At 39.2% G+C, this 62,339-nt stretch overlaps 2 protein-coding genes across 2 annotated transcripts; both read left to right on the top strand.

Annotated features, from left to right (window-relative positions):
• Window positions 1–2,698: 2,698 nt before the first annotated feature.
• mxra8a (matrix-remodelling associated 8a) lies at window positions 2,699–17,435 on the top strand. Its single transcript, XM_083534233.1, has 10 exons — window positions 2,699–2,858; window positions 7,531–7,557; window positions 8,714–9,016; window positions 9,115–9,216; window positions 10,044–10,499; window positions 15,605–15,766; window positions 15,855–15,912; window positions 16,029–16,090; window positions 16,171–16,245; window positions 16,377–17,435. Exons 1-10 carry the CDS (start codon window positions 2,798–2,800, stop codon window positions 16,397–16,399), a joined length of 1,329 nt encoding a protein of 442 aa, XP_083390359.1. The 5' UTR covers window positions 2,699–2,797; the 3' UTR covers window positions 16,400–17,435.
• Window positions 17,436–50,491: 33,056 nt separating this feature from the next.
• dvl1b (dishevelled segment polarity protein 1b) lies at window positions 50,492–52,608 on the top strand. The gene is made up of 5 exons (XM_083534685.1): window positions 50,492–50,616; window positions 51,552–51,628; window positions 51,728–51,798; window positions 52,159–52,293; window positions 52,394–52,608. Exons 1-5 carry the CDS (start codon window positions 50,506–50,508, stop codon window positions 52,594–52,596), a joined length of 597 nt encoding a protein of 198 aa, XP_083390811.1. The 5' UTR covers window positions 50,492–50,505; the 3' UTR covers window positions 52,597–52,608.
• Window positions 52,609–62,339: the final 9,731 nt, after the last annotated feature.

The raw sequence follows: 62,339 nt of genomic DNA, 5'->3' as shown, positions 1-62,339 counted from the left end.
TGCAGCCCCAGACCATGATGCTACCACCACCATGATTGACTTTAGGCAAGACAATTTTCTTGGTACTCCTGACAAGGGTATTGCCACACATGCTGGACACCATGTGAGCCAAACAAGTTTATCTCATCAGATCACAGGACTGGTTCCAGTAATTTATGCTCTTGGACATGTTGTCTTCAGCGAACTGTTTGCAGGTTTCTTCTGAGCCAGCTTCAGAAGAGGCTTCCTTCTGGGATGACGGCCATGCAAACTGCTTCTGCACCTGACGCACAGCACGAGGACTCCATTTTTTCGAGTGGAACATCTTGGTCATCTTGGAAAACATTGTATGACTGTGGCCACTGTACTGTAACTCACTTTCATTGTTTTACCGATCTTCTTACAGTCTAGGCCATCAATGTGGAGAGCAACAATTCTAATTCTCAAATACTTAGTGTCCTTTTTCATGAGGTGCCATGTTGAATATTCAGTGGTCAGTATAAGGGAAATTCTACTCAAAGCACCAAATTTTAACTACTCTAACACAAGATAAATGTTGTATGGTTCTGACAAGCAGGCAAAAGCATGAACATGATGAATAGGATGTGTCTTTGCAATGTACAACTGTTATCAGTGTACTCACTTTTGTTGCCAGCTATTTTGACAATAATAGCTGTATGTTGAGTTATTTTCAGATTACAGTAAATCTGTACTGCTGTACAAGCTGCAAATTATCTATTCAAAAATATATAAAAGTTTCATTTAATTGTATTACTTAATCACCAATCAAGGAGGGACAGGATAATAGGATTACTAATCTCTGATGTGGTGCACAGAATTTTGGACTCCAAATTGAACTCCTTAAACACTGTTAACTTGTCATGCTCCTCAAACCATTTCTGACCATATTTTGCAGTGTGTGACAGGGTGCTGTACCTTGCTGCAAGTTGTGCAACAATGTTGAGGTAGGTGATATGTGTGAGTAAATCCACATAAATGCTATAACCCAAAGTTTCCCAGAAGAGCATTGCTTGCTCTTCAAGTGTATCCTGGTGCCATTTCATGCTGTAAAATAATGAATGACTGTGCATGCACCACAGCCATTGTTATGCTGTAAAAGAAAACCTGATTCATTAGATCAGATCACTGTCATCCATTGCTCCGTGGTCCATTTCTGGTGCTCACATGTTAATTGTTGGTGCATTTGGTGCTTTACAGGAGTAATTATGGGCACTCTGAGCAGTCTGCAGCTGTGTATTTTTTTATTCTATCATAGCTAGCATGAATTCTTTCATAAATTTCTGCTATAGTAGGTTTTTTGTAAGCTCGGATCAAATAGGCTAGACATGCTTTATATGCGCATCAATGAGCTGTGCCGAATCTGCTGAATATGTATACAACATACTGGTACCTGGATTGCAAACACATGGCCAATGTGGTGTGAAATGTCTAGGCTACAAAGAGCTACATGAAGCAGAAAGTCCTTGTAATTTACACCAGTGAAAGATTTATTTGCCTTTTTTTTTGGACAAATTTTAGACATTTTAATTTTGTTACATTTTGATGCACAACTTTTGTTTCAATAAATGCTGTACACAAGAGTCAACTTTCAGATATTGTACTTTTGTTAAATTTCTTTTACTAAACTAAAAATTATAAAAAAAATTATTGAAGTATAATCTGAATTTTGTGTATTCTTTACCCCTTAAGAATGGGGTCTTAATCATATCATTTTATTTGATTTAATTTAACAACTCATATTGCATTTAAACCTACTAAAAATATCTGTGTTGTCTACCAGCCTTCAGGATTATAGATTAGTAAACACTTTTGAATGTAAGGAAATGGTTTTCTACTGTAAATGAAAGTTATGACAACATTCATAATAGAAAGTTTTAAGAGAGACAGAACAGTGTGTTTAACATGCTTTGCATGAAATTACTAAAGATTTTCAAGTGGGATATATGAGTATGCAAGCCATTATGAACCAGGCATCTTTGCTTCGTGCATATCATGCACGATATCAAACCACATGTTTCTAGGGTAATACTGCATATAAAAGATCCATTCCACCAAATGGTTGCCATTTATTATATGGATGAAAATTAACTGTAAAATAATAATTAGATTTTGTTGGAAGCACCCAAGTTTCAGTGATGTGTGTGTTGAGTGAAGGATAGCCAAACTGGTCTGTTCCCCAAATAATTGCTTTAGGCTGAGAATGCTCATTCTGACCCCTTCCCATTGCTGATCAATATCTTATCAGCAATATGCACATGAGGATGAAAGCAAAATAATGGAGCAATAAAAAGTGGCCTGGTCTGATGATTCAAGTTTTCTTTTACACCATGTGCAAAAGTTACCTGGGGAAGGACTGGCACGAAAATGCACAACGAGATGAAGTCAAGCCTCAGAAATCATAAGAAAATATATTATATTCCATCTGTAATGTGTTATTGAAGAAAGAGAACTAGGAGAGGCAGAGGAGCCAAAATAGAGCCGTTGTAAAGGCAAAGAGGAACAACCAGCTGATTTTGAAAGACTGCTATTTTTAAGAGACGCTGGAGGTAGTTTTGCATTATTCTCCTCAAAGTATATTTTTGACCCAGCAGTTTCAATCAGGTAGCTTTTCCTACGTTTGCTTCCTCACTGTAGTAGAAGAACGACTCTGTCGCTGCAGCTGGAGTGAGCATGCGCTTTGCCCTGCCGAGTGTGCGCGAGTTGGGCCGGTCCACGTAGGTGGAGTCTGGGCGCGCGCTCGAGTACCATGCACTCGTATGTCGAAAGTTGACAAACATCAAGTTGCAAAGCAAAGGAAATGGGAACAATGAAGAACGCAGGTGTGAGTCTTGGTGTGCAGGATTTGCTGTTGCTTCTAAGTGAGTGTCTGCCTTATTTGGATAATAAATCAACAATATTTATTATGTGAATGTAGGTATATAAATCTTTAGAACATTTAAAACAAAATCAGAGCAACCAGTGCATGTTGAGTTAATTTTCTCTCTCTCTCTCTCTCTCTCTCTCTCTCTCTCTCTCTCTCTCTCTCTCTCTCTCTCTCTCTCTCTTTCTTTCTTTCTTTCTTTCTTTCTAGTATAGAGGCTTTCTTTAAATGCTGTAATTTTAAACAAATATTGGCCCCAACAAGGATAATGATAATGACACATGATGATGATGATGATGATGGTGTGTGAGTCACAAGTTGACACAAAATATAGTAGCTATCGGTTGAATCCCCAGTGGACTTCATGCCTATAAGTGAGCTGTCCTTTAAAACTTGCCATTTTTTCCCCAAAGTTTTTTTTTTTTTTTTTTTTTTTTTTTTAGTATGACTTATTTTTAAACCTATTATCTCTGATCCTAACCAGCTGGTGTTAAAGGGATCTCCGACCATTTTATTTTTTTTATAAGTAAAGAAAATGTTTAATTCTCCTGTTTGACCAGGGCTTAATCTACTTAGTGTATAAGCTATTACATTACAAATTGGTGGAGAAAGTGAGATGAACAGCAGCGATATTATTTTTTTTTATGTTTTCTTACTGTACTACAATGGAAATGTGGCAAAAAAAAAAACGTAATCAGCATTTTGCTGATTACTCATTTTGCAAAATGAAAAACAGCAGTGGCTAAATCATCACCTGAGTCAGAATAGAGATTAGTTTGGAGAATGAATGGTCTTTGGCTACAATAACCAGTTATTGAAGTCCATTTTTCAAGTGACAGAGTTCATGCTAGACAGTGACTGTATAAAGTTAATCAATTGTTATTTGTGTTATTAAACAGCATTTATGTTTCTGGAGTTTGACTATGGATGAATATGTTTGATCCAACTTCACACCAATTCTAGAAATTCTGTCAGTTTTCTGTAGGTAATACAATGTTTATCTGGCTATTTTGAGTAATAAAGTCTATATTCTGTAAAACTAAGGAAATGCTGATATATATATATATATATATATATATATATAGATAGATAGATAGATAGATAGATAGATAGATAGATAGATAGATATAGCATAAAAGCGTGTATGTGTGTGTGTGTGTGTATATATATATATATATATATATATATATATATATATATATATATATATATATATATATATATAGCAAGAAGTGCTCACTAATTTCATGAAGGGAATACAGTATTTTGTAAGTGTGACAGAAAAAGTCTTCTAAAGACCAGGAATTAATTAAATTCATAGCCAACTTTCATACCAAACTTATGCATTCACAAAATCCCCTTCCTTTTTACTTAGCACAAAAACTGCAGCCCTTTTAAATTATGACTGCTTTCATCCCTCCCAATTTTGGCTACATGATACAGTCAGGTCTGAGCTAATGTTACAGATATTCCACAAGTTGCTGAATTGGCATTTTCTCATTCTGCTGAACTCTGGCTCATTTTGTCACCTACATTCTGAGTATAATATGGAGACGATAGTGTGAACTTAACACCCATGTGTGCAGAAGTTGTGAATTGGTTTAAGATGTGTGTGTGTGTGTGTGAGAACATGTGCGAGTCTCAGCAGATTCCTGTCTGGTCTCTCTCTCTCTCTCTCTCTCTCTCTCTCTCTCTCTCTCTCTGTCTCTCTCTCTCTCTCTCTCTCTCTATATATATATATATATATATATATATATATATATATATATATATATATATATATATATATATATATATATATATATATATATATATATATATATATATATATATCCCACTTTGTCTCTCTTTGGTCTCATTCTTTTTCTAGTGCTCATGTCCCTTTAGTTTCTAAGATATGCTTTTAATTATAATGAGAAAAAGCTGTGTCGTTTATATACTAACCGGAGTTGCTGAGTCAGCTGTCTAGGGTGCTTGTTAAAGTCAACAATTACTGTGCAGAGCTTTAAGATGGTTATTTGTTTACTTAGAAATACAATATTTTGTTCATCTTAGAGTTTGTTTAATGAAAATAGTATTTTGTGTTGTATGTTTCTGTATAGCGTATTTCTGTGCCACTATAGTTTGTCATTTTTTTTTCTTCATGTTTGTGTTTACATTAGTTATAGTGTATTGTCCTAAAGAGACTGTGTATTTGTGGGTTGTGTGGGTGGGAGCCATTATTTAAATTGTCTTTTTTCCAACCCATTAAATCACCTCTTAATTTCTTTTGCTTCGACCATATAACCATTCCCAGACAAAAACAATAAGGACAGTCAAGTTAAATCTCTTAGGATATTTTTCAGCACAGATTGTGGAAGACAATCATATAATCAAAGTAACCACAATACATTTAGAAGGATTGTACTCCATTTAATGACACAGAATTGTGAAGTGTATTGTAATTTATAGATTGCAATTAATCAAAAATGATAAGCTGTAATTGGTTTGTGAATATAATATTAAATACAGTACAATACAGTACAGATTTGTTAGACTTGGTCATAAGACACTCATTCATCTTAAGTAAGAGCTTTGTCCCAGTTAAAGTAACATACACATATCCTACACTGTGCACTCTGGATAGGACAATTTAGATGAACAAATTCAATCTACCTACTAGCATGTTTTGTGAGGTGGGAGGCAACCAGAGAGCTAGAAACAAACCGATGTGAACAAAAGGATAACTAGGGCGCAGCTATTGGGCAGTGGTCCAGTGGTTAAGGCTCTGGGTTACTGATCATAAGGTCAGGGGTTCAAGCCCCAGCACTGCCAAGCTGCCACTGTTGAGCCCTTGAGCAAGGCACTTAGCCCTATTAGCTCCAGGGGCACTGTACCATGGCTGACCCTGCGCTCTGACCCCAGCTTCCAGAAAAGCATTTCACTGCATGGTGTACTCTGTGTGTATTTGACAAATAAAATGTGATTATTTTAATAATAAGTATTCTACAGATTAGTCAATTGATTAATCAAGTAATCAGAGAAGTACTTTTTCTTTATTAAAGAGCAATACTAAATATACATAGGAAAATAAGACAGGTCACCTAAAATGAACAAGTAATTTGTTTCCTTTTTAGAAAGATTAACATTTTTATGGCTGAAATTACGATCTTTGAAAACAATTGCCATATTACATCAAAATGCAAATACAAATATATAAATAAAATATCCTAAATAAAAATATAAATCAATTTCAAATAACTTAAAAAAAAAAAAAAAAAAAAAAAAAGGTAAACGCACTTTACAGTGTTTTCTTTATGTTTTAGTTTTAAATGATTACAAACTTTGGAAACTTTCTGTTGTATTCTTTGGCCTGAATTTTCTCCTCACCCCTCACTGTTTCTTCTCCGTTCCTAAATTTTTCACTCGGTGGTGTCTTCTGTGTTTACCTGTCCAGGGGTCTCGTTTATAAACGGTGCTGAAAACGTGCGTATGCCACTTTCCACGCAAAGTTTGTGATTTATAAAAAAAAAAAAAAAAAAAAAAAAAAAAAAAACTTGATTGGAGAAAGTGTGCTCCTGTAAGAAAACTCTGAGCCCGGTGTACACACAATATGGAAACACAGAAGGAAAGAAGGGGAATTGGCAACACAGATAGCGTGCACAACCTAAGCGTGGAAAGTGCTGTACGCTCGTTCCAGCTCTGCTTTTATACATTTATAAATGTGACCCCAGAACAGTCAACAGTGGTGCGTCAGTAATAATGGTCCGTGGGAAAACACAGTGCTCCGTGTCTAGTCTGGACTACATGAAGCATCGGGGAAAATAATTTGCCTCAATGCTTTTTTGTATTCGAATTACTCAAGTTACTCGAGGAATCATTTCAGCCCTAAGACAAACACATAGAACTTTGCACAAACAGTAACCTGGTCTCAACATAAGAAACTATTAGGCAGATACATACCTGTAGGGTACTTGTTGTGCCTTCAATTTTCTAGACGTAAGATATTGGTTTGAAGGATAAATGAGATTGAAAAACATAAATCAGCTTTATTTATGATTTATTTTAAAATATGTATTGTAATATAAGTTGTGTAAAGTTTTCTGGAGATCAAACTAAGTGGGGATGTGTAACATAAACTAAAACTGCTGATTTAATTGACATTTTATTCATTTATATTGAATGTGGTACTTTATCTTGTGTATTCATTAAGCAGAAGCATTGTTACTGTTTTATAAAATGCATACAGTAATATTCACTTTACACAAAAGATACCTGCAGAGCAGATGATGGTTATTTACTGACTTGCCTCAAATGTACTAATTAACTGTATCTATAGAAACCCAGTGTCAGTTTTACTTTAGTATACTATTTGAAATATCTCATATTTTTGTACATTTCCTGGGAAAAGTTTATGTAGCCTAATCGGAAATTCAAATGATTGACTGCTACATCTGTTTGTCAGCTTGACAAATTACTTTAAGCCTTCTAAATATTTTACAAGTAACTGGTTAAGCAGCAGCTAGCATAAAAAACAAGAGATGTATGGGAACATAGAGGCCCCCAAGGGAGACACTCAGCCTCAGAAGAGCCATATGAGGGGGCCCAGTTTAATGCATGTGGCATAACTCATGTTATGGGTTGTGCATTTGTGTGATGTAAGCAATTTTATGTGTTTACCTTTGTTACAGTTGCTGTCTTGTCTCTCTTCACCACTGGTGAGTTCTCTAGTCACACTGACACTATATTGCTTGTTTCTCTTTGCCTGTTAATACACAGTTTTCATGGTGTTGCTGCTATGAGACTGTTTAGATATAGAAACATGAATTAAAATATTTATTATTTTATGTATGCAATAATTTTTTTTAGGTTTAGCCTGTAACACATTTTAAGAATTTTACTCTACCAGATCATGTTTGTTTGTCTACCTTTATTTTCTGGCAACAATATCTTATATAACACAATAGCTTGTGTTGTTGCAGTAATAGAAAAATATTTTAATGTTTTAAGACTAGTATAGAAAAATGTGAAAAATTAAAACAAGACACATTATGTCGGATCTTTTTCCACTTTTGATGTGATGTAGCAACCAACAAAAGTGAAAAAGAGAAAAGTAAAATAAGCTGGTTGCTTACCTTTTAAATAATGCTTTGTTAAAACAGCTTTCAGTCTTTTTTTTTCCTAAACAATACTTGAGATTCCATGATGCTCTGTAAGCCCTTTGTGAGCTCTGTGGCCCATGGCTTTAGCAGTCAGATTTCAAACCAAATCCTACAGAAACAACAGAGGTAGTAGAAGAAGGCACTCACCTTAAATTCTTAGTGGTCAAATTAGATTCAAGTCAGGGGTGCTCTGAAGCTTAGTAATGCCCCGTTAACTGTAGAGCTGTCTTTCACATAGCCAAACAAACAAGAGTTGAGTGCTTAGCAGCAGGGAAATGTTGTTTTCAAGTATCTGTATAACATCCAGTAAATAGCAGATTAAACAGCTAACATTTGCTGATTGATAATAAGTTGGCTTTGTATTTACAATCCACTGAAAAGTCTTATGATGAAGAATATTTTTATTCCCCAAAACATATATATTTATTTTTTACTTACATTTTGTTGGTTGGTCACAATAAAAAAAATAATAATTATAGTCAATTGTTTACATCATGAAAACCTGTAGGAGTGAGATATCATTTGTATCAATTCAATTCAATTCAATTCAATTCAGTTAAGTTTCATTGGTACAGTGCTGTTAACAATATACATTGTTCCAAAGCAGCTCTACAGAAGTAAATAGATTATTAATGTTAAATTTAGTGTTCAATCTATATAGCTTACAATCCATATTGTATGCACTGTTTAAGTTTTAATGATTTTCCCTCAGTACTAGGACAGAGTGATGGTGGTAGTGTAGTCATGGGCATGTACAACATCAGCGCCTCCGAGGGGTCTAAAGCAGTGCTGCAATGCTATAGCCAGCGCATGGTATGGACCCAGGACAGACTGAGGGACCGTCAGCGCGTGGTGCATTGGGATTTGCGCCGGAGTACCCCAGTCTATTCAATGGAGCGTGTCCTGGACATGTTCTCAGCTGGGGAACAGCGTATTTATAATGCCTATAACAAGGGGAGAATCAGCATGCCCAAGACTGCTTTTAAAGATGGAAACTTTTCCCTCATTATAAAAAGTAAGCATTGTTTTGTGCTGGAACAAAAAATAAAATAAAATAAAATATTTTCCTTTCGTGCTGGTGACTGAGAGGGTACATTGTGATCTTTATTACAGATGTGGCAGCAAGTGACAGAGGCATCTACTCCTGCAACCTCCACCATCATTACTGCCATCTCTTTGAGTCTATCAGTGTGCAGCTCAATACCACAAAATCAGGTTGCTTTCCTAAGATGTGCACTTAAATGCCATAAAAAAATATTTTTTCATAGAGTCATAGAGCCCTTCCAAAAGAATTGGAACAGCAGTACTAATTATTTTGTGTTTGCCATTCACATTATACCAAATGGCAAATGTTTCAGAAATTGTCAATCACCCAGTTGAACATGCATTTCACCTTCAGAAGAGGACACTGAAATAAATATTAACTTAACAAATGTTAATAAGTAAAGTAATCTATGGTACAAGGCCTGTAAAAGAATCACAAAAAAGAATGCAACATTTTGGTGATGTTAGTGGGTTGCAGTGATTGCAATAACTGCAGTGATGCAGTTATTGAAGGTAAGGTATACTGTATGCAACCAAAATGTAAGTGTTATGTACTTAATTACTATATGCTTCAATTATTTTTCTCTCCAATAATAAATAGGTTGTCTGCCACAAATTTGAGTTAACACACCTAGATTTTTTTATAAGAAAATAAAAGCTGATATTCTTATTCATCTTCTGATTCAAAATAATTTTCCTTGCAAATCCTATACTTTCAGAGGGGAGGGTACATCATGTACATGAATAATACTGACATAGTTGTTTATGTATTGTCTGAAGAAGTGTATGTGAGTAAATAAATACAATAAAGATATTAAGTTTTAAGACATGTACATCTAGTTATTTCTCTATAGAGTTTTCTCAAAACAATATTAGTTGCATAAAAGATTTTACCCATCCTATATTCAATTGGTCTGGCATTACTTTTGAATATTATTTTTATTTAGAATTTTTTTTAATTTTTAGCCTGAGTAACTGTTGCAAATCTTTTCGTACAGCTCACAAAGAGCGGCGTTTTTGGGATGGCCAGAAAGCCGTGTATGTGGTGTTAGTGGGAAGCACAGTTGTGCTACCTTGTGTGAACCGTCGGTCAATCTGGTTGGAAGGGAACAGCGAGGAGGAGCAGCAGGTAGTTCACTGGGACCGCCAAGCACCAGGAGTTCAACATGACCAAGCAGATCGCCTCATTGATTTATATGCTTCAGGAGAACGGCGCCACTATGGGCCGCTCTTCATCCAGCAAAAGATGAACATCTCAGCCTCTGCATTTTCCTATGGAAACTTCTCACTTATCATCTCAGACCTACAGCCTACAGATCAGGGCCTGTACTCATGCCATCTGCATCACCACTACTGTGGCTTGCATGAAAGACGCATCTTCCAGCTTACTGTTGGCCCACGTGTCTTGCAGGAGCCCACCGATCCCCCTCATGCACTGCCCAATGAAAACCCTGGTAAGAATATTTAAAAGAAAAATTATGCTTGTTTTCTATGTGTATGAAAGTGTGTGTTTGTGCTTCTATTCTATTAAAAACTGGCAGTATCGGTAAGTTCTTGATTTAGTTTTTGTATTGGCTTTTATCGGGTGAAAAACAAAAGAACAGAAAATATTTTGTAGATCATACGTGTATCTAGCCGCTCATTAAACATGTCAGCTTTGACTAGTAACACTCCCTAACATAAAGCGTACCTTATTTTAGGTGTGCATACGTATCTTTAACTTTCATACTTATGAACAGCAGTGTTTGAGGTTGCATGTAATGCCAAAATATCATTTAGAACATTAGAAACATTCAACAAAAAAACTCACATATGTATGAGATTTGTGCTGCATCAGAAACTCTTACATTTTGCATCTTATGTGAATTGTCTAATCTGTATTTTCAAATTTACCTGTTGGGGCTCTCTTTTGTGTACATAGGGCATGGACAAATATAAGGCACAAGATTTATGCGTTGTGTCATTTATAATCATAATATCTGCCTGACCAGGGGGTTGGGTCTATTTGAATATTATACCAAGAGTTAAGTGTAATTCTGTAATATCTAATTTAATATTTAGTCAATCCCTTTGCATTGCATCACTATGACATTTTACTAACCAGTCCCCTCCGAATGTTTTGGAAAGGCCCATTCTTTATTTTTGCTTTCCTTTATTCAAAGGAAATTCATGATGAGGAGAAGAAAATTGGATCTACTGTGATCCAAAACATACAAGAGTATATGCACATCAGCACAAGTTTCTCCTCCAGTGCATATTTTGCCCATATAAGCACTTAAAACAAGATTCAGGCTGTATCATAATTTAAACAACAAGAATACATGCCAAATTCTCATGCTTTAATCACTGATTGCTAATGCTGAATGCTCAGATCTCTACATATCTCCTAATTATGTGTCATTGTCTTATAAATTAATTTTTAATTGTTTAAGATTTGATTTTTTTTTTGTGCAAAATATGATAAGTAAATATATTGTGAAATGTAAATGTACATTGTATTTCGGACAGACCAAAGGTGGATGTGTGTAATGAGAAGATATTGTTAGAACCGTTCAGAGTGTTTACTGGGGAATTATATGTCTGCCTTGCTCATGATTTACAGTTAACATTGCTTAGAAGAGTGTATTTAGGTAATGGAAAGCCCATGTGTTTGGAAGGATGTGGAGTTTTTGCCTGTGATCCCAGTAGTTGCTCTCAAAATTTAATGTGTCTTATGGGACAGGCTCAGTACAAGTGTGTGTATTTCATCATGTTTTACCATATTGTTCTGCTAAACATGCTCAGTAAATATAGAGCTGATCTCAGTCTACTTACCTAGCAGCTGTTGCTATTTCTCTTTCCTCAATTCTTTCTGTATGACTCTATGTTGGCCTCCTCTTTATAGTTTGTGAGATATGCTATCAGTCACTCTTGCATTTAAATAAAGGATAGTTTAGCATATTGAGCCTTGTTTTTCCTGCTTTTTTGTTCCACTAACATTTCTATGTTCCTTCTTTCTGCCCCAGTTCCCTCAGTTCACCCCACACCCTTCTCCATGTGTGTATGCTTGTTTCTGGAGTCCTGCCAGACAGGAAAAGTGGGATGGAGAATTCTTTCACTGTGGTTTAAAGTAAAAGAAATGAAACTAAGAAAAAGGGAAGGATGGAAATATACATAAGCAATAGATATATGATGTAAGTTTAAATAAATTACTAATTGGAAAATATGGGAAAGTCATTTTCTGTCATTGAGGTATGCATTACACTTTGTGCTGTTACCACATTAATGGCTTAGTTAATAAGTGCATGAATGATGATCTCATTATTGGCTGCTCCCATCAGGGGCTGCCACAGCAGATCATCATGATTCGTGTATTTGAGTTGGCACAGGTTTTTATGCCAGATGCCCATCCAGATGCAACCCCCATTTTATTCAGGCTTGGCATTGTATCTGGGAGTGCATTTGGAAATTCAAATGTTTTTTTGTTTTTTTTCCATCTAACAGGCAAAGATATGTCTACTATACAAATGCATGATAACTACATGAATAAGCAGGTGTATAGATTTTCCTAATAAAAAGAATGGTGAAAATTCACAACCCACATATTGCGGCCATATGCAAAGAGCCCATTTTTCTCTTACTCTAGATGGTTTTCCCCTATAAACACTGTAAACTGTGAGATTCCAGTGATGCCCTACTTTTAAAAAAAAAAGACACAAAACATCTCTTAATATGCGGATAGTAAGAGCACAACTGCAACATGTTAATCAGAAGTGCAGTGTTTTTCTATTAACTTTATTCAAACTATGACACATTTCTGTAATATAATGTAATTTGAATACATTGAGTACTTTTTATTTCTCCTGGATATTCAAGTCAATTTGAGGATATCTTTTTTCCTGGAATAATTTTCCAGTTGACATGTCTAAGCTGATATGTTGATGCAAACAAATGTCTTTATTGATTACATTTAGTTTTTATCTGTTCTTCTTAGTTTGCATGAATTTGTCTGTTGTTTCTCTCTTCGTTAAATGTTTTCTTTATTTCGTGACTGTTGTCATTATTTAAACATCTCTTATTTTTTCTTATTTTATCTCCTTATCTTCCCCCTTCTGTGTTATAGTTTGCTTGGGCTGCTTGTTATTTACTGTATTAGCAGGAAAGTGGTTGTTTGCCTTATTGTCTCAGATTTAGGTCAGCTCCTAAGAGGAAGGAAGCTGTCTGGATCTCAGACATATCTTAATTATTACATGGAAAGGTTTCTATTTACTCCATATTTCACTTTTGCTGCCATGTAGAGTATATTGCTCTTGTCTTTCTTGTCATTTGAATATAATTGCCACACACTGCTCCTTGACCACTTGGCCATTAAATTGTCTTAACAGGAGTCAAATAAAAAGCTGAAAATGTTTTGCTTAGTGAGCTTCTCTCTACTTTGTGTATGTAAATAAAATACACATATACACAGTATGATTTATTTAAAAACATTGAAATCTGCTGAAAGAGCAGGATAATCCATAGCACCACATACCTTCATCTGGCCATTAGGGATGATGTCAATGCTTTGTTGGAACCACCACAGCAGGCTATTGTTCTGTGGTTAGGCTAAAGTGGAGGGTACAGCTGAATAATGACAGAGGTGAAATGGCAGCCAGTCTTACAGTGTGTTGTAAATTATAGTTTACCAACAATCATCCCCTACCATTTAGTTGAGGGGCAAATTAGGCACAGTTAAAAAACAAATAGTCATCCTAAATAATAGAGAGTGATAAAATTGCCATAGGCGTGGATTGTGCTATTGCTAGAGATGGATGGGGATTAAGAAAATTCTAAAATAACTCTATGAAATGAAAAAAAAAAAAGAAATGTTTGCATTATTGTTTTGGCTCATATTTCATCATTATTAAGAGCACTAGACAAAATAAAAGGCCCTGAATACAGGTTGTCATGTGTGTTGTAAATAAGCCGCTATTGCATTTGAACAAGAATATAAAAAATGTTCAAGCCATCAAAATTTTCCTCGTATAACTTTTTCTGAAAAGGAAACCTTTCTCTGGTTTATGGTTGTATTTAGAACTTTTAGTTATTCTGTCAGAGTGAAAGTCAAAGAGCACTCTAGAGTGGTAGAGGTACCTTTTTTTTTATATAAAACTATAACATTAAAAGAATTAAAATTGTAATTACTGTCAAAAACTAGGTTGTTAAAGAAAAATATGCACTATTTGGCAAAAAGCATTTTTTAACCACCCATATAATCATTTGCTTACTGTGTGGGATTTTTACTTTTTACTCTTTTGTGTGGTGTACCAACGACTCCTTAATCATTTACTCCTTCAGTTATTATTATTATTATAACCACAGTATTTAATTTCTTTATAAACTGTCCCCCTACTCAGCTCTCCAATCATAATAGTAGGTTCCAGACCGTCTTTCCATCTCCTACGCCTTTTTCCTTTTCTTTTTTTTCCCTTTTTTTTCTTTTTATTTTGTTTGTCTTAAATCTAGCTCATATTTTTTTTGCAAGTTATCTGTATATGTCTGGTTTCTTATTAAGTTCTGGTCACTTTATGTGTTTAGTGGTAATATAACTATTCAACTCTCAGGCAAGTGTGATGTAGTTTTAAAATTTGTCCTTTATTTTTGGTATGTCACATTAGGATATTTAATCTCTGTCTTCCTGTTTAAATTTTTCTGTAACATTAAAGTCACACCATAGCTGATAGTCTCATTTTGATTATAGCCACTACTTCATAGATCAAAGTAAATGAGCACAGAAAATAAAGTGCACACTAACACACTATTTGAACTCAAACTGTTTGCACCTTATTTTAACAACTTACAATTTTCTTTGTTCTTAAACTGCTACAAATATGCCCAAAAGCTTCCCATGCAAAAACTAAGGAAAACTGAAATCCTGCCTGGGACATAGCCCAGAATGATTCAGTGAATCATTTCTTCCAGGCCTGTAGATTCCCCCTATTGTTTATTCTTTTTGTAATTGGATTAAATGAATCTAGACTAAACACGGGCAGACTAATAATGGGACGAGTGTCATTCTTTGAATTGCTTAGTTGTAAATTTACATTCGTTTGTTTTAAATATTTTAGTGTTTAGTTATCTGCAAAACTGGTATTTCTTTACTTAGTTATAGCCTAAAATTGTTTTTCCAGGCTGTATTGGCATGAATGCCACTTCGAAAAAGGAGGCTTCAAAAGGACACAGTGCCCTCTTGAGGTTAATAATAATGATAATAAGATATAGCTCACCCTAATACTACAGTAATTTGCAGTTACTAATTAAAGTAACATGCTTTTAGTCAATTATAGTTATATGTAATGTTATATAATGTCCAAATATTAGACAAATTATTTCTTGGTATAGCATTTATATATTAAATACTATAGCATTTATATACTAAAAGATGAGCTCTTAGTAAAGAAAATGTTTTCATTAGAAAAACCACAGCTAGAACTACCTTTCGTGCCATGCTAATATAGAAAATTTATAGCTATGAGCATAATAAATTATTAGCCAACAGAATACAGTAAGAGATATTTAACAGGTGATTCTTTCTTTACAGTAACAAAGGTAGTGGACACACAGCCTCATGTCATCAATTTCATTTTGCCGGAGCACCAGGGTCACTTTCTGCAGGAGTTGGGTTATATCCTGGCCACACTTCTCCTGCTGGCCCTCATTATCCTTGCCATTGTCCTTCTTATCCACCGATGGAAGGCACAAGGTTAGCAGCATCGTTTGGCATGTCTATTTTTTAGATTCTTATTTGTATTAATTATTGAGTTTATATTTTATTCTTTATCTGGCATCAGGTATGGAATATAATCCAGGTGCAGCAAAAAAAGTACAGCAACCTTTTGTGACATACACGTGAGTATCAGAAGTATTTAGCAGTCCACCCAAAGAATCAATAACAACATACATACATACTTGTGTATATAAAAAATATTAAATCAGTTACATAATAAATTGTTTTGGTCATGAAGGGGCTGTGTAGCTCAGCAAGACCCTGAAGTGAAGACATGCAATCGGGAGGAGACAAAAGTTGGTGAGTTCACCTAATACTCCCTTCCTGTTACTAAAACTATTTGTAAACTGACCTGAGCCAACATTCTTTTATGTGTTTAGAGTTTAAAAACAACCTTCTCAAAGAGGTGGAAATGTCCAAGCTTTGTGTTCCCAAGGTTATTGACTTAGACAGAGGTAATAATTTATTTTGCCAAAGCCTATTGTATAAACATTTTGGTGATCAAGTTAAATACTGTTATGTCCAAATTCTTTTCATTTACAATCTTTTTTTTTTCTTCATTCACTTTCTACCACGCCATGGGCAGAGATGGAAAAATCCTGGAAATGAGGAAGAAAGTTAACTACTGGCTGGACTAGTGGTGAATACAATCAGATAAGACGATCAAAGAGGAAATATGGATGTGTTTGTGTATATGAGTGTGTATATGCGATCTTAGCTATTTCATTTTCAATCAAGGTAGTTTGCCACTACTCTCGATCATTGACTATTTTATACAAGAATATGTACCTATGATGATGCACAGCAAAGCACTAAAAGTTTATTGATAGATTTATAGCACGGCCGCTTCCTGCATCCTAGATATATATAGGTTCGAACAAAAGCAATGCTATGTTTTTGCCATATTAAGCTCTTTAGTAGCTGGATTCTAATCCATCTGTTGTTTACTATCTTTTTTATATTCAACATGTTTTCTGTAGTTTTTTTAAGCTGTTTGTTTAAAGGCATATTATGCTTATAAAAAATACAATGAGAGAATCAAGCTAAAATTTTGCAGAAGTATCATGTGACTTGATTTCTGACACTACATGTTACACATTAAGCTGTATGTGCTTTTATGAAATTAAATGGCCTTATATAACAAACCATACATAAATGCTGGTTCTTTCATATAATTAAAATACCTTTAACATGGCAAAATCTGCAAAACATGCCTTGTGAGTATAATAATGGTACTTTTACTATTCAATGCTTATCTTAGCACTACTTGTGTCTCTGGCTTATCTATATAATATTTATCATGGTACCATTCTTGCAGTAGCCCTCCAAAAATCCAACACTGGAGTTGATCAACTTATGTTTTTATTGTTATGTATCATGTACGTCCAAGCTTATTTCCTCCTCAACACTCACAATAATGGCCGTCGTTGTTAATGGCTTTGTTTAAATATTGTTTTGACAGACAATGCATTTCTTGCAGCCATCTCATCAAATAAGATGTTTTAATGTCAACACAGCATTTTTAATGTAATACTAATAGCCTTTATGAATTCTTATTTCATCAGAGTTTCTTTTTCTTTTGTATGCATTATGTAATGCTTGTGCTTTTATGAACAATATAATAAAAGCTATGTTGATTAATCTATAATAATTTTGGTTACTTGTGTTGGTCAGTATTTAAAAAAAAATATATATATTGATTATCTGTATTCTCAAGGTCATTTTACAGGTAAAAGGTCTGACCTTTTTTATTTTATGAGTGTGCGCTGTTTGTGTGTGTATATTAGACAAGTTTTATCAGTAGTATTAGTATTTAGCTTGAAATTTCACTTACTTAAATTTGTGCAACTGCGTTTTGGATAATTTGCAGTGGACGAATAGCGTTCAGGGGAAGACCTGCCAGCAGAGAATTGCAGTAGTCCAGTCTTGAAATGACAAGAGACTGAACAAGCACCTGGGCAGCCTGTGTGGACAGAAATGGTCGAATCCTTTGGATGTTGTAGAAAAGAAATCAACAGGAACAAGCCACATTAGTGACATGTGAGAAGAAGGACAGTTTATTGTCCATAGTTACCAAAAGGTTACGAGCAGTGGCTGAAGGGGAGAGCAGAGAGTCATGAAGAGTTACTGGGAGATCTTGACCTGGAGATGAATCACCTGGCATGACCAGCAGTACTGTTTTGCTGGGGTTGAGTTTTAGTTGATGAGCACTCATCCATGAAGATATGTCTGTCAAGCATGCCGAGATCCGAGCGGTAGCTGTGGTATCTGATGAAGGGAAAGAAAAGATTAGTTGAGTGTCATCTGCATAACAGTGGTAAGAAAACCAATGTAAGGATATGACTTCACCAATGGAGTGGGTATAGAGAAAAGGAGGAGAACCAAGTACTGAGCCTTGTGGGACACCAGTGGTGAGTCTGCACTTGGCAGATGTGGATCCACTCCATGTTACCTGGTATGAGCGACCTTCCAGGTAGGAAGCAAACCATTCCCATGCTGTTCCGCTGATACCAAGGCTCCTGAGGGTAGACAAGAGAGTCTTGTGGTTGACTGTGACAAATGCGGCTGAAAGGTCCAGGTAGATAAGTAAAGATTACAGCCTGGCTGATCGAGCAGCATGCAGTTTCTCAGCCAAAAGGGCCGTCTCTGTGGAATGTGCTGCTTTGAGCCCAGACTGGTTCGGATCATGGAGGTTGTTTTGTGAGAGATAGACAGACAGTTGGTTAAAAACAGTGCGTTCCAGAGATAGAAAGAATAAAGTGATACCGGTCTGTAGTTGTTGATGTCTGATGGGTTCAGAGCAGGTTTCTTCAAGAGGGGAATGACCCTTGCTTGCTTGAAGGTAGTTGGCACATAGCCATATGTTAAGGACCCATTGATAATTGTGGAGATGATGGGCAGGAGATCTTGTGTGATAGTCTGAAGCATAGTTGAAGGGATTGGATTCAGGGAACAGGTGGTGGGATTGCAAGATTGGATGACTTGCAGTATCTCATCTTCTGTTAAGAAGTTTGAAAACAGATAAGTAGTGGATTCCTGGCTGTGTTGTGTAGTCATTGTTGGAGAGAAAGTGAAGGTACTTTTACTAGGCATACTTTTTTTAGACATACTTTTACTAGGACCACATGACGCTAGAAGTGAAAGGAAAGGTTTTTCCTTTGAAGCTCATCTGAATAACATTAACAGGCTACCCTTTTTTTTTACCTTAGATATATTGCTGGAATATTTATATGCTGTTGTTTCCCCCGCTCTTACATGTTTACTCAGGTTTGTTGAATGTGGCATGAATGGTTCATCTTGGTTCATCAGGTTCATCTTCCAACAGGACAACGACCCTAAGCACACAGCCAAAATAACAAAGGAGTGACTAAGGGACAACTCTGTGAATGTCTGATTTAACATCTCTGGAGAGATCTGAAAATGGCTGCACACTGATGCTCCCCATCCAACCCGATGGAGCTTAAGAGGTTCTGCAATAAAGAATGGGAGAAACTGCCCCAAAATAGGTGTGTAGCATCATATGTCAAAAGACTTGGGGCTGTAACTGGTGCCAAAGGTGCTTCAACAAAGTACTGAGCAAAATCTGTGAATACCTATGTACATGTGAATTCTTTGTTTTTTTATTTTAAATACATTTTAAAAGATTTCAAACACACTTATTTCATGTTGTCTTAATGGGGTATTGTTTGTAGAATTTTGAGGAAAATCTTCTTCTTCTTCTTCTTCTTCTTTCGGCTGCTCCCATTAGGGGTCGCCACAGCGGATCATCCGTCTCCATACCACCCTGTCCTCTATATCTGCCTCTTTTACACCAACTACCTGCATGTCTTCCCTCACCACATCCATGAACCTCCTCCTTGGCCTTCCTCTTTTCCTCCTACCTGGTGGCTCCATCTTCAGCATTTTTCTACCAATATAATTCATGTCCCTTAACCCAGCCATTAGGGGGCACAAGCCAGTGTACTCTTAGTGCCGGTCCCAAGCCCGGGTAAATGGGGAGGGTTGCGTTAGGAAGGTCATCCAGCGTAAAACATGTGCCAAATCAAATATGCGGATCACAAATGAGAATTTCATACCGGATCGGTCGAGGCCCGGGTTAACAACGACCGCCACAGGTATCGTTAGCCGACAGGGTACCGGTGGAAATTGGGCTACTGTTGGCCGAAGGAGGAGAAGGAGAGGAGGAAGGCGTCTACAGAGACGGCAGAAAAAGGAGCAGTGTAGGAGAGTAGAGGTTCGGGTTGGTACTTTAAATGTTGGTACTATGACGGGTAAAGGGAGAGAGATAGGTGATATGATGGAGAGGAGAAAGGTAGATGTGTTGTGTGTTCAGGAGACCAAGTGGAAAGGGAGTAAGGCCAGGAACATTGGAGGTGGGTTTAAACTGTTTTATCATGGTGTGGATGGGAAGAGAAATGGTGTAGGGGTGATTCTGAAGGAAGCGTACAGTAAGAGTGTAGTGGAGGTGAAGAGAGTTTCTGATAGGGTGATGATCGTGAAGGTGGAAGTTGAAGGGATGATGATAAATGTCATCAGTGCCTATGCTCCACAAGTTGGCTGTGAGATGGAGGAGAAAGAAAGATTCTGGAGTGAATTAGATGAAGTGGTAGATGGTGTACCTAGGAAAGAACGATTGGTGATTGGGGCAGACTTTAATGGGCATGTAGGTGAAGGGAACAGAGGTGATGAGGAGGTGATGGGTAGGTATGGTTTTAAGGAGAGGAATGTGGAAGGGCAGATGGTGGTAGATTTTGCTAAAAGGATGGAAATGGCAGTGGTGAACACGTATTTTAAGAAGAAGGAGGATCATAGGGTGACGTATAAGAGTGGAGGAAGGTGCACACAGGTGGATTATCTTCTGTGTAGGAGATGCAACCTGAAGGAGATTGGAGACTGTAAGGTGTTGGCGCGGGACAGTGTAGCTAGACAGCATCGGATGGTGGTCTGTAGGATGGTTTTGGAGGCGAAGAAGAAGAGGAGGAAAGTAAGGTTTGAAAGAACAATAAGATGGTGGAAACTGAAGGAGGAAGAGTGTAGTGTGAGGTTCAGGGAAGAGGTCAGACAGAGGCTTGGTGGTGGTGAAGAGGTGCCGGATGATTGGGCAACTACTGCAGGAGTGATGAGGGAGGCAGCTAGAAAAGTACTTGGTGTGACATCTGGAAATAGAAAGCAAGACAAGAAGACGTGGTGGTGGAATGAGGAAGTGCAGGAGAGCATTAGGGGAAAGAGGTTGGCAAAACAGAAGTGGGATCGACAGAGTGATGAGAAAAGTAGGCAGGAGTATAAGGAGATGCGGCAGCAGGTTAAAAGGGATGTGGCGAAAGCCAAGGAAAAGGCATATGAGGAACTGTATAAGAGGTTGGACACTAAGGAAGGAGAAAAGGATTTATACCGATTGGCCAAGCAGAGGGACCGAGCTGGGAAGGATGTACTGCAAGTTAGAGCAATAAAGGATGGAGAGGGAAATGTGTTGACTAGTGAGGAGAGTGTGTTGAGAAGATGGAGGGAGTATTTTGAGCAGCTGATGAATGAGGAAAATCAAAGAGAGAGAAGGTTGGAGGATGTGGAGTTGGTAAAGCAGGATGTAGATATGATTAGTAAGGAGGAAGTGAGAGCAGCGATTAAGAGGATGAAGAATGGAAAGTCGGTTGGACCAGATGACATACCGGTAGAAGTGTGGAGATGTTTAGGAGAGATGGCAGTGGAGTTTTTAACCAGATTGTTTAACAGGATTCTGGAAGGGGAGAGGATGCCTGAGGAATGGAGAAGGAGTGTGCTGGTACCGATCTTTAAACATAAGGGAGATGTGCAGACCTGCAGTAACTACAGGGGAATTAAGTTGATCAGTCACACCATGAAGTTATGGGAAAGAGTAGTGAAAGCCAGGCTGAGAGAAGAGGTGACCATCTGTGAGCAACAGTATGGTTTCATGCCGAGGAAGAGCACCACAGATGCCTTATTTGCTTTGAGGATGTTGATGGAGAAGTATAGAGAAGGACAGAAGGAGCTGCATTGTGTATTTGTGGATTTAGAGAAAGCGTACGACAGGGTGCCGAGAGAGGAGTTGTGGTATTGTATGATGAAGTCAGGTGTGTCAGAGAAGTATGTGAGGGTGGTGCAGGACATGTGTGAGGACAGTGTGACGGCAGTAAAGTGTGCAGTAGGTACGACAGACTGGTTCAGGGTGAAGGTTGGACTGCATCAAGGATCGGCCCTGAGCCCTTTCCTGTTTGCAGTGGTGATGGACAGGTTGACGGACGAGGTCAGACAGGAGTCTCCCTGGACTATGATGTTTGCAGATGATATTGTGATTTGTGGTGAGAGTAGAGAGCAGGTTGAGAAGAGCCTGGAGAGGTGGAGATATGCGCTGGAGAGAAGGGGAATGAAAGTCAGTAGGAGTAAGACAGAGTACATGTGTGTGAATGAGAGGGAGGGCAGTGGAGTGATGCGGTTGCAGGGAGAAGAGGTGAAGAAGGTGGAGGAGTTCAGGTACCTGGGGTCAACAGTGCAAAGTAATGGAGAGTGTGTTAGGGAAGTAAAGAAAAGAGTGCAGGCAGGGTGGGGTGGGTGGAGAAGAGTGACAGGAGTGATTTGTGATAGAAGAGAATCTGCAAGAATGAAAGGGAAAGTTTATAGGACTGTGGTGAGACCTGCGATGTTGTATGGATTAGAGACAGTGGCATTGAGTAAAAGACAGGAGGTGGAGCTGGAGGAAGCAGAGCTGAAGATGTTGAGGTTTTCGTTGGGAGTGACGAGGATGGAGAAGATTAGAAATGAGTTTATTAGAGGGACAGCACATGATGGATGTTTTGGTGACAAGGTGAGGGAGGCGAGATTGAGATGGTTTGGACATGTGCAGAGAAGGGACATGAATTATATTGGTAGAAAAATGCTGAAGATGGAGCCACCAGGTAGGAGAAAAAGAGGAAGGCCAAGGAGGAGGTTCATGGATGTGGTGAGGGAAGACATGCAGGTAGTTGGTGTAAAAGAGGCAGATATAGAGGACAGGGTGGTATGGAGACGGATGATCCGCTGTGGCGACCCCTAATGGGAGCAGCCGAAAGAAGAAGAAGAAGAAGATAACTCATGTCCCTTCTCTGCACATGTCCAAACCATCTCAATCTCGCCTCCCTCACCTTGTCACCAAAACATCCTACATGTGCTGTCCCTCTAATAAACTAATTTATAATCTTGTCCATCCTCGTCACTCCCAACAAAAACCTTAACATCTTCAGCTCTGCTACCTCCAGCTCCACCTCCTGTCTTTTACTCAATGCCACTGTCTCTAATCCATACAACATCGCAGGTCTCACCACAGTCCTATAAACTTTCCCTTTCATTCTTGCAGATACCCTACTATCACAAATCACTCCTGTCACTCTTCTCCACCCACTCCATCCTGCCTGCACTCTTTTCTTTACTTCTCTAACACACTCTCCATTACTTTGCACTGTTGACCCCAGGTACCTGAACTCCTTCACCTTCTCCACCTCTTCTCCCTGCAACCGCATCACTCCACTGCCCTCCCTCTCATTCACACACATCTACTCTGTCTTACTCCTACTGACTTTCATTCCCCTTCTCTCCAGCGCATATCTCCACCTCTCCAGGCTCTTCTCAACCTGCTCTCTACTCTCACCACAAATCAAAATATCATTTGCAAACATTATAGTTCAGGGAGACTCCTGTCTGACCTCGTCCGTCAACCTGTCCATCACCACTGCAAACAGGAAAGGGCTCAGGGCCGATCCTTGATGCAGTCCAACCTTCACCCTGAACCAGTCTGTCGTACCTACTGCACTTTTCACTGCCGTAACACTGTCCTCATACATGTCCTGCACCACCCTCACATACTTCTCTGACACACCTGACTTCCTCATACAATACCACAACTCCTCTCTCGGCACCCTGTCGTACGCTTTCTCTAAATCCACAAATACACAATGCAATTCCTTCTGTCCTTCTCTATACTTCTCCATCAACATCCTCAAAGCAAATAAGGCATCTGTGGTGCTCTTCCTCGGCATGAAACCATACTGTTGCTCACAGATGGTCACCTCTTCTCTCAGCCTGGCTTCCACTACTCTTTCCCATAACTTCATGGTGTGACTGATCAACTTAATTCCCCTGTAGTTACTGCAGGTCTGCACATCTCCCTTATTTTTAAAAACCGGTACCAGCACACTCCTTCTCCATTCCTCAGGCATCCTCTCCCCTTCCAGAATCCTGTTAAACAATCTGGTTAAAAACTCCACTGACATCTCTCCTAAACATCTCCACGCTTCTACCGGTATGTCATCTGGTCCAACCGACTTTCCATTCTTCATCCTCTTAATCGATGCTCTCACTTCCTCCTTACTAATCCTATCTACATCCTGCTTCACCAACTCCACATCCTCCAACCTTCTCTCTCTCTGATTTTCCTCATTTATCAGCTGCTCAAAATACTCCCTCCATCTTCTCAACACACTCTCCTCACTAGTCAACACATTTCCCTCTCCATCCTTTATTGCTCTAACTTGCAGTACATCCTTCCCAGCTCGGTCCCTCTGCCTGGGCAATTGGTATAAATCCTTTTCTCCTTCCTTAGTGTCCAACCTCTTATACAGCTCCTCATATGCCTTTTCCTTGGCTTTCGCCACATCCCTTTTTACCTGCTTCCGCATCTCCTTGTACTCCTGCCTACTTTTCTCATCACTCTGTCGATCCCACTTCAGTTTTGCCAACCTCTTTCCCCTAATGCTCTCCTGTACTTCCTCATTCCAACACCACGTCTCCTTGTCTTGCTTTCTATTTCCAGATGTCACACCAAGTACTTTTCTAGCTGCCTCCCTCATCACTCCTGCAGTAGTTGCCCAATCATCCGGCACCTCTTCACCACCACCAAGCCCCTGTCTGACCTCTTCCCTGAACCTCACACTACACTCTTCCTCCTTCAGTTTCCACCATCTTATTCTTCTTTCAATCCTTACTTTCCTCCTCTTCTTCTTCGCCATCCTACAGACCACCATCCAATGCTGTCTAGCTACACTGTCCCCCGCCAACACCTTACAGTCTCCAATCGCCTTCAGGTTGCAGCTCCTACACAGAACATAATCCACCTGTGTGCACCTTCCTCCACTCTTATACGTCACCCTATGATCCTCCTTCTTCTTAAAATACATGTTCACCACTGCCATTTCCATCCTTCTAGCAAACTCTACCACCATCTGCCCTTCCACATTCCTCTCCTTAAAACCATACCTACCCATCACCTCCTCATCACCTCTGTTCCCTTCACCTACATGCCCATTAAAGTCTGCCCCAATCACCAATCGTTCTTTCCTAGGTACACCATCTACCACTTCATCTAATTCACTCCAGAATCTTTCCTTCTCCTCCATCTCACAGCCAACTTGTGGAGCATAGGCACTGATGACATTTATCATCATCCCTTCAACTTCCACCTTCACGATCATCACCCTATCAAAAACTCTCTTCACCTCCACTACACTCTTACTGTACTCTTCCTTCAGAATCACCCCTACACCAATTCTCTTCCCATCCACACCATGATAAAACAGTTTAAACCCACCTCCAATGTTCCTGGCCTTACTCCCTTTCCACTTGGTCTCCTGAACACACAGCATATCTACCTTTCTCCTCTCCATCACATCAGCTACCTCTCTCCCTTTAGCCGTCAAAGTATCAACATTTAAAGTACCAACCCGAACCTCCACTCTCCTACACTGCTCCTTTTCCTGCCGTCTCTGTAGACGTCTTCCTCCTTCGGCCACCAGTAGCCCAATTTCCACCGGTACCCTGTCAGCTAACGATACCTGTGGCGGTCGTTGTTAACCCGGGCCTCAACCGATCCGGTATGAAATTCTCATTTGTGATCCGCATATTTGATTTGGCACATGTTTTACACTGGATGCCCTTCCTAACGCAACCCTCCCCATTTACCCGGGCTTGGGACCGGCACTAAGAGTGCACTGGCTTGTGCCCCCCTAATGGCTGGGTTCAAATTTTGAGGAAAATAATGAATTTAATCCATTTTGTAATAAGGCTGTAACATAAAAAGTGAAGCCAAATGCAAACTGTCCTGAGTCAGAGTAGGAGACTGTTGACATTAGGTACAGTCCAAATCCATCCTCAAAGCTCCTAAAATACCCCCTAATTTAATAGATCCCCAGGCCAATGATGTGAAACATCCCCAACTGCAGAGTGCCCTCCAATCGAGGAAAACACCATCCAGAGGCAGGCTGGGATGAAGTGGGCAGATACGAGGAGAGGAACAGGAACAGTGGTCACTGAAGCCTCAAAAGCATGTTTAACTTAAGAGAGAGAGAAGCTGGGGTTGCTGGCATTGGCCACTTTAACCAGCACTGTCTCTCTCATATGATGAGGCTTAAACCCTGGCTGATACATTTAAAAATGTGTATTCCTTATTCCTAATTAGATGTGAGCATGAGTGCTACAACCTTCTCTAGAATCTTCAAGATAAATGGGAGGTTTGATATTGGCCTATAGTTGGACAGCTAACAAGGGCCAAGGTCAGGTTTCTTAGTTAGTTAGGGGGGTGATAACTGGCAGTTTTAATGATTTAGGTACATATTACACAGTCAAATGGGTTAGCTGAAAAGGCAGTGCAAATTGTGAAAGAACAGAGCAGAACTGGGAGAAGATCCTCACCTTGCAATCTGGAACTACAGGTCAACACCTGTAGAGGTCTCCAGCAGAAATACTGATGGGTAGGAAGCTTAGAACAAAACTACCCTCAACTGAACATTTGCTACCAACATTTGCTACCATACAAAGACCAGTTTACACCTAGGAAATGCAGGGACATATCACATACAACATAAATGCAAAACCCGCTGAAATGTAACGATCTGGTGAAAGTAAGATGTGATGGAAAATAGGGAACCAAAGTCAACATTTTTAAAGGCAATCATGCATAGATGCTACGAAGTACCCACTAAGTATGGGAACTCAGGTGTTAGACACACTTTAGTTAAACTGCAGTTTTGGGACTCGGGTTTTAGACACACTTGGATCCTGTTAATTCAGAAATCTGTATCAAGGTTTAGTTTGTACCATGAAGGTTAAAAACTCACAAAAAGGTAATTAAATGTTACATCTTACATTTCTGCTTTAAACTATCCACAATCTTCCCAGTCCCCAAAAAACCCTTCATAACAATACTGAATGACTACAGGCCTGTCGCTCTGACATCTGTTGTCATAAAGACCTTTGAAAAGACCTTGAAAAGCCAAATAACCATTCATAACAATACTGAATGACTACAGGCCTGTCGCTCTGACATCTGTTGTCATTAAGACCTTTGAAAAGCTGGTATTGGCCCACCTAAAGAAGGTGACAGAACAGCTGCTGGATCAAACTGATCGGTGGATGATGCAGTCAACATGGGGCTGCACTACATTCTGCAACACCTTGACTGCCCAGGAACATATACAATACAGGAATACAATAATTCCAGGAACTCTCCACTCCAAACTCCTAAACCTCACTATACCCCCTGCCATCTGTCAGTGGATCACCAGCTTTCTGACAGGCAGGAAACAACAGGTGAGACTAGGAGTTATCACCTCCATTATTCGGAGAGTCAGCACTGGTTCTCCTCAGGGATGTGTCCTCTCCCCACTACTATTCTTGTTCTATACAAACGACTGCACATCAAGTGACCCAACTGTTAAACTCCTAAAATTTGCAGATGACACCACACTCATCGGAATCATCCAAGATGGCTATGAGTCTGCATATGAGCAGGAGGTGAAGCAGCTGGTGCTATGGTGCAGTCAGAACAACCTAGAGCTAAACACACTCAAAACTCTGTAGATGATAGTGGACTTTAGGAAACACCCTTCAACACTACTCCCCCTCACAATATCCAACAGCCCTGTGTCATCTGTGGAGAACTTCAAGTTTCTGGGCACTACCATTTCCCAAGACTTAAAATGGGAGTCCAACATAAACTCCATTCTAAAAAAGGACCAGCAGAGGATGTACTGTCTATGCCAATTAAGAAAAGTACGGTCTGCCACAGGAGCTGTTGATGCAGTTCTACACTGCAGTCATTGAATCTGTCCTGTGCTCATCAATCACCATCTGTTTTGGAGCAGCAACAAAACAGGATAGGAACAGACTACAAAAAACAGCAAAAACAATCATTGGTGCTCCCCTGTCCACTCTCCAGGACCTGTACCATACAAGAACCAGAAACGAAAATCACTACTGACCCTTCGCACCCTGGACACAACATCTTTCAGCTCCTCCCTTCTGGCAGGTGCTACAGAACTTTGTTCACCAAAATTGGCAGACACAGGAACAGTTTCTTTTCCCAGGTAATCACCCTCATTAACAACTCACTATAAATATATTCTCTGCTTCATATCATATCTATAAGTACTGCACTATCAGAACTGTCAGTCATTACATTATCTGTATATGTTACACACACTATGACTGCTGTATATTGAACAAAGTTATAAACTAACTCTTTATCGTACCTGACGCACAATACTGTATTTTGCACTACCATGCACTCACATCACTGATATGTCATATACTCTGTATCCTTATCTAATACTAAATACTAAATAGTGTCTGTATTGTCTCATATTGTCTGTATTGTCTTGTATCGTCTGTTTTTGTCTGTTTTGTCTTATCCAAGCTGAATGTACAGTTTTATTTATGTCTGTACTTGAGAGTGACTAACAACTGGAACTAAATTCCTTGTGTGTCAACACACTTGGCCAAAAAACCTGATTCTGATTAACTTCAGATATGAAAACTTTTGAAATTTCAAGTTTTAAATGAACACTAAACAAAGAACAATCTCAAGGTTCTCAAATATCTTGCTTCTAGACACCATTAACATTTACTCCTACACTTGAGCACCACTTAAAGCCAACCTGGTTTTCAGTCAGAGAAGTGGGGTGTTCAGACTTGTTCAGTGTTGTTTTTTTTTTTTTTGTTGTTGTTGTTGTTTTTAATGTTTTTTAAATATTGTATGTTCCCAATTAAGGGGGAGTGGTGACTCCAGCGGTTAAGGCGCTGGGTTGCCTATCGGAAGGTCTGGGGTTCAAGCCCCGGTATCGCCAAGCTGCCACTCTTGGGCCCTTGAGCAAGGCCCTTAATCCTCTATGCTCCAGGGGACCCTTACGAGAGAAATATCAAGGTCCGTGACGTCGGAGTGACATAGAGCCGCCTTCCTGTGGGCTCACCACCTGCAGGAGGGACCGTAAGGGACGGTGCTGTGAGGATTGGGCAGCATTGTAAAGCTGCTTTGAGACAATGTTCATTGTTAAAAGCTCTATACAAATAAAAATGAATTGAATTGAATTGAACTAATCCTGTCCATCCTCGTCACTCCCAAAGAAAACCTTAACATCTTCAACTCTGCTACCTCCAACTCCACCTCCTGTCTTTTACTCAATGCCACTGTCTCTAAGCCATACAACATCGCAGGTCTCACTACAGTCCTATAAACTTTCCCTTTCACTCTTGCACTCCTGCCACTCTTCTCCACCCACTCCACCCTGCCTGCACTCTTTTCTTCACTTCTCTAACACACTCTTAATTACTCTGCACTGTTGACCCCATGTGCCTCATACAGTACCACAACTCCTCTCTTGTCACCCTGTCGTACACCTTCTCTAAATCCACAAACACACAATGCAACTCCTTCTGCCTTTCTCTATACTTCTCCATCAACATTCCCAAAGCAAATAAGGCGTCTGTGGTGCTCCTTTCTCAAAATACTCCCTCGATCTTCTTAACATATTTTCATCTCCATGCTTTATTGCTCTAACTTGCAGAATATCCTTCCCAGCTCGGTCCCTCTGCCTGGCCAATCGGTATAAATCCTTTTCTCCTTCCTTAGTGTCCAACTTCTTATACAGCTCCTCATATGCCTTCTCCTTGGCTTTCACCACATCCCTCTTTACCTGCTGCCACATCTCCTTGTACTCTTGCCTACTTTTCTCATCTCTTTGTCGATCCCAATTCTGTTTTGACAACCTCTTTCTCCTTATGCTGTCCTGCACTTCCTTATTGCACCATTATGTCACTTTATCCTCATTTCTATTTCCAGATGTCACACCAAGTACCTTTATAGCTGTCTCCTTTAACATTTCTGCAGTAGTTCTCCAATCATCCAGCACCTCTTCACCACCACCGAGCCCCTGTCTGACCTCTTCCCTAAACCTCACACTACAGTCTTCATCCTTCAGTTTCCACCATTTAATTCTTCTTTCAGTCCTCACTCTCCTCCTCTTCTTCTTCACCTCCAAAACCATCCTACAGACCACCATCCCATGCTGTCTAGCTACAATGTCCCCTGCCAACACCTTACAGTCTCCAATCTCCTTTAGGTTGCATCTCCTGCATAGAACATAGCCCACCTGTGTGCACCTTCCTCCACTCTTATACGTCACCCTATGCTTCTCCTTCTTCTTAAAATAAGTGTTCACCATTGTAATTTCCATCCTTTTAGCAAAATCTACCACTATCTGCCCTTCCACATTCCTCTCCTTAAAGCCATGTTCCCTTCACCTACATGCCCATTAAAGTCTGCCCAAATCACCGATCGTTCATTACTTGGTACACCATCTACTACTTCATCCAGAATTTTTCCTGCTCCTCCATCTCACAGCCGACTTGTGGAGCATAAGCACTGATGACATTTTTGATAATAAATAACCCTTTAACTTCCAGCTTCTCGTTCATCACCCTATCAGAAACTCTCTTCACCTCCACTACACTCCACCATATCAGCTACCTCTCTCCCTTTACCAGTCATAGTACTAACATTTAAAGTACCAAACCTAACCTCTACTCTCCTACACTTCTTCTTTCCCTGCCATCTCTGTTGACGTCTTCCTCCTCTCCTTCTCCTCCTTTGGCCAACAGTAGCCCAATTTCCACCGGTACCCTGTAGGCTAACGATACCTGTGCCAGGCATTGGTAACCCGGGCCTTGACCGATCTGGTGTAAAATTCTTATTCGTGATCTGCATATTCGATTTGGCAGGTTTTATGCTGGATGCCCTTCCTAACGCAACCCTGCCTATTTATCCGGGCTTGGGACCGGCACTAAGAGTGCACTAGCTTGTGCAACCATAATGGATGGGATACAAATGATGATAAAATAAACTGCATTAATAAAAAAAATGACAAGCAATTTTATGTTTAGCATTTCTTCCCCCCTAATCATGTCTCTGTCAGGCCGGATGAACAGAGCCGGAGACCGAAGTGACGATGAAACACAAATCCGACACAGAAGCCACAATAGAGCCCACAAAGTCCATAGATTCTGTATAGTCCTAGAAAAAGGCAAAGTCCATAGAATCCGAGTAAACCTTGAGAAAGGCAAAGTCTGCAGAATCCAAGTATCCCTTGAGAAAGGCAAAATCCGTGGAAGAGTTCATCCACAGCGAGTTAGTCCCAGCATTAACTGTAGAACGGACAAGGACACTGGGGCAGAGCTGGTCTTAAGTAGGATTGCACGGTGTTAAGCGCCAGGTGCAGGTATTTAGTATGATGGGGAGTTACAACGAGCGTGCGGTGCGCTGAGGGAAGCCCTGGATAACGGTTCCCTGACACTCTCTCACTCTCTTTATATATATTGCATTCACATTTAATTTTTCTTAGCTATATGGGATTAGTAGGACCCCATAAGTATAAAATGCAAGAATTGTCTTTGAACAGGAAATATATACACTGCTCAAAAAAATAAAGGGAACACTTAAACAACACAATGTAAATCCAAGTCAATCACACTTCTGTGAAATCAAACTGCCCACTTAGGAAGCAACACTGATTGACAATCAATTTCACATGCGGTTGTGCAAATGGAATAGACAACAAGTGGAAATTATAGGCAATTAGCAAGACACCCCCAATAAAGGAGTGGGTCTGCAGGTGGTGACCACAGACCACTTCTCAGTTCCTATGCTTTCTGGCTGATGTTTTGGTCATTTTTAAATGCTGGTTGTGCTTTTACTCTAGTGGTAACATGAGACTGAGTCTACAACACACACAAGTGGCTCAGGTAGTGCAGCTCATCCAGGATGGCACATCAATGCGAGCTGTGGCAAGAAGGTTTGCTGTGTCTGTCAGCGTAGTGTCCAGAGCATAGAGGCGCTACCAGAAGACTGGCCAGTACATCATTAGACATGGAGGAGGCCGTAGGAGGGCAACAACCCAGCAGCAGGACCACTACCTCTGCCTATTTGCAAGGGGGAACAGGAGGAGCACTGCCAGAGCCCTGCAAAATGACCTCCAGCAGGTCACAAATGTGCATGTGTCTGCTCAAACGGTCAAAAAAAGACTCCATGAGGGTGGTATGAGGGCCCAACGTCCTCAGGTGGGGGTTGTGCTTACAGCCCAACACCATACAGGATGTTTGCCAGAGAACACCAAGATTGGCAAATTCGCCACTGGCACCCTGTGCTCTTCACAGATAAAAGCAGGTTCACACTAAGCCATGACAGACGTGACAGAGTCTGAAGACGCCATGGAGAACGATTTGTTGCCTGCAACATCCTCCAACATGACCAGTTTGGCAGTGGGTCCAATTGTGTGGGGTGGCATTTCTTTGGAGGGCTGCACAGCCCTCCATGTGCTCGCCAGAGGTAGCCGGACTGCCATTAGGTACCGAGATGAGATCTTCAGACCCCTTCTGAGACCATATGCCGGTGCGGTTGGCCCTGGGTTCCTCCTAATGCAAGACAGTGCTAGACCTCATGTGGCTGGAGTGTGTCAGCAGTTCCTGCAAGATGAAGGAATTGATGCTATGGACTGGTCCGCCTGTTCCCCAGACCTGAATCCAATTGAGAACATCTGGGACATCATGTCTCGCTCCATCCACCAACGCCACGTTGCACCACAGACTGTCCAGGAGTTGGTGGATGCTTCAGTCTAGGTCTGGGAGGAGATCCCTAAGGAGACCATCCCCCACCTCATCCGGAGCATACCCAGGCGTTGTAGGGAGGTCATACAGGCACGTGGAGTCCACACACACTACTGAGCCTCATTTTGACTTGTTTTAAGGACCTTGCATCAAAGTTGGATCAGCCTTTATTGTGTTTTTCCACTTAAATTTTGTGTGTGACTCCAAATCCAGACCTCCACAGGTTGATACATTTGATTTTCATTGATAATTTTTGTGGGATTGTGTTGTCAGCACATTCAACTATGTTATGAAAAAGTATTTAATAAGAATATTTAATTCATTCAGATATAGGATGTGTTGTTTAAGTGTTCCCTTAATTTTTTTGAGCAGTATATATATATATATATATATATATATATATATATATATATATATATATATATATATATATATATACAGTGGGTACGGAAAGTATTCAGACCCCCTTCAATTTTTCACTTTTTGTTATATTGCAGCCATTTGCTAAAATCATTTAAGTTCATTTCTTTTCCTCATGAATGTACACACAGCACCCCATACTGACAGAAAAACACAGAATTGTTGACCTTTTTGCAGATTTATTAAAAAAGAAAAACTGAAATATCACATGGTCCTAAGTATTCAGACCCTTTGCTGTGACACTCATATATTTAACTCAGGTGCTCTCCATTTCTTCTGATCATCCTTGAGATGGTTCTACACCTTCATTTGAGTCCAGAAATTTTTGATTATACTGATTGGACTTGATTAGGAAAGCCACACACCTGTTTATATAAGACCTTCCAGATCACAATGCATGTCACTGCAAATGAGAATCATTCAGGTCAAAGGAACTGCCTGAAGAGCTCAGAGACAGAATTGTGGCAAGGCACAGATCTGGCCAAGGTTACAAAAAAATTTCTGCTGCACTTAAGGTTCCTAAGAGCACAGTGGCCTCCATAATCCTCAAATGGAAGACGTTTGGGACGACCAGAACCATTCCTAGAGCTGGCCGACCGGCCAAACTGAGCTATCGGGTGAGAAGAGCCTTGGTGAGAGAGGTAAAGAAGAACCCAAAGATCACTGTGGCTGAGCTCCAGAGATGCAGTCAGGAGATAGGAGAAAGTTGTAGAAAGTCAACCATCACTGCAGCCCTTCACCAGTGGGGCTTTATAGCAGAGTGGCCCGACGGAAGCCTCTCCTCAGTGCAGGACACATGAAAACCCGCATGGAGTTCTCCAAGATGGTGAGAAATAAGATTCTCTGGTCTGATGAGACCAAGATATAACTTTTTGGCCTTAATTCTAAGCGGTATGTGTGGAGAAAACCAGGCACTTCTCATCACCTGTCCAGTACAGTCTCAACAATGAAGCATGGTGGTGGCAGCATCATGCTGTGGGGGTGTTTTTCAGCTGCAGGGACAGGACGACTGGTTGCAATCAAGGGAAAGATGAATGCGGCCAAGCACAGGGATATCCTGGACGAAAACCTTCTCCAGAGTGCTTTGGACCTCAGACTGGGCTGAAGGTTTACCTTCCAACAAGACAATGACCCTAAGCACACAGCTAAAATAACGATGGAGTGGCTTCACAACAACTCTGTGACTGTTCTTGAATGGCCCAGCCAGAGCAATGACTTAAACCCAATTGAGCATCTCTGGAGAGACCTAAAAATAGCTGTCCACCAACGTTTACTGTCCAACCTGACAGAACTGGAGAGGATCTGCAAGGAGGAATGGCAGAGGATCCCTGAATCCAGGTGTGAAAAACTTGTTGCATCCTTCCCAAAAAGACTCATGGCTGTATTAGATCAAAAGGGGGCTTCTACTAAATACTGAGCAAAGGGTCTGAATACTTAGGACCATGTGATATTTTAGTTTTTCTTTTTTAATAAATCTGCAACAGTGTCAACAATTCTGTGTTTTTCTGTCAGTATGGGGTGCTATGTGTACATAAATGAGGAAAAGAAATGAACCTAAATGATTTTAGCAAATGGCTGCAAAATAAAAAAGAGTGAAAAATTTAAGGGGGTCTGAATACTTTCCGTACCCACTGTATATATATATATACACAGTACAGACCAAAAGTTTGGACACACCTTCTCATTTAAAGAGTTTTCTTTATTTTCATGACTATGAAAATTGTAGATTCACACTGAAGGCATCAAAACTATAAATTAACACATGTGGAATTATATATGGAATTATATACATAACAAAAAAGTGTGAAACAACTGAAAAATGTCATATTCTAGGTTCTTTAAAGTAGCCACCTTTTGCTTTGATTACTGCTTTGCACACTCTTGGCATTCTCTTGATGAGCTTCAAGAGGTAGTCACCTGAAATTGTCTTCCAACAGTCTTGAAGGAGTTCCCCAAGAGATGCTTGGCACTTGTTGGCCCTTTTGCCTTCACTCTGCGGTCCAGCTCACCCCTAAACCATCTCGATTGGGTTCAGGTGTGTCCAAACTTTTGGTCTGTACCGTATATATATATATAATATATATATATATATATATATATATATATATATATATATATATATATATATATATATATATATATATATTTGTAAATGATGTCCTCATGAGACACTGGATTTATATTACAAAATTATTATATTTGTTATTATATGACAAAACAAAGTTTCTAATGTATTATAAAGTAAGAATCTGTTTATTTTGAAGCCTGAACATGGGTGTGCAAAAACTCTACAAACAATGCAATATAATTAAAAAATGTTAGAGTCTAGAGTTCACACCAGGATCAGCAGCATCACAATCAGACAAATCCTCAACATCAGAGTTCTTTCCTATTATTTCAATAATATTTCTGCAGCTGACAATGAATTGTGCCATAGAAATGCAGCACAGAAAAAAAACAACTATTTAGACTAATGTGCACACCATGCAAGAACTCCTAGTCTTGATGTAAACTGTTGGTTTCTTCTCTAATCTTTCCAAGTTAGGTGCCCTTACTTTTACCTTGTGATCTTACCATCATAAGTCCCAGTGTCCTCAAACGAGTACTTCCTAATCAACATCCAATTTTGTTACTATTGATAAAACCTGTCAAATGTGTGTCATATTAAACTATAAATGTTATTATTAGGGATGCACCGAAATGAAAATTCTTGGCCGAAACCAAAAACCGAAAAAGAGGAAAGCAAGGCCGAAAACCGAAACACCGAAAGAAATTATGCCAATTATTACCACCATTGCATTTATGGCTATGACTGTGTACTAACCTTACTAAAATCAAGGCATTTCAACTGCATAAATTAATATTAAAGTTTCAAAGAATAAATCAATTACAAATTATGAAAGTATTTATTTATAGCACATTGCAACAATGCACAGGATAAAATTAATTAAAATTCAAACTTAAATGTTTAACTTAAATGCACTCGTGTACATTAAATAATAATGCACAGGCCCTCTGGCCTGCTGAAAGGTTGTAAAATTAAATATGTTCTTTCGTAAAAACAAAGTGCATTTAGAACAAGTGCAACTGCTTAAAGATACAAAAATACAACAATATCACTGGGAAACTTCCTGCCTTTTCAAAAACGTCCGCCACAGACGGAGTGCGCGTGCTCGGAGGGGTTTTGCTTTTCTGTGCCGCGTTCCTCTCATATTCAGCATAGCCATCGGGATGTTTGGATTTCAGGTGATAAATTAAACACGACGTGGAGAAAGTCTTTGCAGACGAAATTTCGGCATTACATGTTTTGCAAATCGCTATCCGTGGGTCTTTCTCAGATATACTGAAATACGTCCACACCGCAGACATGTTGTTTTAGACATGCACGTGCAGGCAGCGGTTTCTGTTTGCGTCATCACAACAAACTGTTTCGGCCGTGTTTTTTCGGTGATCAAAGTCTTTCGGCCGAAAATGCACTTTTAGGCCATTTTCCGCCGAAAATTTTCGGTGGCCGAATATTCGGTGCATCCTTAGTTATTATTAAGCATAAATAAGCAAGTTTTGAACATAAGTCAAATTAAGTCAAGTCAAGTTTATTTGTATAGCGCTTTTCACAACAGACATTGTCTCAAAGCAGCTTTACAGAAATCAACAGTCAAGGTGAATGGTGTGCATTTATCCCTGATGAGCAAGCCATGGCGACTGTGGCAAGGAAAAACTCCCTTAGATGTAATGAGGAAGAAACCTTGAGAGGAACCAGACTCAAAAGGGGAACCCATCCTCATTTTGGTGACATCAAGAGTTTGATCATAAATCTTTCAACAATACAGAACACTGGAGAGTGAGAACTAACATGAGCACTGGAGAATAAGATTATAAGTAAATGTTCTTTCATCAGTCTTTGGTATAAAAGTAGGAGCTACTGAGCTCAACATTTGTGATCATCACAGATCCAGCATCAGCTTCTCCATGCCAGAGCCTTTAAACACTTCAGGAAGTCCAATGTCAAACTTCACACATGCAGTGGGATCCAATTGGCACTGGTACGTCTCTAGATGGTTCAGGATGTTTGTGAGTTTGGCATCTACTTTTTTAAAGTCCATAATCTTCATGAGGAGGGACGTGACTGGAGCTGGCCAAACCTCAGGAAGCCTCGGGATGGGGAGAGAAAGAGAAGCAGTGGAGAGGAATTAGCGTAGCTGCTGTTCATGATATTAACAGCACAAGTTGATAATGTGCATGTGATCAGATGTTCTGGAGCATATATATAAACATAAATTTGATGAGGTTTTGTGCCTGTTCTACTTTTATGTCTGACTCCACTGTAGAATGTGTTGACTGAGTATGACACCATCTTGTGTTTCTACTAATCAGTGTATTGCACTTATGCGGAATGAAGTATTATATGTAGAATGAAGTATTATGTGCAGGGACCCCAAAATGTAATGTCTCCATTTGAGGAAGCAGGGATGCTTTAGAGATTAACCTTGGATATATTTTACTCAATGTGCAGCTTGTATAGCAGGATAGATTTACTGTCGTCTGAAAATAACTCAACATACAGCCATTATTGTCAAAATAGCTGGCAAAAAAAGTTAATGAGTTCTGCTGGTATTGAGGAGCTGCAGTTCATTGAGGGATACATTAATTCCAACATGTACTGTGACATTCTGAATTGGGATGAACAGCAGTTTTCAAACTGAACGATTTCAAACACACCTCCAAGATGACAACTGCCTTGCTAAGGAAGCTGAAGGAGTGGCCAAGTATATCTCTAGACCTGAACCCTATTGAGCATCCTCAAGTAGAAGGTGATGAAGCATGTGCCTGACATTCAGAAGCTCTCTAATATCATTATGGAGGAGTAAAAGAGGATCCCAGCAACAACATGTTCAGCTCTGGTGAATTCCAAACCCAGCAGTGTTAGATAACAATGATGCTTACAAAATAGACAGTTTTAACATGTTTACTGGACATGTTTACTTGGGCTGTATGTCAAAAATAACTTGACATACAGCCATTGTTGTCTAAAGTTATTTTTAGAGGACAGAAAATCTATACTGCTGTACAAATTGCACAGAGATGCATAGTCAAAATTTGCATCGCTCCTCAAATGCTGTAAGCCATTGGTACCGCTAGTAGGCACTGGTCTTGAAGTGCTAGCTAGCTTCATGGGTTAGCTGACCTCTCCTCACGATGTCTAGCTTTTCTTGAAATTTTATTTTTAAGTATGTCTGAGACCAATTAAATTTGACTTATAAAAAAGTAATAACTCTGATGTATTGATGTGTGCCGATCGCTACAGACGTGTTTTGCCAGTCGAATTTGGCTGTAACAGTTTCCCTCTGACCAACCAATCAGAGGATGGAAAAATGCTGCTGCTATTCGGGGCCAGCTAGCTTTTTGAAATCTGATTGGTTAAAGAAACAGACTCATTGCTAATAGAGACTAGGGTAAAAAAAAAGCCAGCAGTACTTACTTACAGGACCTGGGCAGATTAGATTGACATGGCAGCACATAGAGGCTGAAATCTGATTAAACAAAAAATTTAACATTTAACATCCACATGCATGTACTGGAAGCAGTGCAGCCAAGAGAAATGCTAAAAAATGAAGAGAATAAACTGTTGTTAATATATTAATACAATTACATGGAACAAATACTAGAATTTAGGTTGTAAATGTAGGTCAGTGCTTCTGATAGTGTTTAGGCCAGCAGAGAAAGCTTTGCTGGCCCTGACCGCCCACCACTGGTATATACACACACACATTAGATTAGATTAAACTTTGTCACTGTGCAAGGTACACGTACAGAGCCAGTAAAATGCAGTTAGCATCTAACTAGAAGTGCCTAAGTTGCCGATTTACAATAAAGAGCAATAAGATAAATATGGTATGAGGTACATATATACAGGGATGAGGTTGAATAATGAACAGAAGGTGCAGTAGGTAATAACATATGGTATATATATATATATATAGTAATTTACAATATACTGTGCAAAGATTATGCATCAATAGACATGTCAGAAAATTATATACTTAAATGACATGATATAGTTATGAAGAAGTATGAATGTATGTATGATACAGTATATACAGTATAAATATGGGTGGAACGTAAAGTAGTGCAAATGTGAGTTTTGCCTTAACTTATAAACTATAGCCTTAACTTATAAAGAATAATGACATCCTTCTACTATTACATACTATATATATTATATACTATACTATTATATATTTGGTTATAAGGATTCACTTTATTAAAGTTAAGGATTAACCTCTCTTTTACATTTCCACATTTATTTACCTGGAAATTTAATGACATAGTACATCACATTTCTTATGAAGCATGGCAGATTTGGCCTTCTACTAGCTGTACAGGTGGAGTCCGTTATACAGTAAAATGGGGCCTGAATTTTTGTGGTTTACTAGAACCCATTAGAAATTACAGTGACCTTAAACATTTATCACATGGTATGACCCATTTTCTGCAGTGCAACCTGGGTAATGAGAGATGGAGGTTTTCTAAAGGTCATAGTAGTATGCGCTTAGCATGTCTGTGTGACTGTTCTGTAAGATTGAAGGTGCATTAAAGCTTTTGCTGCTGCTCATGACATGTAGAATTCTCACCTTGTTTACGTTTCCACAAAAGCATGATACACACACACACACACACACACACACACACACACACACACACACACGCACACACACACGCGCACACAAACTAATGGCGCAAAGGATTTATTTCTGGAGCAGCATCATAATTCTATCCAACAACCATATATTTTGTTTTTTTTTTATAGAAACTCTAATAATGCAAATATTTTTATCTGATGAGGGATGAATAGACATGGATCATTTAATTGCAAGTCTCATGCTAGAAATCAACACAGTGTAAAATCGATGTCAGCTTGTGTACAATAAACGTTATGCTACAAGGTATATTCCTTTAATAATAAATGAGACATGTACGACTGACACACACAAAGATTTTTTTGTAAGATTTCAATGGATGGGAGCAAAATTTTATTGTCCAGTGGTCTAAATACTTTTGCAAGGCCCTTTATAACATTTTTTTACGAAAGGCAAAACATTCTTCATATTTGAATACTTATGCATAACAAAAGCTTTTTATACAAGAGAAATGAGTTGGGCATAGTAGAATTTAACAATTTGTTCAAACAAATTACAGGACATTATGCAAATTTCAAGTAGGATATGGTTTGTAATCAGTATTTTATGTTATGGTTTCCACTATGTACTAAAAACATTATTTTTATATTTTCTGATCCATGTTGACATTTTTACACCTGTACAAGTCTCTAATTTGACCACATTTCAAAAGGTTCTCTTCTCAAGTCAGATATGGTGAATCTGTTATGGTATACTCATTATGCTCATGCTACCATTTTGCGATGATGTAGGTATTGAGAAGACCACACCATTACCCCACCACCAGCCTGAACTGTTCATTTTTAATCTGGCCTCAGTAGCAAGTCATCAATATTAAGTCATAATTTTTCTTATTCTGATAACTAATGTGAATATTATGGGTTTGTAAACCCATTCTTCCCTTATTTTATGACTTACATTAGGGGTTGGTAATTTAATGTACTAGTTCACTAGAAATTATTACCAACTACGCCAGAATGTAGCATAACGTAGGGGGTGTTAATATACTTGCAAGTTAGATGTGATGTACTACAACACCACCCTGATATTAGGGCCCATGTAACCACTTAAAGTGAGGACACAAGTTTGTTGTCACAATGACAAAGCCAGAGATGTTCAAATGACCAAAGATTTGCAACATAAACAAAACCAATACAGACATGTCACCATTGACACAGAAATACTAAGACTCAACAATAAAATGCTTTAATTGTCCAGACAAGTTGTCCCTAGCAAATACACACCTTAGTCATGACTTGATATACAAGAAAATACATGTTTATAAAAATATCAGAGAACGGGTCTATAATGACCAAACGCAAAGGCGAGACTCATCTTTGGGGTGGCACACTACCCAAACGAAAGTTGTGCTCCCATGTGTGCACAGCAAACATAGGAAGAAGTGCCCACACAAGTGTTACCACTCATACAAAGTTCTCTATACTGTATTCTGCTCCTTCGGCTTGTGTGAAGACTAACTCTGAAATATCCCCTTATTTCTCGCTTTCTCGTGGCACCCGTCTAGGGTGTCCGATCTCACCTCTACTTTTTGCTTTGGCTATTGAGCCTATATATAGGCTAAAAAATCTATCTATAGCCTTAAAATCGTCTTCGGATTTACAGGTATTCGTAGAGGAGGAAGGGAACACCACGTCTCACTATATGCAGACGATCTATTGCTTTATGCTTCAGATCCTCTTAAGTGTGTGGACAGTATAAAAGTGAGTGTTTCCCAATAAATGGATTGGCAAAACAAATTCCCCCGGTTATGCTCCCCTTTCTTATGTCTTTTGCCAGTTTTCGGTGTTTGGGGGTTCATATATCAGATTCATTCAAATCATTGCATACAGAAAATTTGACAAAATTAGTGGATCGTATTAAAGTAGATCTTCAACATTGGAATAATCTTCCTTTATCATTAATAGGCAGGATTGAATCAATTATAATGAATATCCTACTACGTATGCTTTTTCTGTTTCGGACTGTTACTATTTTTCTCCCCAAATCTTTTTTTTAAGAAATTTGATACCATTATATCCTCATTTGTCTGGGCTGGGAAACCCCCACAAATTACGAGGTCAATTCTTCAAATAACTAAGCGGCATTGGGGTCTTGCCCTTCCAAATTTTCTTTTCTATTACTGGGTAGCTAATATCCAGAAAATATATTTATGGTGTAATTCATCAGATATTAATTGGTGTATGATCAAAGCTAACTCCTGCACATCGTCTTCTCTTTCTGGATTAGTTTTTAACCCTAATTTGCGATGCCCCTCTAAGTACACCACTAATCCAATTGTACTTTCCTCACTTGAGATCTGGAAACAGTTCTGGCATCACTTTAGTTTAAAAACACTGTCTACTTACGTGCCTATTTGTGGCAATCATCTTTTCATGCCTTCTACTCTGGATTCAACTTTTGCTCAGCTCAGGGGGAAGGGCATAGTTCTGTTTCATGATTTGTTTCTAGATCACACATTTGTGTCATTCAATCTAATTTATTTGGTTACATTCAACTACACAATTTTGCTAAAGCATGTTTTGCTACATTCCCCCAGCAGCCAAGGAACACTTTAAATAAAGTTTTATTTTTTATTTCAAAGTCTTATAACCGTATTGCCTCTATCTATGATCTGCTTCGATCTTCACAGTCCTCTTCTCTTTTTGCACTTAAAGGAGTCTGGAAATGGGAGTTAGGGATGGAACTTGATGGGGAGCTGTGGAATAATGTTTTAGCTAAAATTAACTCTATCTGTATTTGTGCTCGTTTGAGTCTTATACAGTTTAAAGTAGTTCATAGAATTCATTTTACCAAAGCAAAATTAAAAAATACTTTCTTTAATAGATGTTCGTTGTCCCCAGCAGATCATACTCATACATTTTACACCTGTCCTAAACTGAACTCTTTCTGGTCTTCTTTCTTTGACACATTGTCAAAAGCTCTTAATGTCTCTGTGAAGTCATGCCCAATAATTGCAATTTTTGAAGTATCTCCCATTGATGGTTTATATAATAAGCGGCATGCCGATATTATTGCTTTTTCCTCACTGATGGCCAGAAGATGAATACTGCTTCATTGGAAATCCCCATGCTCTTCTGCTAATTTCTCTTGGTTAAAGGACCTAATGTCTTTTCTACATTTGGAAAAAATTAAACACTCCACTAAAGGCTCTTATTTTACTTATTTTACAAAATCTGGAATCAGATGATTTCCTTTGTTGAGACTATTCCTTCATTGTAGGACCACAGGAGTTCCTTTCTTTATTAATTTTAGTTTTTGTTTTTGTGGGATACTTTGGGTTGGGTGGGGATAAGAAGGATGTTCTGGTTATTTACATATCTTTATTCATTTTAATGGATGTTTAACAAAAGATAAAACAAAAAACAGGTTGTGTTATGTTTCATATAAACCATGTATATTTTGTATTTTTTTTTCAAGAACCTGCTTAATAAAGAGGAAAATGAAAAAAAAAAGTTCTCTATCCTCCTAGGTGCCTCGCCGCACCTCGGAACGCGAAGCCTGGGGAGACAAAGAGTGTAGTCCTGTAATAAAAATTAAGGAGTGAAAACAAGACAGTTAAACCAAAACAAAATGTTCAGTATCTGTGCAGTGTGATTTAAATGCAAAAATGGCACAGAATGTTAAATTTTTCCGAAGATGCAAGATAAAATGAAGCCAAAATTTACAGAGGAAAAATAAAGACAAAGAAACCTCCGTGTTTAAGCGAAACCGAATAGACAGAAACTGTTCAATAATCAAAGCCATGACATCCACAGATGGCACTATTGACTATCTTGTACGAGGAACAGCCGCATTGACCAAAACCAATAGCGTGAAAAAGAAAAAAAAAAAAGACAAAAACAAGATAAAAATAAAGCAAAAACAGCAGCTTGCCCCAAAGTTGACTGTCCAGATCAGGACAACAATTCTGAAACAAAAAAAATGCTATTACCACTGGCAATCAGCTGATTAAGAATAAAGAGAAACACCTGACCTACACACAGAAAACATGAAAAAGGGAGATGTCTGGAAGTAGGGCTACTCCATTCATTAAAATAAGCTCAAAGTACACTATGGTAAGGCTTCAAAGACACGGATATAAAAATTCAGCTTCCTGCCTGAGAACCCTTAAACTCAAGCTGAGAAAGGATGCCCGTGGCATCTAGAACAAGCTAATTAATTAACTACAATGATTAAGTACCCAAAAAGACCCCGGCAGGCCCCAGACAAGGTAACCGAAGGGCGGATAAAAAAAACAGACCTTCCTGCACGTATTTCCTGGGCATTAAATATTACAACCAATTACACACCCAAATAAACACTTTTTAAACAATACAGCCCCAACACGGAGGGAGGGGCCGTTCTACAATGTCACACATTGTTAAAAAATGCAACTGGGGGATTGGTTTATTGAACAATGTATTCAAGTACATGCATGGCCAGGGAGTGTACATTCATATAACTGGGAAATATTTTTAATAGTTCTTATTATGCAGTACCTTATATATTACATCTAGTGTCTTCTTAAATAGCCGGCAAAGATTAATCAGAAACCCATACATGTAAACACATGCTACTGTGTTTCAACAATATTTAACTGAACTGAAATACCATATCGTCCACAATCACCTCCCCCTCTCTTTCTTTCTCCTTCCTTAATGCAATTCATCTGTGGGTTTTGTGACTGTACTGCAGGCTTTACCCTTGGGCTTCATTAGTTCCCAGGGATCATTAATCAATTTGGTTCAATTAGATTTGAGAAATTACTAACACAAAATGAAAACCATATGATGGCTTAGTGCTCAGAGAAATAATGAGAACAGCAAAGGCTTGCTTTGTGCTGGTAAATCCAATTTTATATTATATTAAATATATTATATGTATTCTTATATTAATTGACCTATTTAGTGTCTAAAAAAAACCTTTTCTTAATAAGTTGCTTAAGTGACTAACATTATTGAAGAAATTATTAAGAAAGCTCTTAGAATATCTTGTGACTATGCCAGTTTGTTATACAGTAGTTCAAGGAGGCAATTGCCTACAGATTGTGTAGAGTCAAAAACAGTATTTAATTTCGCTCTCTGACAGTGTGAAGAAACTTAGTTAATTGCTGCCAAATAATCATTATCATTCACATAGCCAATCACATTAGGTGATCAAATACAGGGATCGAAATATGTCTGCTCTAATTATCTACTAAGCAAGCATTGGTGAATGTAGGCGTGACCACCGTCAAGTCCAGTGCGGAGGGTGCACAGATAATGCACATAGTGCAACTGGCAAGCAAGCACAATACCGCTTGTCTGATAGATTGCTAAACAACTGAAGGAAAGTGAGGCTATGCTACACACCTGAGGTAAAATACTTGCATTGGTTTTAATGTGATGTTCCCTTAATATGCTTGTTTAAGTTGTTGTTATATGAGTAATTGGTATGAGAAAATTTTAATAAATACCTGTTCTTAGGATGTGAAATATTTTAATGTTTTTTTAAGGAACCTAAAGTATTCCATTGATAACTTTTAAGCATATTTGTCATGTTTGTATTTATTTATTGAAATGTGCAGCAAAGGGCTATTTTACTCTGTAATTTTTTTAGTTTTTTGTATTAGAGGTGCTTGAGGTTATATTGTCACAGCTTATAAAATTAATCCTAGTAATGTAGATGAGAAAATGTTACCAACAGTAAACTAATTAGATCGCTCTTACTCTTGGCACCATGCATGTCTTTGTCTCATAATCTGTTGATAACTCTACTTAACCAATGCTAAGACAGAATCATTTGCCTATTTTACTTCAGTTAGACTGAGATAGAGCCATTTTTAATCAAATTTTATTTCAGCTAGATATAGGCATATTGTACATTGTTTATATCAAACCAGATAATAAACTGTAGGGTTGTTCCACTATTCACAAATAAACAAGACATTAATTTTTTATATTTCTTTTTTTTTTTTTTTTTTTTTTTTTTTTTTACTCTGTGGCATCATGTATTAATATAGGCTGTAGATTTTAATATTTTGCTTGGATTGTACTGGCTGGATAAAATGAATGTCACAATATCTGGTTAATCAGATCAGATGTTCTTATTTTTCCAAATTATGGGAATTAGTTTTGAGCATACCACCAAATTGTGAGTATTCTTAACAAGTGCATCCCCGAAAACCCAGAATCTTAAATGATTACTGTGCCACCTGAATAGTCTCATTCTAAACCTTGAAAGGCACTGGCCCTGTTTGCTTCACTCCGTAAATCTTATTGTTTTCTTCTTTTGTGGTTTAGTGTGGGTACACTGCATCCTTTACTGCATCCTTTACTGCATCCTTCACATAAAACAACCCATTGGTCAAAATAGAATTGTGGGTACTGCTTCCAGTGGCAGGGACATCTGAACAAAGTATGAAATAGTGTCATTTTAGATACAGTGATAAATGTAATAACTCTATTGTTGTGCAAGCAAAAATTTACTTTTAAATGTTTGCACATTCCTTTCTGGCCATGGTAGAGGGATGACCTGGAGCGATTATAGAACAAAGAGTTAAATTTTCCTGCCTGAAAGATCTCTTCAGACATAAAATTATATTCTTTTGTCTGTGACAATATACCCAGGATGTCCATATGCTGCAAACTGCATCCTCAGTCATGCACTGGTAGCATGTGTGGTGAGGTTAGCCATTCTAAGCACATCCAACCACATTAAGTACCATAATTTGTTTGTAGTTCCTTTGAAGTATTGGGTTGTTGTAGCACTGATAAGGCTATTGACTCTATACTCACTCTCTTCTATGCACAAGACAGCTATTGGTCTAAAGCACATTACAAAGGCAATTGATGTTACAAATGAACTTAAAAAAGCACACCTGTGACTTGAAAACAATTCCAGGTACCTCTTGAGTCTGATTGAGAGAATGCAATTAATTTGCTAAACTGTCATCATAGGTAAATGTAGGTACTTTGGACACTGTAAAATATAAAACATACTCTGTGTAGTTTAACACTTTTTTGTTTATTGTATAGTTTGAATGTCTCCAGTATTCATATATAATGTTTTAAACATATTTTAATAATTGTTAATAATAATTATTATGACTTAATATCACCTATTTACAATAACCCAGCCATTAGGGGGGCACAAGCCAGTGCACTCTTAGTGCCGGTCCCAAGCCCGGGTAAATGGGGAGGGTTGCGTTAGGAAGGGCGTCCAGCGTAAAACATGTGCCAGATCAAATATGCGGATCACAAATGAGAATTTCATACCGGATCGGTCGAGGCCCGGGTTACCAACGACCGCCACAGGTATCGTTAGCCGACAGGGTACCGGTGGAAATTGGGCTACTGTTGGCCGAAGGAGGAGAAGGAGAGGAGGAAGACGTCTACAGAGACGGCAGGAAAAGGAGCAGTGTAGGAGAGTAGAGGTTCGGGTTGGTACTTTAAATGTTGGAAATGACGGGTAAAGGGAGAGAGTTAGCTGATATGATGGAGAGGAGAAAGGTAGATATGCTGTGTGTTCAGGAGACCAAGTGGAAAGGGAGTAAGGCCAGGAACATTGGAGGTGGGTTTAAACTGTTTTATCATGGTGTGGATGGGAAGAGAAATGGTGTAGGGGTGATTCTGAAGGAAGAGTACAGTAAGAGTGTAGTGGAGGTAAAGAGAGTTTCTGATAGGGTGATGATTGTGAAGGTGGAAGTTGAAGGGATGATGATAAATGTCATCAGTGCCTATGCTCCACAAGTTGGCTGTGAGATGGAGGAGAAGGAAAGATTCTGGAGTGAATTAGATGAAGTGGTAGATGGTGTACCTAGGAAAGAACGATTGGTGATTGGGGCAGACTTTAATGGGCATGTAGGTGAAGGGAACAGAGGTGATGAGGAGGTGATGGGTAGGTATGGTTTTAAGGAGAGGAATGTGGAAGGGCAGATGGTGGTAGATTTTGCTAAAAGGATGGAAATGGCAGTGGTGAACACGTATTTTAAGAAGAAGGAGGATCATAGGGTGACGTATAAGAGTGGAGTGCGGTGCACACAGGTGGATTATGTTCTGTGTAGGAGATGCAACCTGAAGGAGATTGGAAACTGTAAGGTGTTGGCGGGGGACAGTGTAGCTAGACAGCATCGGATGGTGGTCTGTAGGATGGTTTTGGAGGCGAAGAAGAAGAGGAGGAAAGTAAGGATTGAAAGAAGAATAAGATGGTGGAAACTAAAGGAGGAAGAGTGTAGTGTGAGGTTCAGGGAAGAGGTCAGACATGGGCTTGGTGGTGGTGAAGAGGTGCCGGATGATTGGGCAACTACTGCAGGAGTGATGAGGGAGGCAGCTAGAAAAGTACTTGGTGTGACATCTGGAAATAGAAAGCAAGACAAGGAGACGTGGTGGTGGAATGAGGAAGTGCAGGAGAGCATTAGGGGAAAGAGGTTGGCAAAACAGAAGTGGGATCGACAGAGTGATGAGAAAAGTAGGCAGGAGTACAAGGAGATGCGGCAGCAGGTAAAAAGGGATGTGGCGAAAGCCATGGAAAAGGCATATAAGGAGCTGTATAAGAGGTTGGACACTAAGGAAGGAGAAAAGGATTTATACCGATTGGCCAGGCAGAGGGACCGAGCTGGGAAGGATGTACTGCAAGTTAGAGCAATAAAGGATGGAGAGGGAAATGTGTTGACTAGTGAGGAGAGTGTGTTGAGAAGATGGAGGAAGTATTTTGAGCAGCTGATGAATGAGGAAAATCAGAGAGAGAGAGAGAAGGTTGGAGGATGTGGAGTTGGTGAAGCAGGATGTGGAAGTATCGAGCATCGATTAAGAGGATGAAAAATGGAAAGTCGGTTGGACCAGATGACATACCGGTAGAAGCGTGGAGATGTTTAGGAGAGATGGCAGTGGAGTTTTTAACCAGATTGTTTAACAGGATTCTGGAAGGGGAGAGGATGCCTGAGGAATGGAGAAATAGTGTGCTGGTACCGATCTTTAAGCATAAGGGAGATGTGCAGACCTGCAGTAACTACAGGGGAATTAAGTTGATCAGTCACACCATGAAGTTATGGGAAAGAGTAGTGGAAGCCAGGCTGAGAGAAGAGGTGACCATCTGTGAGCAACAGTATGGTTTCATGCCGAGAAAGAGCACCACAGATGCCTTATTTGCTTTGAGGATGTTGATGGAGAAGTATAGAGAAGGACAGAAGGAATTGCATTGTGTATTTGTGGATTTAAAGAAAGCGTACGACAGGGTGCCGAGAGAGGAGTTGTGGTATTGTATGAGGAAGTCAGGTGTGTCAGAGAAGTATGTGAGGGTGGTGCAGGACATGTATGAGGACAGTGTGACGGCAGTGAAGTGTGCAGTAGGTATGACAGACTGGTTCAGGGTGAAGGTTGGACTGCATCAAGGATCGGCCCTGAGCCCTTTCCTGTTTGCAGTGGTGATGGACAGGTTGACAGACGAGGTCAGACAGGAGTCTCCCTGGACTATGATGTTTGCAGATGATATTGTATATTGATCTATATAGAGCCTGGAGAGGTGGAGATATGCGCTGGAGAGAAGGGGAATGAAAGTCAGTAGGAGTAAGACAGAGTACATGTGTGTGAATGAGAGGGAGGGCAGTGGAGTGATGCGGTTGCAGGGAGAAGAGGTGGAGAAGGTGGAGGAGTTCAGGTACCTGGGGTCAACAGTGCAAAGTAATGGAGAGTGTGTTAGAATAGTAAAGAAAAGAGTGCAGGCAGGGTGGAGTGGGTGGAGAAGAGTGACAGGAGTGATTTGTGATAGTAGGGTATCTGCAAGAATGAAAGGGAAAGTTTATAGGACTGTGGTGAGACCTGCGATGTTGTACGGATAAGAGACAGTGGCATTGAGTAAAAGACAGGAGGTGGAGCTGGAGGTAGCAGAGCTGAAGATGTTAAGGTTTTCGTTGGGAGTGACGAGGATGGACAAGATTAGAAATGAGTTTATTAGAGGGACAGCACATGTAGGATGTTTTGGTGACAAGGTGAGGGAGGGGAGATTGAGATGGTTTGGACATGTGCAGAGAAGGGACATGAATTATACTGGTAAAAAAATGCTGAAGATGGAGCCACCAGGTAGGAGGAAAAGAGGAAGGCCAAGGAGGAGGTTCATGGATGTGGTGAGGGAAGACATGCAGGTAGTTGATGTGAAAGAGGCAGATGTAGAGGACAGGGTGGTATGGAGAAGGATGATCCGCTTTGGCGACCCCTAATGGGAGCAGCTGAAAGAAGAAGAAGAAGAAGATCACCTATTTACAATAATTGCATACAGGAATCAACCCACTTTTCTCTTGCGATAAAAATGCTGTATTCACAGGGGAAATCCAGGGCTCAGCATGAGAGTGCACTAAGAGCACACCTGGACAACCAAAAAATACATGATAATCATGATTCAATATTTTGATCCCTGGAGAAATGTGCTATGTTCTAACTTATTTTACACATCTAGATGTAAATATCAGTAAATCTATCAGGAAATCTCTAACTGTCTGATAATCATCTTCAGAACATCTTTTTCTTTTTGCAGTACTCCACATTTAGCAGCATCACAGATTCAGTTATAAGCCTCAACATTGTCACTGTTAAACTTAATATGGGTAAGAACCATACATAGAAATGGAAAGCCCCACTATATATAAAACTTCACATGCCATTTTAAGCTTTGACTTTTTTTTTTTTTTTGTATATAGAGAACTATAACTTTCTGGGTATCAGTATAATGGGGCAGCGTAATGACTGTTTTGATGGGGGCATCTATATCGTCTCCATCATGAAAGTAGGAGCAGTGGCTGCAGATGGAAAAATAGAACAAGGAGATATTCTACTACAGGTAACATTTTTGTTATTTTGCTGTTTATTGTTTTTAGAAATCAAATCAAATTAATGCTTTTGGTTTGTACGTGTTATACTTTTTACATAGTCATCAACATGGTTGATTACTTTTACATAGGAGCAAGAAGCTATAATAGCTTTACACAGGAAAAGCAACCCCACAACATCCATGCTTTAATTTTCATTATTAAAAGTAGTCTATTTTGTATAGACATGCTGCTTGGTATCACTGGTATGACAAAAATGTTGATATTGTTATATTTTTGTCTCGTATGGTTCCAGTAGAATAAAGTTCAGTCACTTTTGTTGTTAGATAAAATAAAATGGTTTATTTTGGCAAATCTTCCAGTAAACTAAAAAGTCATGTGACCACCTAAATGTTGAGGTAAATTCAGGTAAATATATAAAAGTAAAATACAGAATGAAATATGCTGCATTATTCTATTGTTTTTTTGGATGATGTTGGAAAGATGCAAAAAAAATCTTGGTTTTGGTATGAGATTAGGCTTAAGTAAAGCAGAGATAAGATATAATTTTCCAAAAAGAAGAATTTAGCAAATGTAACACTTCTGGAGCTGACTACTATACCCAACTCATGTCAGCTGACCATGACATTGTGTTAAAGTAAACAGATATTTTTAGCTTTCTTTTATTTTTAAAAGGGATATAACACTTGACAGCATGCATAGCCATGTAATCTGAATGTCAGTAATAACACTGATACAGACTATTTACAGAGCATTTATTTCTCAAATAAAAGTAAATTTTGCCCAGAGGCATTGACCAGATTTTAAAGACAGCAGTATAGCAGATCACACTTATCTTTAGAAAACTTTTAGATGTGAACAAGGATGAAAATATATTACAAACACTGAGTCTGTATTGCCTGTTCTGTCATTTTTGGCTGACAATGACTATTGGTCTGACTTGCAGGTGAATGATGTAAACTTTGAGAATATGACTAATGATGATGCAGTAAGACTTCGTGGAGAGATTGTCTCCAAGACTGGGTAATTACTGAGAACTGGCTTTAAAATACAGATTTATGCATTTATCCACAGCTGAAAGCATGTCTATGTGTAAAATGACAGATAGATGCCTTTCTCCAGCAGCTTTATCAGTCTCACTGTAGCCAAAAACTGGGACCTTTCCCCTCGCAGCTACTTCACCATACCTAGAGGTCAGCATGTTTAAACAAACAACCGGTTTACTTATTTATGCATGTTGTACTTATTTGCCTGAGAATGGATTTTGCACAGTGATTGATATACAATATGTTAAAGTAACTGCAAGGTGTAATTGGTATGATTGGCTCCACATGAACGTCAGACTAAATACTTAATTGTCTGATTGAAATGTAGCCTGCTTTTGCCCCATCATTCTGAGCCTAGCCTGTACAACCAATTGATCTTGCAACCTGGTCATGTCAATTTTTTGCTCTTAGAGGAACATACCCTCAGTATAGTATGTCTTTTTTCTGCTTCCTTATCACTGCTTGTTTAAACTTCTATTTATAAATGACTGTCTGTGGGCTTTACAGTTTTTGATGATCTCTCACTATTGGCTGGGAAAACAGAAATGGCCACTCTTGTGAAGATGATGCAGCATCCGGACTCAGGTCTAGAAATCAAGGACAGAATTTGGCTAAAAATTACCATTGCAAATGGTGTTATAGGTAATTCTTAAATGTACATACTGCATTTAAAGTCAAATTTTAGAGACATGCATAATTATCTTCATTTGTGTGACTTTAATCTGTGAATCTCCAATTCTAGGTGCTGATGTTGTAGATTGGTTGTACTCACGAGTAGAAGGCTTCAAAGATAGACATGATGCCAGGAAATACACCAGCAGCCTGCTGAAACAGGGCTACCTAAGACACTTCATCAGCAAGATCACTTTTTCTGATCAGTGTTACTACACATTTGGAGACTTTTGCCAAAGTGATACACACATCACAGTACACTTTTTAAAATAGCAGATACAGCGAATATACAGTGGGTACGGAAAGTATTGAGACCCCCTTAAATTTTTCACTCTTTGTTATATTGCAGCCATTTGCTAAAATCATTTAGGTTCATTCTTCTTCCTCATGAATGTACACATAGCACCCCATACTGACAGAAAAACACAGAATTGTTGACATTGTTGCAGATTTATTAAAAAAGAAAAACTGAAATATCACATGGTCCTAAGTACTCAGACCCTTTGCTCAGTATTTAGTAGAAGCCCCTTTTTGATCTAATACAGCCAGGAGTCTTTTTGGGAAAGATGCAACAAGTCTTTCACACCTGGATTTGGGGATCCTCTGCCATTCCTCCTTGCAGATCCTCTCCAGTTCTGTCAGGTTGGATGGTAAACGTTGGTGGACAGCCATTTTTAGGTCTCTCCAGAGATGCTCAATTGGGTTTAAGTCAGGGCTCTGGCTGGGCCATTCAAGAACAGTCACGGAGTTGTTGTGAAGCCACTCCTTCGTTATTTTAGCTGTGTGCTTAGGGTCATTGTCTTGTTGGAAGGTAAACCTTCGGCCCAGTCTGAGGTCCAGAGAACTCTGGAGAAGGTTTTTGTCCAGGATATCCCTGTACTTGGCCGCATTCATCTTTCCCTCGATTGCAACCAGTCGTCCTGTCCCTGCAGCTGAAAAACACCCCCACAGCATGATGCTGCCACCACCATGCTTCACTGTTGGGACTGTATTGGACAGGTGATAAACAGTGCCTGGTTTTCTCCACACATACTGCTTAGAATTAAGGCCAAAAAGTTCTATTTTGGTCTCATCAGACCAGAGAATCTTATTTCTCACCATCTTGGAGTCCTTCAGGTGTTTTTTAGCAAACTCCATGCGGGCTTTCATGTGTCTTACACTGAGGAGAGGCTTCCGTCGGGCCACTCTGCCATAAAGCCCCGACTGGTGGAGGGCTGCAGTGATGGTTGACTTTCTACAACTTTCTCCCATCTCCTGACTGCATCTCTGGAGCTCAGCCACAGTGATCTTTGGGTTCTTCTTTACCTCTCTCACCAAGGCTCTTCTCCCCCGATAGCTCGGTTTGGCCGGACGGCCAGCTCTAGGAAGGGTTCTGGTCGTCCCAAACGTCTTCCATTTGAGGATTATGGAGGCCAATGTGCTCTTAGGAACCTTAAGTGCAGCAGAAATCTTTTTGTAACCTTGGCCAGATCTGTGCCTTGCCACAATTCTGTCTCTGAGCTCTTCAGGCAGTTCCTTTGACCTCATGATTCTCATTTGCTCTGACATGCATTGTGATCTGGAAGGTCTTATATAGACAGGTGTGTGGCTTTCCTAATCAAGTCCAATCAGTATAATCAAACACAGCTGGACTCAAATGAAGGTGTAGAACCATCTCAAGGATGATCAGAAGAAATGGAAAGCACCTGAGTTAAATATATGAGTGTCACAGCAAAGGGTCTGAATACTTAGGACCATGTGATATTTCAGTTTTTCTTTTTTAATAAATCTGCAACAATGTCAACAATTCTGTGTTTTTCTGTCAGTATGGGGTGCTATGTGTACATTCATGAGGAAGAAGAATGAACTTAAATGATTTTAGCGAATGGCTGCAATATAACAAAGAGTGAAAAAGTTAAGGGGGTCTGAATACTTTCCGTACCCACTGTACCTTTGATCAATTGAAAGAAATAGACTTTAGCACAATGGATAGCACAAATGGGTTAAAATAGTTAATGGTGTCACACAAGAATTCTGTTCTAATTCACAAATTCTTAATAACCTTTTAGACATGGCCTTAGTGAATCTAAATGATAGTTGTATTAGTGGTGCTGGTTCAGAGCAGGACTCTCTGGCACCTTTTTTTTTATTGTCCTCAAACCCATGTTCAATGGTAGATCAGCCATTCGCATACCCACTATATTCTTCAGGGCTTCCTGGCCTTCCCCAATAATATCTCTTTTCCCACAGCAGCACTAGTGCAGTTCAAATTATCTAATTAACTCTAAGTGAAATTTATTTGTATGATAGAGGAGGGCCAGTGACCATTGTTCTAAAGCTCCTGATAAGGTACAGATGATTATTTATTTCTGAACTCAACTGTAATTGCACTTAAAGCTATGTATTCATATAATTTATGTTCCACAGTAATATTTGTGTATTGGCTCTTAACAAATTAAATATTTTTTTCTAATCTTAATCAAATGTAGGTCTAGCATTTTAAACTCTTATAACTTACATTTATATATTTATAACTTAATATACTTAGAAAATACATCACTGCCAAATTTTACATAATTATATGTTTACATTTAGGAAATTAGTTATCACCATTAGTCTTTCTCTCTCAGACCATCTGGGGCATTTAAACATGTTTAAATATGAATATAGTCACTCATTAATAGAGTATATTCTGTTAGGAACATTTCTTTGCAATAATGCGATTTATTAGGTTATTTTAGCATTTTAAAAACAACTGCCTGCTGTCACCTCTATAGAGTGTCCAAGCACTCACATTCTGTGTAAAATCACAAACTAAATAAATGACTACAACCCTAATTCCCAAAAGGTTGAACCAGTGTAATATGTAAAGAAATATAGAATGCAATGATATACAAATATCATAAACCCATATTTTATTAAAAATAGAACATAGAAAACATCAAATGTTTAAACTGAGGAAATGTACCGTTTTAAGAAAAACAGGAGGTAATTTTTTTATTTTTTATTTAATGGCTACAACACATTACAGTAAACTTGGGACAGGGGCATGTTTACCATATAGGTCTAAAAACTGTTTCTAGGGTTTTGGGAGAAGAATGTTGTTCCATTTGTGTCTGATAAAGGATTCTACCTGCTCAACAGTACTTGGTCTTCTTTGTCATATTTTTTATTTCATGATGTGTCTAATGTTTTCAGCTGGTGAAAGACTTAAACTCTTCGACTATGAAGCCATGCCGTTGTGGATGCAGTATGCAGTTTAGCATTGTCTTGACGAAACGTTCAAGACCTCCCCTGAAAAAGACATTTTCTGAATAGGAGCATACGTGGTCTATACCTTCAACCTGCATCTGTGGATGACATGGCAAACTGTGTTTACCGACAGTGATTTCTGGAGGTGTTTCTGAGCCCATGCAGTGGTTTCCTTTACAGAATCATGCCTGTTATTAATGCAGTGCCACCTGAGGTCCCGCAGACCACAAGTATCCAGTACAAATTTTTTTCTCGTCTTTTGCGCACATTTAGATTTCTCTAACTTCTTTAAATCTTTTGATATTATGTATTTTAGACAATAAGATATTGAGTCCTTACAATTATTATTTTTAGTTAATTACAATAACTAATTTGTTTCACGGATTTTCCCGGTCTCTCGCGGATAGCACGATAGACCAAAAAACGTATAGGGAATTGTTTTTATGGAGTTTTATGTTAAAATAATTAAAATGATTAATAAAAATATAACTATTGATTATAAAAATGAAGTAAAATATTAATACAGTACTACTGTATACATAAAATAGCATTTTTGGGGTGGCGTCAGTTTATCGCGGTTTTTCGTTTATCGTGGAACATAACCACCATCCCAGCTTTTTAGAGATGTGTTGTGGCCATCAAATTCAAAATGGCCTTATTGCCTCCATAACATGGTAACTTTTAATTCTTTTAAGAATTCAATATTGGTGTATGAGATTTGCAAATCATTGCATTCTTTATTATTTACATTTAACACAACATACCAACTTTTTTGGTAATAGTAATCTATTATAGAATACATACTACTCTAGATGCAAAAGAGAAAACGATGATTATTAGTTTGTATAAGAAAAGAAGTACAAAAGTTTACAATTGGTGTAGTGCTCATTGCATTATTTGCATATATTATGGCATGCATTGCATATATTATGGCATTTTGGCAGATGCCCTCATCCAGAGCGAATTACTTATCTTTTTTTTTTTTTTTTTATAGATCTGAGCAGTTAAGGGTTAAAAACCTTGTTCAAGGCCTAAAAGTGGCAGCTTGGTGGTGCTGGGATTTGAAATCAGTGTTTCAATCAGAAGTCCATCATCTTAACTACTGATCTACCACTTCCACACTAGGCACTATATCATTCATGAAGACTGTCACAATTCAGCATCATGGATGTCAGACATATTTTGATCCTGGTTTCAGCCCAACAGCTCTATATTGTGTCAATAAATTTACTGCTAATAGTATGGACTACTATTTTATGGAAATATAGGCCCTTTGCAACTTTTTTGACAAGCTGAAAACAGTGAAAAACAGTTCATATTCCATATTCACATTGCTTGAACTTGACATGTATTTGATCAGTCTGTTTTACAAAATCATGCAGATGCAACCCTAATAAAAAAATCTGATTGAGTTTTACCATCTCTTTCAGGCAGCCACAGCAGTAGTTCAAGCAACAGAGCTAAAAGAAAAAGGAAGCCAACACCTTCAGGAAAAGGTGTGCAAGTCAATGGCAGCAAATCCGAAAAAGGGACTGGAGGTGGATGTAGATGTGTTGATGCCACATCTGAGTGCGTACAGATTCTCCACACAAAGCCATGCCACTCCCACCAAAACCATGTGCCCTCAGCTACACGTCTTATTCTTACAGCCATGCCTCCTATTCAAGGCAAAGTCACAAATTCTCTTGTGAAGCCACAGGCCTGCCTCCTCCCTACAGTCTAGACAGATTTATTTACAAATGAGCTGTTAAAAGTGGGCCCACAGGTGCCCCACCATTGTCAAAAATACCTGTTTTTCCTCCTGAGCTCATGGCTAGTCGTGAGTCCTTTCAGCATTCTAAGGGAAACCTCTTTGAATATTTAATGTGACATACGTGATATGACATAATGATGACATTCTAAATTCATGTGTTTGCTGTTTTCATTCAGTGGGACTTTTGAACTGCAACAAATTATTTCTTTTTTGCATGTTTGTCACACTTTAATGTTTCAGATCATCAAACTAATTTAAATATAAGTAAGAGATAACACAAGTGATCACAACATACAGTTTGTAAATGAAGGAGTTATTATTGAGGGAAACTAGTGTGTTAAAACTGTGGTTTATCACACCTGAGTTAAATTTCTCTAGCCACACCCAGGCCTGATTACTGCCACACCTGTTCGCAATAAAGAAATCTCTAAAATAGGACCTGCCTGACAAAGTGAAGTAGACCAAAAGATCCTCAAAATCTAGACATCATACCGAGATCTAAAGAAAATCAGAAACAAATGAGAAAGTAATTTAGATCTATCAAATCCATTTCTTAAAGCATTTCTAAAGACAAAAGTTAAACTTTTTTGGAAGGTGTGTGTCCCATTACGTCTGGCATAAAAGTAACACCACATTTCAGAAAAAGAACATCATACCAACAGTAAAATATGGTTGTGGTAGTGTGATGGTCTGGGACTGTTTTGCTGCTTCAGGACCTGGAAGACTTGCTGTGATTAAATGAAACCATGAATTCTGCTGTTTACCAAAAATCCTGAAGCAGAATGTCTGGCCATCTGTTAGTGACCTCAAGCTGAAGTAAGCTTGGGTTCTACAGCAGGACAATGATCCAAAACACACCAGCAAGTCCACCTCTGAATAGCTGAAGAAAAATAAAATGAAGACTTTGGAGTGGCCTAGTCAAAGTCCTGACCTGAATCCTATTGAGATGCTGTGGCATGACCTTAAAATGGTGGTTTATGCTCGAAAACCCTCCAGTGTGGCTGAATTGCAACAATTCTGAATAGATAAGTGGACCAAAGTTCCTTCACAGCGCAGTAACAGACTCATTGCAAGTTATCGTAAACACTTGATTGCAGTTGTTGCTGCTAAGGGTGACCCAACCAGTTATTAGGTTTAGGGGGCAAACCCTTTTTTCACACAGGGCCATGTAGTTTTGGATATTGTTTTTCCAATTAAATATTAAAGTGTGACAAATATGCAAAAAAAAAAGAAATCAGAAAGGGGTAAACACTTTTTCACAACACTGTATACATGTTATACATCTTTAGGAGATAAATAATAAATATTACATGATGATATTAAAACAAAGGTTTTGCAAGCTCTTAATGCTCCTTTGTATGAAACTAAGAGGCAAGGTATCGCCTTTTCTCCGTCTCCTGCTGTGTTGGTGACCATTTGCTCATGATTTAACCAATGATCCGAGAGAATACCAAAGCTGTGTAAACCTTTCGGTATTTTTATAATAATGAAGTGGTCTCTATCTCACACTACATTTTTGACAATAAGTTGAAGTAAACCTTTTGTATGGTCTGTGGTGTTTTTACTGTTACTGTGTTTTAAGTTTTCAGGGTCCTCTGGCTACAAAACAAGTAATCACCCCAACCAAAAAATGTTTTTGTTGATATGATAAGCATCTGGTAAATGCCATGAATGTAAATGTAAATATAATCTGTGCTTGATTTTTTTCCCAAACATGGCACTGTGCATTATGAACAAAAACATCTTAACCTTGGGCTCATCATTCCAAAGGATATTGTTTCAGAACTTTTCTGCTTTGTTTATAGGTTTTTTGCAAACATAAGTCCATCCATCCATCCATCTTCTCCCGCTTATCCGATGCCGGGTCGCGGGGGCAGCAGTCTAAGCAAAGATGCCCAGACTTCCCTCTCCCTAGACACTTCTTCCAGCTCTTCCGGGGGGACACCAAGGCGTTCCCAGGCCAGCCGGGAGACATAGTCTCTCCAGCGTGTCCTAGGTCTTCCCCGGGGTCTCCTCCCAGTGGGACGCGCCCGGAACACCTTCCCAGGAAGGCGTCCAGGAGGCATCCGGAACAGATGCCCGAGCCACCTCAGCTGACCCCTCTCGATGTGGAGGAGCAGCGGATCTACTCCGAGCTCCTCCCGAGTGACTAAGCTTCTCACCCTATCTCTAAGGGATCGCCCAGCCACCCTGCGGAGGAAGCACATTTCGGCCGCCTGTATCCGGGATCTTGTCCTTTCGGTCATGACCCAGAGCTCATGACCATAGGTGAGAGTAGGAACGTAGATTGACCGGTAAATCGAAAGTTTCGCCTTGCGGCTCAGCTCCTTCTTCACCACGACAGACCGGTACATCGACCGCATTACTGCAGAAGCTGCACCGATCCGTCTGTCAATCTCCCGTTCCACCCTTCCCTCACTCGTGAACAAAACCCCAAGATACTTAAACTCCTCCACTTGCGGCAGGAACTCCCCACCAACCTGAAGTGGGCAAGCCACCCTTTTCCGACTGAGGACCATGGCCTCGGATTTGGAGGTGCTGATTCTCATCCCAGCCGCTTCACACTCGGCTGCAAACCGTCCCAGTGCATGCTGAAGGTCCTGGTCTGATGAAGCCAACACGACAACATCATCTGCAAAGAGCAAAGACGAAATCGTGTCGTCACCAAACCGGACACCCTCCGACCCCTGGCTGCGCCTAGAAATTCTGTCCATAAAAATTATGAACAGAACCGGTGACAAAGGGCAGCCCTGCCGGAGTCCAACATGCACCGGGAACAAGTCTGACTTACTGCCGGCAATGCGAACCAAGCTCCTGCTTCGGTCATGCAGGGACCGGACAGCCCTTAGTAAAGGGCCCCCGACCCCATACTCCCGGAGCACCCTCCACAGGCCGCCGCGAGGGACACAGTCGAATGCCTTTTCCAAATCCACAAAGCACATGTGGACTGGTTGGGCAAACTCCCATGAACCCTCCAGCACCCTGTAGAGGGTATAGAGCTGGTCCAGTGTTCCACGGCCTGGACGAAAACCACATTGTTCCTCCTGAATCCGAGGTTCTACTATCGGCCGTATTCTCCTCTCCAGTACCCTGGCATAGACTTTCCCAGGTAGGCTGAGAAGTCTAACATAAGTCATGTTGCCTTTTCTTTTTGCATAGAGGGGGCTTTTGTTCCAGAGCAACCCTTCCATTAAAGCAATACTTGTTGTTTCTTTCAGATTGTACTGTTTCAAACATAAACATTACACATACCTGTAGGTTACAAGCTTCTTCTTGGCATAATGTAGACACACAACTGACTGCTCCAGAACACAAAAGAGAAGCCAATGGTTCCGCATTTATAAAGGTAATTACACTTTCTGGTGATCAAATAATCTTTTTTATTAGTAACAACATAATAAAAACATAGAATTATAGTAGTTTTACAGCTTTTATTCCCTCACAACTGTGTAGTAGTTCGTTAGGACAGGAATTTGTTCAGGCTAGCCCAGTCCAGAAGAAAGCCAATGGGATTAGTTAAAACACCTTCTTCTAGTGATATAGTATTCTAATAATAAAGACCAACTAAGTAACAAACTGTTTCTGAATGGCAAGCATTTGCTTCATTTCCAGATAAATACAGTATTAAACCAACTCAGGTGCTTTTGTTTGTATCAGTAAATGCTTCAGGTTAGCATGTTGCAGCTGCAGTCACACAGACAGATTAGAAAACAACCACAGGTCACCCCCTGCTGGTCATGATTACACATTGTAAATATGTGATTGTTGTTTTTTTTTTTTTTTGATGAACCCAGATTTTAGTAAACCGAAATTATAACATATATATATATATATATATATATATATATATATATATATATATATATATATATATATATATATATATATATATATATATATATATGAATCTGTTTAATCATCTATTTGCAGAAAACAAATTACAAACCCGATTCCAAAAAAGTTGGGACACTGTACAAATTGTGAATAAAAAAGGAATGCAGTAATTTACAAATCTCACAAACATATTTTATTCACAATAGAATATAGATAACATATCAAATGTTGAAAGTGGCTCATTGGATTTCATGAGAGCTACACATTCCAAAAAAGTTGGGACAGGTAGCAATAAGAGGCCGGAAAAGTGAAATGTACATATAAGAAACAGCTGGAGGACCAATTAGCAACTTATTAGGTCAATTGGCAACATGATTGGGTATAAAAAGAGCCTCTCAGAGAGGCAGTGTCTCTCAGAAGTCAAGATGGGCAGAGACGCCCCCAATTCTGCGGCGAAAAATAGTGGAGCAATATCAGAAAGGAGTTTCTCAGAGAAAAAATTGCAAAGAGATATCATCATCTACAGTGCATAATATCATCCAAAGATGTTCCAGAATCTGGAACAATCTCTGTGCGTAAGGGGTCAAGGCCGGAAAACCATACTGGATGCCCGTGATCTTCGGGCTCTTAGACGGCACTGTATCACATACAGGAATGCTACTGTAATGGAAATCACAACATGGCCTCAGGAATACTTTCAGAAAACATTGTCGGTGAACACAATCCACAATTCACCGTTGCCGGCTAAAACTCTATAGGTAAAACTCTGGGCCAAGGTTTATTTACAATGGACTGTGGCAAAGTGGAAAACTGTTCTGTGGTCAGACGAATCAAAATTTGAAGTTCCTTTTTGGAAAACTGGGACGCCATGGCATCCGGACTAAAGAGAATAAGGACAACCCAAGTTGTTATCAGTGCTCAGTTCAGAAGCCTGCATCTCTGATGGTATGGGGTTGCATAAGTGCGTGTGGCATGGGCAGCTTACACATCTGGAAAGGCACCATCAATGCTGAAAGGTATATCCAAGTTCTAGAAACAACATATGCTCACATCCAGACGTCGTCTCCTTCAGGGAAGACCTTGCATTTTCCAACATGACAATGCCAGACCACATACTGCATCAATTACAACATCATAGCTGTGTAGAAGAAGGATCCGGGTACTGAAATGGCCAGCATGCTGTCCAGATCTTTCACCC

Source organism: Silurus aristotelis, assembly GCF_946808225.1.
Source record: "Silurus aristotelis genome assembly, chromosome: 28".
Classification (NCBI taxonomy): domain Eukaryota; kingdom Metazoa; phylum Chordata; class Actinopteri; order Siluriformes; family Siluridae; genus Silurus; species Silurus aristotelis.
Note: the sequence above shows the minus strand (reverse complement) of the source record. Positions and strands in the feature narration are given on the sequence as shown.

Bases quoted from the DNA above. Each gene is read 5' to 3' on its own strand.
- mxra8a (XM_083534233.1), top strand. From the start codon at position 2,798: ATGGGAACAATGAAGAACGCAGGTGTGAGTCTTGGTGTGCAGGATTTG. The intron at 2,859-7,530 runs GTGAGTGTCTGC...CCTTTGTTACAG, and splicing joins GGATTTGCTGTTGCTTCTAA to TTGCTGTCTTGTCTCTCTTC. The intron at 7,558-8,713 runs GTGAGTTCTCTA...ATTTTCCCTCAG, and splicing joins CTTGTCTCTCTTCACCACTG to TACTAGGACAGAGTGATGGT.
- dvl1b (XM_083534685.1), top strand. From the start codon at position 50,506: ATGGGGCAGCGTAATGACTGTTTTGATGGGGGCATCTATATCGTCTCC. The intron at 50,617-51,551 runs GTAACATTTTTG...TCTGACTTGCAG, and splicing joins AAGGAGATATTCTACTACAG to GTGAATGATGTAAACTTTGA. The intron at 51,629-51,727 runs GTAATTACTGAG...GCCTTTCTCCAG, and splicing joins GAGATTGTCTCCAAGACTGG to CAGCTTTATCAGTCTCACTG.